Source organism: Calonectris borealis, chromosome 3 (assembly GCF_964195595.1).
Source record: "Calonectris borealis chromosome 3, bCalBor7.hap1.2, whole genome shotgun sequence".
Taxonomy (NCBI): Eukaryota; Metazoa; Chordata; class Aves; order Procellariiformes; family Procellariidae; genus Calonectris; species Calonectris borealis.
The window spans coordinates 10,388,675-10,460,763 of NC_134314.1; the positions used below are offsets into that span (position 1 = coordinate 10,388,675).

At 39.6% G+C, this 72,089-nt stretch overlaps 1 protein-coding gene across 1 annotated transcript; it reads left to right on the plus strand.

Annotated features, from left to right (window-relative positions):
• The first annotated feature begins 6,161 nt into the window (after nt 1-6,161).
• Nucleotides 6,162-43,928, plus strand: APOB (apolipoprotein B). Its single transcript, XM_075144972.1, has 29 exons — nt 6,162-6,267; nt 7,718-7,756; nt 10,414-10,529; nt 11,397-11,542; nt 12,567-12,720; nt 12,904-13,059; nt 14,075-14,199; nt 14,388-14,473; nt 15,240-15,459; nt 16,474-16,701; nt 16,894-17,011; nt 17,132-17,278; nt 18,365-18,576; nt 18,925-19,162; nt 19,710-19,886; nt 20,183-20,374; nt 21,134-21,301; nt 22,506-22,717; nt 23,259-23,441; nt 23,669-23,790; nt 24,422-24,632; nt 25,893-26,068; nt 26,203-26,390; nt 26,657-26,802; nt 29,083-29,459; nt 30,412-37,992; nt 38,793-38,907; nt 39,734-39,917; nt 41,020-43,928. The coding sequence occupies exons 1-29, from the start codon at nt 6,210-6,212 to the stop codon at nt 42,844-42,846; spliced, it is 13,902 nt and encodes a 4,633-aa protein (XP_075001073.1). The 5' UTR covers nt 6,162-6,209; the 3' UTR covers nt 42,847-43,928.
• Nucleotides 43,929-72,089: the final 28,161 nt, after the last annotated feature.

Here is a 72,089-nt window from a genome sequence, read left to right on the forward strand (position 1 = left end):
GCCTGTGGAGACAGCATGAGCTCTGGCAGAATGAAGATGATGGAGGGTTGAAATCATGGGAGACATGAAGCAAAAAGGTGCACAGATTTTCCAAGTTGGAGTTCTCAAAAACCATGGTTCACTGAACCACTTATGTCATGACACTCCACTGGAATACAATGTTTTGGCAGGGGTGGCAATACTGGAACATTACAACCTGGACAAAAAGGATGAAAAAAATGCCACTGTTTCAATGGAAGTTACTAGAACAGCAGCATGTAATTTTTCTACAGGAAATCCCTGGATTGCCATTGTGAAAGTAAATGGGTTATTTCTTAGTCTTACTTTTTCGCAGATGCACTGAACATCTGTACCAGAAACAGTGTTATTAGTACTAAAAGAGACAGTAGAAGATCAATCTTCTAGTGGTGAGTTTAGAAGGGAGCATTTGAATGGAAACTATGGATAAATAAGAAATTGGAAGAAAAGAAAAAAACATGGAAAAAATCTGGTTTAGAAATACATTGAGCACTTCACCATGTCACCTTGTTGGTGAGAGAGAATAAAGTAGAGGTTTGCAACATCTTTGCAGGAATCTCTCAGCAGAATTCAAAACTGAATTTAGAGATCCCAACCTACTACAGTCCAAAAGTACATTTCTTTGCCTAGGGACAAAACAAAATGAAGGAACTGGGGAGGTTTAATACTTTGAAAGGAGACTGTGAATAAAAGGTTCAACAGAATCGGTACATTTTCTTATTAGTGCAAAAAGAAGACAGTCCCTTTGCCCAGGAATATACTCAAAAGAACTAAATAAATATGTAAAAAGGAAACATTTTCCACTACCTACAAGGAGAGAAATTCTGGAGGAGATGGCTTATGCCAAATATTTTTCTACTCTTGATGCCTCAGCAGGCTTCTGGCAGCGGTTCTTAGACAAACAGAGTGTATGTTTATGCACCTCCAACACCTCCTTTGGGAGACACGGTTTCCTCCAATTGCCATTGGGTTATAGTTAGCACCATAGGTGTTTTGCCAGAAAATACAACCATTTTTCTCTGATGAGGGACATGCTAAGACCTAAACAGATGACACCGTGATCTGGGAAACACAGTAGAAGACTGAGACCAATGTTTCCAAGGAGCTCCCAAAGAACCAGAAGTGCTGGGCCTTGAACTGAATGAGTAATAACAAAAAAAATATGAACACCATGTAGTGGGTATATTTCTTAGAAAAGAAAAGAAGAAAGAAGGAAGAAAAAGGGGAGAAAGGAAGACAAAAGGAAGGAAGGAAGAAAGAAAAAGAGAGGGGAGAGAGGGATGGAAGGGAAGATACACAAGGATTCTTTGGAATATAAGCAACTTGGTACCAAGCATAATTGCTTCCAGAAACTGTCTGTATTGTTGCCTTGCAAAACTCATTGAGTGAAAATGAGATGCAAAACTTAATAAAGAATCTAAATGAGTTAATTGAAGAGGGTCTTTTCCTAAGACAATACAATGACAAGCACAAGACAAAATTTCTGGTGGATGTGTCCAGTGAAGGTGTTAACACATCCCTCTCTTAACAGTACTGCCAAAGCATTTGACCAGTCTCCAGTGATAGAAAAAGGAAATCTCAGTATCATCAAGCAGAATAAAACACCATGGTCTGTATATATAATGTAATGTATATAATATAATGTAACATAATATAATATATACATAATATATACATAATAATATATATAACTATAAAATATATAATTAAAGGTTAATGGATTTTCTGTATTTATATTAGTATTAGCAAAGCCATTGTTGGCATTGCCAAAACAGGCATGGCAAAATCAGTTTCTCACTGGAAAAGACAAGTGTAGGAAGGAGGGAGTTCAGTTTCAGGTGAGTGATTTGATGCGGCTTCCTCTGTGCAGCTGTGGAAAAAAGTGTAGTGAAGCGAAGTCTGAAGACAAAATTTGATAAATTGTTCTTTCTAGAATCGAATCTAGACTCTGAATGTCAGGAGAACTCCTACAACTAAGACTTTACAAAAAATAAGGTGTTAGTGCACAGTATGGCTAAGAAACAAATTCGAAGCCCAAATCCTATCAGTTTGAGAGGCTCAGTTAAAGTTTGAGTGTTAGATGGGTTTTCTCTTTAATGGTATTCATATGACAATCCCTAAATACAACAGAAGAAATGTTACAAAGTTGCATACATTTGTACTGAAGAAAAAGGGATCAATGAATGTACCTCTGCAGTACTGTGGAGGCCATCAAGACATGCCATATGTACCATAAATACAGGACATCATAGCACACATTATGGAATAGGAGAGGCGGTGGGTTAGCCCTGTATGTTAGGGAGTGCTTCGACTGTCTAGAGCTCAATGGTAGTGATGACGAGGTCGAGTGCTTGTGGGTAAGGATGAGGGGGAAGGCCAACAAGGCAGATGTCCTGCTGGGAGTCTGTTATAGACCACCTAGCCAGGACGAGGAGGCAGACGAAATATTCTACAAGAGGCTGGCAGATGTCTCACAGTCGCTAGCCCTTGTTCTCGTGGGGGACTTCAACTTTCCGGACGTCTGCTGGAAATACCACACGGCAGAGAGGAACCGGTCGAGGAGGTTCCTGGAGTGTGTGGAGGATAACTTCCTGACGCAGCTGGTAAGTGAGCCCACCAGGGGAGATGCCTCGCTTGACCTGCTGTTCACGAACAGAGAAGGACTGGTGGGGGATGTGGTGGTCGGAGGCCGGCTTGGGCTTAGCGACCATGAAATGGTAGAATTCTCGACACTTGGTGAAGTAAGGAGGGGGGCCAGCAAAACCGCTACCATGGACTTCCGGAGGGCGGACTTTGGCCTGCTCAGGACACTGGTCGAGAGGGTCCCTTGGGAGACAGTCCTGAAGGGCAAAGGGGTCCAGGAAGGCTGGACATCCTTCAAGAAGGAAGTCTTAAAGGCGCAGGAGCAGGCTGTGCCCATGTGCCGCAAGAAGAACGGGCGGGGAAGGCGACCAGCCTGGCTGAATGGGGAGCTCTGGCTGGGACTCAGGAAAAAAAGGAGAGTTTATCACTTGTGGAAGAAGGGGCAGGCAACTCAAGAAGAGTACAGGGATCTCGTTAGGTCGTGCAGAGAGGAAATTAGAAAGGCAAAAGCCCAGCTAGAACTCAACCTGGCAACTGTCGTGAGAGACAACAAAAAATGCTTTTACAAGTATGTTAATGACAAAAGGAGAGCCAAGGAGAATCTCCATCCTCTATTGGATGCGGGGGGGAACGTTGCCACCAAGGACAAGGATAAGGCCGAGGTACTCAACGCCTTCTTTGCCTCAGTCTTTAATAGTCAGAGCAGTTATCCTCAGGGTACTCAGCCCCCTGCGCTGGAAGACAAGGACGACGAGAAGGATAAACCCCCCATAATCCAAGAGGAAGAAGTTAATGACCTGCTACACCACCTGGACGTTCACAAGTCTATGGGGCCGGATGAGATCCACCCGACGGTACTGTGGGAGCTGGCGGAGGAGCTTGCCGAGCCACTCTCCATCATTTACCAGCAGTCCTGGTTAACTGGGGAGGTCCCGGACGACTGGAGGCTTGCCAATGTGATGCCCATCTATAAGAAGGGCCGAAAGGAGGATCCGGGGAACTACAGGCCGGTCAGCCTGACCTCGGTGCCGAGGAAGATCATGGAGCGGTTCGTCTTGAGGGCGCTCACGAGCCACGTCCGGGACAACCAGGGGATCAGGCCCAGCCAGCACAGGTTCATGGAAGGCAGGTCCTGCTTGACCAACCTGATCTCCTTCTATGACCAGGTGACCCACCTCGTGGAGGAGGGAAAGGCTGTGGATGTGGTCCACCTGGACTTCAGTAAAGCCTTTGACATTGTCTCCCACAGCATTCTCCTAGAGAAGCTGGCGGCTCACGGCCCGGACAGGTGCACTCTTCACTGGGTAAAAAACTGGCTGGACGGCCAAGCCCAGAGAGTTGTGGTGAACGGAGTTAAATCCAGTTGGCGGCCGGTCACGAGCGGTGTTCCCCAGGGCTCAGTACTGGGGCCGGTCCTGTTCAATATCTTTATCAATGATCTGGATGAGGGGATCGAGTGCTCCCTCAGTAAGTTTGCAGACGACACCAAGCTGGGCGGGAGTGTTGATCTGCTGGAGGGTAGGAAGGCTCTGCAGAGGGACCTGGACAGGCTGGATCGATGGGCTGAGGCCAACTGTATGAGGTTCAACAAGGCCAAGTGCCGGGTCCTGCACTTCGGCCACAACAACCCCAGGCAACGCTACAGGCTTGGGGAAGAGTGGCTGGAAAGCTGCCCAGAGGAAAAGGACCCGGGGGTGCTGGCTGACAGTTGGCTGAACATGAGCCGGCAGTGTGCCCAGGTGACCAAGAAGGCCAACGGCATCCTGGCCTATATCAGAACTAGTGTGGCCAGCAGGAGTAAGGAGGTGATCGTGCCCCTGTACTCGGCACTGGTGAGGCCGCACCTCGAATACTGTGTTCAGTTTTGGGCCCCTCACTACAAGAAGGACATTGAGGTGCTGGAGCGTGTCCAGAGGAGGGCAACGAAGCTGGTGAAGGGCCTGGAGCACAAGTCTTAAGAGGAGCAGTTGAGGGAACTGGGGTTGTTTAGCCTGGAGAAGAGGAGGTTGAGGGGAGACCTCATCGCGCTCTACAACTACCTGAAAGGAGGTTGTAGCGAGGTGGGTGTTGGTCTCTTCTGCCAAGTAACAAGCGATAGGACAAGAGGAAACAGCCTCAGGTTGCACTAGGGGAGGTTTAGATTGGACATTAGGAGAAATTTCTTCACTGAAAGAGTAGTCAAGCCTTGGAACTGGCTGCCCAGGGAAGTGGTTGAGTCACCATCCCTGGAAGTATTTAAAAGACGTGTAGATGAGGCACTTAGGGACATGGTGTAGTGGGCATGGTGTGTTGGGTTGACGGTTGGACACAATGATCTTAGAGGTCTTTTCCAACCTTAATGATTCTATGATTCTATGATTCTATCGTACATCAGTGCTTACCATTTAGTTGAACTGATGTTAGGAGTTACATGATCATAGTGCATCCTGGGAAATGTAACCCAGCTATGAAGTCCAAGAGAGAAAGGGTATGAAGAAATAAGAGACTTTAAAGATAACTACCGTGATGCATGGTAACATGGTAATATTTCAAGGGAAAAGAAATTACCGCTTAGCTAAGCCAAAATTTGATTTTTGATTCAACAAGCTAAGGGGAAATATTTTGATTTGGGAATGTCAAAACATTTCTGTTTGATCAGATATATGAAAATTAAATTTACTGAACACGATGTTCTTAACTATTTCCATAGTCAATTTTTTTTACTGCAGTTAGCTTTGATATAGATGAGTAGAGAAAGAATTCAAACTACTAGAATTTCTCATGACATAAAACCAGTCTTTTTTACCAATATACATATTCATAAAAAGGTTTTTTGTTGTTTTGTATTTTAGTCAGGTTTATCTTCTTCATTCAGATAAATTTTATCATCTTATTTTCATATTTTTGCTATTGTTAGCAAACAAAAGAAATTGAATGTAAAAATAAGGAAACAAAAGAATTATACAGAGCTTACTTTCAACATGAACCTGACCTGATTTACCAGAAATTTGCAAGTAAACGTAGAATTATTTTTAGAAAGGTATATGACAAATTTTGGTACAACAAAGGAAAAAAATCTTAAACTTTCATTCTCCTGCCTGTAAAGGGAAGATGTCCAAATTGCACAATACTCTCATTTTCTTAAGTACTCATACCCTTAAACCTCCCAACATCTATACTGAAAGCATGTTGCAGTGATCGTTTCTTCCAGCTATAATTTATGCATTGTAATCGTTCCTATGTAGACATGGGAAATTTATTTGAATACATTGTTAGAGTCTGTAGCAGAGGGATTTTGCTTTTAAAACTCTGTTAGAAAAAAACCAAGGAACTGGAAGAGTGACTTATCTCCAGTATATGCTCAGTCTTCTGCCTTCAGGGACTCCCAGCAACCAAAGCAGAGCATTGTCTGGAGCACAGAGAGGATCTGGGACTCTCACCTTTGGACCTTTGGCAATTTGCTCTGAGCTTTCTAAAGCGTTTGCCTCAGCTGCTTGCTGCAGACTATATAAATGGAGGTCCAAGTCAGAAGGCTCATTCTCCCTCTGAGGCGGTAGGGAAGAGGTGAAGAGGGGAGGGAAGGAAAAACAGAGGACAAGAGCGAGCAGCAAGAGGGTTCGGGGCTCACCATGGGCCCTGTGCAGCTCTTGCTGCTCTTGCTGCTGCTCAGCAGTGGTGTTCTCACACGTAAGTACTGCCTTTTCTGTTAGTGCTTTTTGCTGCTTTATTTATGAACCCTGTTAAAACAACAATTATGCAAAAATCAACAGGACAAAGGCTTATAGAATTAGAGAGGGCAAGTGGCAAAGATATCATCTCTTCCCTTTGTAGGACGGGGCAATCATAGGAGATGCCAACATAGAAGAAGTCACAAATGTCGCCTGGTGTCTTTTGATCAGATTTAGTGTATTTTGCAACTTGTAAGGAATTCACATATTTTGGCCTAATTGTTTCTCTGTAATGCTGTCCTTTTAAACCACCATGGAGATACTGTAGCTTGGAGATAACCATACAGACTTATCCCAGCTGTTGCTAACCTATTTTGCGGCAAATGTGAAAATGGAGAGCAATAAAGCAAAACGTATTTGGCAGGCAGTACTGACATTTGAAATACAATTTTGTGTTAAAGGGACATCATCATCAGTAGTAGTAGTAAAAGAAGTAGGCAAGTAGAGGCTTTTTCCCTAAGATCAGAAAAGACAGCCTAGATCAATATGGTGCTGTGGATTGTGAGCTATCCTTGCTTCCCAAGAAGTGGCGTTTTAGAATACGACACTGTAGTGTTACTTAAGACTTCAGGAACCTTAAGGAGGAAAGAGAGCCTGGGGCCAGTTGGGCAGGTTTGGTTTTATATGCAGATCGAATTCATCATAAATACACCTTTGTTGAACTAATATTCTGTTGTTGACTGATGTTATACAATTTTAAAGGATGCACTTGTTTCTAATGGTTATTAATAATGTTTTAATGTAGTAATTAATAGTGTGTAGTATTATTGTTGCTATTGCTGTTACTGTAACTAATGTAACACACTATTTCTGTAGAGTGGACAACCTTAGAATTCCCAGAATGAAAACTTGGAAAGTGTGCAGAGGATATTGTGAAAAGTGCTGGCATTCATGTGTGATATCCCAAAGAATGACAGAGCATCAAATGAATGCAGCAAATTTACTAGATTATATTTTATTTTATTTTATTTTATTTTATTTTATTTTATTTTATTTTATTTTATTTTATATAGAGTCATACAGGACTTACCTAAGACAGATTGGAGCAAATGGTTCTTCCTAACTTGAATAGGCTTCCAATCAGTGTTCTTTTCCTCCAAAGAATGGACTCTCAATATTCAAAAAAGATTTAATAGCAGAGAATTGTAATATTAATCGTCAAAGTTGTCCTTTTTTAAATGTACAAAAAGCGAAATATAGCCATTTATCCATTATGCAGTATTTTTGTGTGCTCAAATAGACTAAAATTTTAAAGTAAACCTTGTTATATAGTACATTTCATCTGTCTACCGCTATATTTTGTGCCCTTACAATGGAAATGTAGTATTTCCATTTATATTTCCATAGGCCTTGTTTTATAGCTATAAACTGCTTTTCCAGCTTTTAATTCTTGTTTTTATTCTTTGCAGAAGAGGAAACACCTGAAAGTGCAAATCCAGGATGTTCAAGTAACTGATTTCTTGCATCTGCTTTTGTTATCTTATGTCACTATATTAAGTGAATATGTCTTTCAAAGCTTGACTTTTCCTATTCCATAAATCTCTTCCTCTGAAATAACTGAAACAAAAGTGATGGCAATATTCTGAAGTCTTTATTGCCATTTATTGTAGGCATTTAATTATCCGTAAGGCTTGGCTCAAAGAATTTCAAAAGTTTCCTAAGATCGGAGAAGCTGAGATTGAGTTTCTAAACTTTTAAAAAGCTCCCATTAAGAAACTACTTTCCATTGTTTTGTTGATTTCTTAATTGTCAGGTGCAAATTCCTTAATCTTGAAATCCCTGTTTATCAGATGTGAAACTTCAGCAGTGAGGTTATGTACGTTACACTTTACCATGGGCTGAATCTCACTTCTCATTTACCCTTCACGGTGGCTGCTAAACCCACAGAATTGCACTTGGATATCTAACTAAATACCTGTAGAATAAATCATCAACTCTGTCAGCAAGGACAGCAATTTCTTTAAACAAGTCAAGACTCAGGAAATGCTGACTTCATGCCCTATCTTTATAATGAACTCTAACTGGCCCTGACTGCTTGGTTAGATACATAATGTTCCACCATAGGGTCAAAGTACCGAACTGAGTTGTTTTGTTCTTTGTCCCTTTAGATCTTCAGGGTTTTTTTTCCCTTGTTGGATGCTTTAGCACCATCTCCAGGCAATTGGGTTTATTTCAGCTGCCTGAACCAACTCAAAGACTTCTAGGCTTCATTGGCAATTTCTTGTGTATTTTCAATACAATAAATTATTTGGTATTTGCATTTCTAATTTTATCATTTCCTTATTCCTTTTCCATTTATTTCTGTTTCAACGCAGGAGATGAAGCAATAATTAGCCTTTTGGTTTTAGCATAGTAGATACTGGTGTTGCGAAAATTTCTTAGAATGTACAGTTAAGCAATGTTATAGTCCAGGATAGCCAAAAGTGACAGGGCTAGTGTTGAATTTTTTTATAGCAGTTAATTTTAGGGCTAATTAGATAATTTAATTCAGTTTTCAAATGTTTGTAAGATGCTGATTACTGTCTGATAGCTATATTAATTATATTAATTCTGTTTAGCAATTACATGAAAGTAATCTCAGTTAAAACACTATTAAAATATGTAAAGCTTATAAAAGTGGTAGTCCAAGGAGGAAATACGAGATTTATAGTACTATTCTGTTCTCCTCTCTAAGTTTGCAATTCTGTGACATAAAGGGCAAGATAACATTGACATTGGCTTTTGACATGACAAGTATTTTATAAAGAAGAAGAGTAAGCTACATCCATGGCAGGTATAGGCAGGAAAAATCATACAGATTTGATGGTGGTCGTGTGGGTTTACACTGAGATGAGTTCACCTTTTTTTTCTATAAAAGTAGATCAGGATTCTAATATATTTAGACAGTCACAAATAACCACAGAGGAGCAATTTAGGAAACTGCTTTTCACTCAACGTCACAACAGCGTCACAGTCCCAGTGAATTGCTCAGTCTAAACAGAGGGAACAGTAACTTCTGGTTCAGATAGACCTAAACTGCTCTAACACAGTCACTTAAAATGCCTGATCATAATATGTTTAGTTTAAAACGACGCCTGCAGTTATAGTGGGAGTGAATTGTAATTGAGGACATTGTTTGGCCTATGTTATGCATTCCAGACACCAAAAGAAGATCTTATATCCCTGTATTTGACACTGAGACAAAATATTTTTTCCTTATGTCTCTATTACCATGTTCATTCCTGCTTGTAGGGTTTAAAATTACACGTGAATTGCCTCTGAAAGCAACAGGGACAGATCAAACACAGGTGAAATTTATCCCTTTGAGGAAGCTCATTAGGTTTTGGGGCTTCCTTTGATAAAAAGAGAAACACCTCTGCAAGTACTTCCTCCTACCTTATTCTTCCTCATAACTTACTGCTTTTGCCTTGTTCTGGATGCTCTTCACATAACTAAGGTTTATCTCCATTAAAAAGCGTCTATTCTAGTGAAATTTGCTGATCTAATAAGTGAATTAGAGCAGATCATGTTTTAGGAGAGTCTGGGGCAGAAAGATACTCTGTAGATTCAGGTGAAATGGTATTGAGGAATGCTAGTTTTGGTGTTCTGTCTCTTGCTGTGTTTATTTGCTTTCAGTCTCAGTCATGTGACTGAGATAAAGCAGCTCCTTGCATTTGAATTATGATGGAAAAATCTGAGCTGAAGTGAATCATTTTGTTACCAATTTGAAAACTACTACTTCATTGGTTTAATTTAGAAGGAATAGGGTCGTTTTTAAAACAGTTCCACATCTTACGTTTTCTCCCGTTATTGTCATTAACTGTAATGGGGCATGATTTGAAGGCCAGATGGGGTCATGTTGTGACATCTCATAAAACAGAGCAGTGGACCCCAAAACTTACGCTTTCGCCACAAGTTTTGTCTTATACTTCAGAAAGTATACAGCTGACATGAAGTCATTACTTTGTCTGAAAGCTATTCTGTAAAAGGAAATAGTGGGAGGGTCTCATGCTTCCTTTATATGTGACATTCATTTTAGTTACACAACAGTAAGCCTGTATTGTAAGGATCTACATATGCATATCCTACCCAAGTCATAAAAGCACTCTTGTTTTCCCAATTGCAGAAGATGCAACCAGATTTAAACACCTCAGAAAATATGTTTACTTATATGAAGCAGAAACATCAAATGGGATCACGGGAACAGCAGATTCTCGAAGCGGTTCAAAGATCACTTGCAAGGTAGGGAAAGAGGAGTAAATACAACTGATCGGGACTCTATACTGAATAACATGGGAGCTGGCAGCTGGGGATCACCCTTCAATGTTTTTCCAAACATGATCATTCTTCTGAAAGGCACATGTTGAGAGTCCTGAAGACTAAGCCCTCCCTGTCCTGGACAGAAGGCACTGAGGATGGCAGAAGTCCTTCATACCACGGTGCCAGTGCATTGCAGTCCTGATCTGGCTGTACTTTTACATGAGAGAGGGGGAAGACCTGGTAGTTCAGGTTTCCTTAGCTCCCCGGCTGAGTCTACTAATGTCCATCAAACAATTTTAGAAGTTGAACTAAAACAGCTCATGGATGCCATGAAGACCACTTGATAGCCTGCTGATGGTAATAGTCAAGCCAGGATCAGGGCTGTAGGAGTAAAAGGTCCGGTAGGCCATTAAACTACCCAATGTCCCTCCATCTTGCCCAAAACTTTCCCATCGTGTTTGGTTTTTTTTTTTAAATGGAGTAACTGGGGAAAATATTTTTTATTTAGCACACACTGTTTTGACAGAGTCTAAACATTGATCAGTGTAATGATTCAAGTTTTCATACAGTTCTTCTAGTACTATATATTTTCAGAACCTAAGTTGCTTGTTTACCCTGTATATAGTACACTCCATGCCATTAGCCAAGCAAATACCTGCTTTTGTATCTTCTCCCTCAAGTTACCTTAAGCTATTTAGAGTACTTTGGAATCTTTCCCAACAGCTGCTAGCAGGGTGATTATGACACTTTACAAAACCCAAGAAATACCATATTTTCAAAACTGTAACTGGATGATCCTGGAAACATGATAAAGAAAAAAGGATAAGCACATCATATTTGTGTTTTCAGGTTGAACTGGAGGTACCACAGCTGTGCTACTTCGTCCTGAGGACAATGCATTGCTCCCTAAGGGAGACATTTGGTGTTGACACTGAGGGAAGGGCCATGCTGAAAAAATCAAAGAACTCTGAGGACTTTGCAAATGCCATGTCCAAGTAAGCAATATCAATCATCATCAATATTTATAGCCTTAACATGGAACAGGCTGCAATGTTACAGTCCATTCTGACTATGTTTTTCCAGGCATAGAACATATTTCATGATAACATGGTAGATTTATAAGCTGGTTCCAGAGCAAAACTCTCCCTGATGTAATTTAGGGCTAACTTGGCATAGTTCTCAATTGCTAGTAGGGAAGTTTTTTTTCCATCCAGAATTTTCACCTGGAATGTTTTTGTCATTTATATCATCTACATCAGAAAACTGTTGGGTAGTCCCCTAAAAGATTATTGCAAGCGGAATGTTCCTTCTTGTAAGCAAATTCTCAAATGGCTGTGTGCAGCCATTTTAAGATAATTTTCCTTTGCTGACACGGTACAAAGACTGTGCAATAGAAGGGGATTTGAGACTGAACTCCAGATATCCTATCACAATCTTTAATGACCTATGCAACTTATCTTTTCCTTACTTATCTGCTTTCGTAAGTTATTGCTACTACTCCCTCCACCCAACTAGTCTCTAGTGGTTGTCAGTGCCTGTGTTACTCGTGCACTTTCATGCTTGTTTCAGTGCCTCAGTATCCACTCCATCTTGTTTCACAAGCCATAGATCTCCAAACAACTTGAGACAGTGTTAAAATATATTTTTCAGAAAACAATCAAGGTTTTATTTAAAGACTGCAACTAGTAGAAAATCCTTCCCATCGTTTTGTAGGTTATTGCAGTAGTTAATAATTACCTCATTCTAAAAATTTACTTATCTCCTCTCTGAATTTGTGCAATTCCAACTTCCAGCCATTGCTCTTGATATTTGCTTGTCCTTAGATGACGTTGTCTGGTGATATTAGAATGTCCTTGGTTAGAATTTTGCTGCTTTAATAGTAATACTCTCTAATAGTAACAATAAGGAATAGTAAATAATAAGAGACCAAGATAAACATGATGCTTTAGCGATAGCCCAGCAGTTTATTGATAATATGTCCTAACATGATTTCATACTGTTGGGGTTTTTTTGGGGCAGGCATGAGCTAAAATTCAGCATTCAGGATGGAACAAAAGTCAAGCTGTATCCAGAGAAGGATGAACCTCTGAATGTACTGAATCTCAAGAGAGGGATCATCTCAGCTCTACTTGTGCCAACAGAAACAGTAGAAAATGTAAAAACAATTTCAATGGTAGGTGTTTTGAAAGCATTCACTTCATTTCCTTAACAAATGGAAGAAACCTCACCTAGTAGAGTTTTCCTGAACATCGTTTTCAAAAGACCAGGAAATTCAGATGAGAAAGGGTGCCTTTCAGCTAGATCAGAAAATGTCTGACACCATGAACAAAGACACTGATTTCTTTCTTCTTTCTAGGATACTGTATATGGAAAGTGTGACAGTGAAGTTGAATTCAAATCTAGAAAAGGAAATGTTGCAGAAGATATTTCAATTAACAGGGACCTGAAAGCCTGTGACAACTTCAGTCCCATCAGAGATTATGTCAGCCCTATTGCCATTGTAAAGGGACTAGTAAGTATACCATTAAAAATTATATGATGTAACATTCTTCTCTAGATCACTTAAAATTATAAACAACTACTACAACAACTAAATTCTGTATTTATCTTCTAAAAGCTTAAACAGGTTTTCTGCACCCTTGCATTAGATCAGACTGTGGTTTTGTTGGCAGTCAATAGAGAAAAACAGATGCAGAGGAAGAGTGTAATTACCTTCTTTCATGTTCTTCTCATTATTTTTTAAAGGAGGGCTTTTCATAGGTGGAGTTAGTACTATTGATTACACAATAACCTCTCAGATCATATCCAAATTTTTAGTTTTATAAGTCAAAATTTTCAACATTCCAATTTCATGTAAAACATGTAGTCCACCAAAACTCTGATGTGTATATGATGTGCAGGAGGAGAGGGCTCTAAATGCCCTGAAATAAATGGTTTGACATGCTGTTCAGACTACCTGTTAATCCACAATGATCAAATGCAGTTGCTTGCACGAATATTGGCAGATTTCTTCCTGGTATCATGGCATCTGTGCTTTTGAGTGTTTTCCCTCAAAAAAAAAAAATTGGGATTTCATATCATGCTAAAAACACATTTTATAATTTCTGCCATTTCTACAGCTTGTTGTAGAAATGTTTAAAATTTGTGTAATAAGAGTGAAATTTGTGTAATAAGAGCATCAGCTGTTACGAGGGGCCTGAACTACTCTAAAAATTACAAACTGGTTTCTATGAAGGAGTCCTTTGTTGTAGGCAGCAGGGGATCAATCATGAAGTAACTGCTAAGCCAAACACCTCAGTAAGGCCTAAGGGAAAATTTCAGTGGGATGTTTTGCCTGTGAAGAGACTTAAGGCTGAAGATTGATATTGGCAAAATTTTGTCTTTGTGTGAGAATGATTCCAGTTATGCACCTTTGTTTCCAATATGCTGTAACTGTTAATATTACAGTAAAACTGTGGCAGCATTTAAAACTATGTTTGTTTCCTATACTATTCAGTAAAATGACTGCCAAACTATTTATTTTACAGAACGTCCCGTTATCTACCCTTCTAAGGAGCACTCAATTTTGTCATTACAATATTGATGCAAAGAAAAGGCATGTAAGAGATGCTGTCTGCAGTGAAAAACACCTGTTTCTGCCTTCCTCATACAAGTAGGTTGCTCACTATTTATCATTACCCTTTATTTATAAATATTCTTTTTAAATGGTGACGTATCACATTCTGCCCTGACTTCATCCCCAAATGTACATTTTGTTCTCAAGAAGGCAGGAGGCATGGCAAGACCCCTCGAAGGTACTTAGACTCAACTAAAGCACTGAATTTTTCTTTTGTTTGCTAGAAATCGCTATGGTGTGATGACGGAGATCAACCAGACGCTGAAGCTTGAAGATACCCCAAGGATCAGTAACAAAAATTTTGATGGAGGTATAGCTGCAATTCTCAATAATGCAAATACAGGGCCAAAATATAAATACAGGTTAAATACAGGAACAATTTTTTTTTAAAAAACAGTGAATTAATTACAGATGCAGTTGAGGGGACCAAAACAATTCATAATTTTTAATGAATTTGATCAATTTAGTCAGTAAAAAGGTTAGGGTATAAAACAGGAAAACCTGAAAAGTTTAAAAACACTGTAATTTTAAATAGTCTTTGTCTTTTCATTTTCATTTTGAAATTATTCTTTATAATTAAAAATTTATAATTTGCTTGGAAATTAATTTTAATCTTATTGGAAATTATTTTAGTGAACCCTTTTTAGCTAACCATAATTTCTTATGCAACTTTTAGCTTCAGCTGTCAAATGTAAACAGTCCATGATTACTATATATTTGGTTGTGAAACACACTTTTTTGACATGCAGTTGTTATTCCTAGTGATAACATATTTCTTCTAAGATATATTTATTAAAAGTTGAAAAAGCAAACTATGCTAATATGAAAGGTGTTAAGGAATCGTCTTCATGAAAATTTAAAAGAATTTATGTAAATAGGTATTATTCAACTTTTGGGAGAATTACATTTAAATTCCACTCCATTATTTTTAGAAACTGTTCAGCTGTTAAACTTCAACAGTTAATCATATAAAATAAACTACAGAGTTTGTATTTATACTGAATGTATGACAGAAGATAAAAGTGAACATAGCTCCTTGATAAAGTCATCAAGAATGTCATTTTTTTAATTGCTAGGTGAACTGGAAGAGAAGGGACTTGCACTGGAAAGTACAGATACCAAATTTCCCAGGCAGGGGGATGCTGTTCTGAAAATCCTTCAGGAACTGCAGAAACTTACAGCCTCCCAGCAGAACCAGCAGAGAGCAAGACTCTTCTACAAATTTGTTTCTGGACTCAGAAGTTTACATAACACCACTCTCGGCTCTCTTGTACCAAAGATGATGGAAACTTCAAGGTATGTTACAACAGTTCATTGTGCATGTCAATGCCATAGGAAATCCATTCTAAAGTTGATGACTTGCTGCAAGTGGTTTTAAATTACAGGTTAATGAGATGTAAAGAGTGTCTTTCAGAAAGGTAAGTATCATCAGAATTATCTAGAGAGAAAGATAAGGAAGAGAGAGTAAAACCTGTGTATTTCACATTTTTCCATCAGAGATGCTCAGTTGTTAATTGGAACTTGAACATTAAATATATGAGAACAGTATAAGAATTCAAATAGATCTGAAAGTTCTAGCCTTCTATGAAGAACGAATATTGTTTTGATCATTCCCCCATCAAATCTTCCAAACTTATTGGAGAAGCTGAACTATAAATTAGAGTATAACACAGCCCAGTACAGGGTTTTTCTCCCCACCACCATCCCAAGTGCGTATGCCAGATGCAATCCTGTGGATATGTTATTATAGCCAAATATCTTTCATGCAGTTTTGCTCAAGGACAATGACTGTAATTCCAAACTCCCAAGTCTGACTTACAGCAAAGAACACAGTTTTGAAAGTGAGATTTTTGGAGACATGGAAGGGCACAATTCTTTGGTCTGACCCTGCCCTCCACTCCCCACCCTTACTCTTCTGTCCTAGCTGGACTTGAGTCAATTTACATATACTTTATGTCCTCAGTCTGCAGAGGGACTAGAGCCTCAGTCTGGTTCAATATATTATATTAGAATACTTAAAGTTGTGGAGAAGTGTGTTGTGTAGAAAAAAAAGATATGTCTGTGTAATGATAGTATTGTTAATACTTTCTTGTTGTTCATAGCTAATCATGTTATTAGTATAAGTTGTAAAACGAAAAAGCTTCTTTTTGATAAGCAATTGTGTGATTTGCTTCCAGTCATGCATAAGCATACACCATTTACATTAAAACACCTTAATAAACCTGTCAAATATTTATTTCAAACATGCAACGTGCAGCAATAACTGCAAACAAGGAATTGATTAATCAAAGTCATCTCTTTTCCTTTCAGTTCCGTCACAGTTCAGGCCCTGACTCAGTGCGGGACTCCAGAGTGCTATGGTGCAGTCCTTCAAATACTGAGAACTGGAAACGTGAATCCACTTGTGGTAGACCTGGTCACATATACCCTGGGACTATTGCCTTCTCCAACTCCCAAAAGAATACGAGAAATTCTTAACATGGCCCAGTATCAGCCAAGTAGAGGTTCTTTTTATGGCTTGAGTCATTCTGTTACTAAGTAAGTAATGATAGCATGTAATTGTACAAAATAACCTCAAGAAAACATTACAATGCTTAGAGTAAACCCTAAGAGTAGTCACTTTTTGAGGATTTTTTGTTATTCTCATGGATTTGCTCTTTGGGAATAAAAAATAAATAGACATTTCCCATTTTATCCTTTTGTTTCTGATGTGTTCCTCTATTTCTTTAGGTTCTACAATGAGAAGATGATTGTGACAGAGGAAATAACAGATGTTGCAGACTTCATGGTATCACTGCTTGGCACTGATTGTTCTGGGGAAGATGAACTCACATACCTCACACTTCGGGTATTTTTACTTCCTTCTTTCCTTATGCAGGCTATTATTTTAAATCGTAGTGCATATATTACTCTACTTCTCTTGGTGGAGAAAAAATGTTTATCATCTTTCTGTTTTCATCACTGACAGGCTATTGGAAACATGGGTGCAGTAATGGAGGAAGCTAAACCCAACCTGAAATCTTATCTTAAGACATGTATCAGAAATGAAGCTGCATCACCTTCAGTTCAGAAAGCAGCTATCCAGGCATTCAGGAAAATGACTGTTACTGAAGAGGTAAATTGGGTCACAAGAGTCAGCATAAACTGTCTTCAGTTCGCCTTGACTGTTAACAGAAGTTATTGAAAGTGCAAAAACATTCTCATTATTTCATAGTTTTGTTATCTCCCTTTTAGCTGTCTCCAGCTTTTTTAGAACTCCTTTAGTTAGTTGAGTTTCCATACACATATCTGAGAAGTTCTGCAGACTTCTGACTTAGTGAGTGTTACTCCTTTGAAATGCAGTTGCTTTGTATAGATAGTCTCAGTTTAAATGGGAAGTTTGGATCTGTTCCTGTTAGAGTATCTTAAATGGACTTCTACTTATTTAAAGGTGGTTTTAGCTAATGAATTAGTCCAGATTTAATGGATTTAACTAAGAAAAAATCATATACTGGCATTTTATTGTCATTGTTATTAATAGTACTGGTTAGATTTATGTTTACATTACAGTGACATTAAAGCGCCTCCTACAGAATGGGTGTCATTATACAGAGCACTTCAGCTTAGAATAGTGAAATAGTTTCACTATCAACAAGTTTCTACTCTAAGAGACATGCTCTTGTTTCCAGACAAGGCTTGACAAGGCTTAACAAGTCTGGGAGTCTGGAAACACTTGAAGCTCATGTCCTCAGATTCAGTTTAATTTAAAGCATTTAATTTTTTTTATTATTATTTATTTTCAAACTATGTTTTTAATTTTCCTTTAAATTTCCTCCAGCAGAAGATTTTGATCACCTTCTTTTCCTAAATTGAATTATCTTTCTTCCAAAATTTGAGAATTTGTCTGCAGACCAGAACACTTCTGATTCCCAACAATCAAACTCAGTATTCTAGACAAAAAAGTAACCTGCCAGGTATAGGATAAGAAAATCAGTTTTAATAAAACCGTAATTTCTATGACTTTTTCTATCAAAAGAAACTTTATCAAAATACCTTCAATGAAACATTTTTTGTCAGTTATAGAAATAAGATATAGAAACAGTTATGCAGTCCTGACAAAATTACATCCTGGAAATTATTTCACCCTATATATTCCCAAAAGAGTTTAGCGATATCGTCTACTAGCCAGCTCATCAGCGCAAACCTTTCTCTATTTACATAGGACCGTTCAGCACTTCTGAAAGCGTTCCAAGAAGGGGACTCACCTACAGACAAACGTCTAGCAGCCTATCTCATACTGATGAAAAATCCTTCCCCAAGTGATCTCGCAAAGATTTTGAGAGTTCTCACAAAGGAGAAGAACGAGCAAGTGAAAAGCTTTATTGCTTCACACATTGCCAACATCCTAGACTCTGAAGAAGTAGGCATTGAAGAGTAAGTAAAATTTAGTTATATACTGGTCTTCTAGGAAGAACAAAGTTCTGACCATAATTGCAGTGGTAGTTATTCAGCAGTGCATTTGTGCTTGGTTTTTTGTTTCTTGTTTGTTTTCTTTGTTTGAACGGGCACATTAGCTGAGTAAATCTATGCCTTTGTCAGAGCAGTGCCAGCTTACAGTCTTTCCCTTAAGTCTTATTTCTACTGTTAATATGTGCAGAGTGCTAGCCATTTACAATCACCTCAGTTGTATGAATGTCTGCAAAGGACACAAGAAATCGCTCAACTAGACTGAGTTTTTTTATTTTATACTAATCATATTTGCATTGCTATCCTCTTTCCTAGTCTAAAAAGCCGAGTTGAAGAATCTCTGAAAGGAAGCCAGGTTCCAACAGCCAAAGATTTCAGAAAGTTCTCACAAAATTATCAGATTTCCAAAAGAGTTTCTGTACCTGGAGTTGATCCTGTCTCTGCCAAAGTAGAGGGAAATGTGGTATTTGATCCAAACAGCTATGTTCCTAAAGAGACGATGCTAAAAACCACCTTGAACGTGTATGGATTTGGCCCAAGCGATATCTTTGAGGTACAACAGTTATCAAAAACTTTTGCTAGTATTGAGCTGTTTTCTTTCTCATTACTGTTTTCTTATAACAACTTTCTCTGAATAATGTATTGTTTTTACAAGCTTTGGGAGAAATCTAAAGACTGCTATGTTTACAAGGGAACTTTCACTTGATCTCAATGGGCTTTAGAGCAAGCCATCCATTATGTGATGTCACTTGCCACTGACTGGATGGACGACCCTGTTGGAGCTATTGAAGGCCTCAGCTAGGGTAAAATGAACCCATCTGTAACAAATTGACTTCATGCTAATGAATCATTACTGGCACACTGAAGTACTCATAGTAGATTTTAAGTGAGATACAGCCTATGCGTAGGTTTTTTGTTGGACCTCACCACAGAGATAAAATTAATTGTAAGACCTAGTATTCTGTATCTTCCCTTAAGAATCATAGACTTGTAGAATACACTTTAAATGCATTGTTTGTTTCCTGGAAAGACTGTTTGTTGTAGAGCTCCAAAGAGGTGGAGAAACTGTCTCAGTTATTGCGTTGTCCTGTTCATTTCAGCTTGGCTTGGATGGAAAGGGGTTTGAACCAACACTGGAAGCTTTGTTTGGAGAGAAGGGATTTTTCCCAGACACTGCAAGCAAGGCCTTGTACTGGGTTGACGGCAGAGTGCCAGAGCAGGTTTCCAAGGCGCTTTTTGACTATTTTGGTTACTCCCAGGATGGCAAGCAGGATCAGGTACAGCTTGAAAACATTCTGTGTGGCACGGCATTCCCATCTTTATACAATAATTACAGCACTTCCCTCTTTATTGTATATAAGCCTTCTCCTCTCTGATAAGCTAAAATAGAAATCCTTAATGCTATTTGACAATGTTTTTTTCTTAATTGTATGTGGGAGGGGCCTTTGTCTGGAGACAAATCTGTGAGAAGTGCATGTGCAGATTAGCTGACGTTCACTAAGAACTGTTCCAGATATATGATCTTACAGATTTCTCATAAATCTGTTTTACTACTTTCTGACTGAATTTTCAGGATATCATGAAAGGAATAATGCTTAACCTTGAAAAATTGATGAAAGAATTGGGCAACAAGGAAGCTCCTGAAGGAAGAGCATATCTGAGAATCCTGGGAGAAGAACTTGGGTACATGAAACTCAATGATTTCAAATTGCTGGGAAGCATGATTTTAAAGAGTGTTAAAACTCTTCAGACTATTCCCGAAATGGTATGTTTCTGGTGCACCAATGTGTGTTATTAATTTGGGTTTTTTCTACAAGATTTTTTTAAGATTTAGGTTGTGTTTATCTATTATGTAAAGAATGGTTATTTGATACCATATGAAAATAACATTATTTAAAATAAAATATCCAGTTTAGTCTGAAGGACTCTGAGAAACCCATGAAGAGTCCTTAATAACCAAGTGGAGTCCTCCTGGAAGATGGGTGAGAGGAAGGAGAAAGGGAAGGTTCAGATCTTATTATATGATTGAGATATCTGCTGGAACAATGCCCAAAACCTTAGTGTTGGCCATTATGTTATACTACTAAATTTCTAATTATGAAAATGTATATTAATATTAAGCAATAATTTGTCATGTTAAAAAGAAAAGAATATGTCGTTTAGGAATATTTGGTAAAACCCTTCTTTCGTTGAAGTAAACAAATGCTTTGCCATTGACTTTGGGGAAGCCAGAATGCTACACGTTATCTAAACCAATTCACCTTTGTATGTGTATGTCAAGGTAGATGATCTGCGTGTATCAAGGCAGGTGATAAAATCTAGTATTCATTTAAAGCTGAGATTTTGATAAACAGTCCTTACTACATTTTTTGAAGCAAGGAAACTGTAGAAATTAGATTCTGTACTCTATATGAAATTAATTTTTATACATTTACAATCATTCCACGATCAATTTTTAAAGTACGAAATGTAAGTATTTCAAAGTGTAGATTTGTTAGTGTTCATTTCCTTGTTTGATTCACAGATTGCACAAGCCATCTCAAAAGGTATTGACAAGGATTTATTTCTCCACTACATGTTCATGGACAATGAATTTGAGCTCCCAACTGGAGCAGGTTTGCAACTGAAGTTTGCCTTGTCTGGAATAGCAACACCTGGGGCCAAAGTAGCTATGAAGCTTCATCAAAAAAGCGTAAGTCTCAACAGCTGTCTATATTTTGTCTCCTCCTAATAATCTACAATCTCATTTAGGGATAAAACAGTAACACCAGAAGAATTTTAAAGAATACAAAATACTCTTGAAATAAAAAAACCAACTTACTTATTAGAGGTCTCCAGTTAATTTGTGGATGGCATTTACATTAAAGTAAGAAGTAATACATATAACAAATTAAGTATGAGACATAATAAAATTTATGAATTAAAAGTATTTAATGACCCTTTCAAAAATAACCCTTTTAATCTCTGTTTATTTCTCTCTCCTTGTTATCAAATGAGAACAGTACAAAAGCTACAGCATGTGAATTTGCTATTCAAACTAAACAGTTAATAAAAAATTTTGATGTGGCCAATTCAAAATGAAAATTTTGATTTTCAGTTAAAAGAAATATTGAAAATTGAGTTAAATGAAACATTTTTTGATCTGAAAAGAAACATTTTAAAATTGTAACAATTAAAGAGCATGTGACACAAAATCAATTATCTGGTTAAAATAAAAAAAAGTAAATTAAATATTTCCATTCTTTTTTACAGTTTTAATAACTATTTTGTTCTAATTTAGTCAATATTTTATATAAATTTCTCAATAGTTTCAGTTCACCTAAACTTTTAATTTTCCACCGTATGCATGATTTAAGTAAAAATAAAAAAATAACTCCTCAAATTTAGTACTGTTTGCCTTTTAGTTACCTTGGGAATCTTTTCCAGATTTTTGCATTCTGTCCCTTCTTTCTGTAATGGCCAAACCAAAAGCTTGAAAACAAGCTGTTTTCTGTTTAGAGAAATTCAAATCTTGGATCCATTTCTTTTTTTGTCAAATAGTTTACTCTTTTTTTTTTTTAAATTGCTATTTGTTTTTACAATGGAATACTGGCTCATGTCTTCAGATTTAAAAATACAGGCAAGTAGTTCCATGTATAAAATCTTTCTGAAGGATGAGTATTTTTACATTAAAGTAGGTAAGGTTCCTTGGTGTTATCATCTTGCTGTATTTGTTACATTACAGTTACCACTACGTGGTCTTTCTGCTTATGTGACTGGGGAATCAAATTTTTTGAATAGCAAAATCAATTATATAAAACCTACCTGTAGATTATCAAGAATATTACATTTGTTTTATAAAACCAGTAAGAAGTGTATTGGGCAAATAAATAGACCATTTTGTTTTTATTAAATAGATGCAAGCAGAACTCATTGCTAAACCTTCAGTAGCAATTGAGTTTGTAACACATCTGGGAATAAACATGCCTGAATTCGCTAGAAGTGGCGTGGAGATGAATTCTAATATATTCCATGAGTCTGGAATTGAAGCACATGTTAGTATGAAAGCTGGACAGCTGAAATTCAGCATTCCTGCTCCGAAGACTCCAACAAAGCTCCTCAGTATCAGGTAGAATGAGAACTTTCAAGGCTATGTTCTTCCCTTCTCTTCTTGGTTTTTATTGTGATGGAATTGAGAGGCTAGGGCAGGCATGGAGAAATTTTCAGTTCAGAAAATTCCCAGACGTTGTAAAACTGGGATAACTTCTTTTGTAAGATAAGCAAATAGCCCATATAAGTGGTGACTGGGAGTCATGCCTTACAGATTCTTTAATTTTTCACTATTTTCTGAAATTTTCAACAACATTCTTACTATTTCTGTTATTTTGTTTTCTTTCACATAAAATTATTATAATAGCAATGCCTTTTTTAGATTGAATTTAAATGAACTACTTGCGTTAATTTTAGAGAGGGTAAATGGCTCAATACACAGAATTATAATTATCAGTAATAATACTTATAATAATAAACCACTTAACCGTTTAACCACCAAATGTTATTTCATTAAGCCCCTACCTTAATAAGTGATTTTTATTCAGAAAATAAGCTTGTTAATAGGACAATGTCTGAACACCTGTCCTGGGAATAAATGGCTCACTTTTCTGTTCCAGCAATACACTACATTTGGTATCTCCATCCAAAACTGAAGAGATTCCACCTCTGATTGAGAACCGAGAAACCTGGACTTCTTGCAAGCCTTTCATTGCTGGTCTAAATTTCTGCACCAAATTATTGTACTCTAATGCCAGTGCCACAGAGGCAGCTCCATATTATCCCTTGACTGGAGAAGCCAGGTAAGCCATATTAGCATTAACTATATTTATTTTGTGTTCACTAAACTTCCGTCTTAGGGCTTAGTATCTACAGTACCCTCTCACATAAAGCTTACCTTTAAAAATCTTTAAAAACAGACTAACAGGAACAGCACAAAAAGAGAGCTATTGAGAACGGTATGATTTCTTCTGTTTGTGGTAGTGGACAAAATAGTTATTTACAAGACATTTGTTTACTCCTTCTTTAGATTTGAAGTTGAAATAGTGTCCACAGGCGAAGTGAAGGAATACTCTGCAAGTGCAAACTATGACCTGCAGAGAGAGGGAAATAACCTGGTAGACACCTTAAAGTTTGCTCTCCAGGCAGAAGGTAAGATTCTGAAAAAGCAATATGGTTTAGCTCAGTTTTGAACTGTGTCATTTAATGGGAAAAAGATTTGTATGAATAAATCATAATAGAATTCTTTACAGTATAAAATAGAATAGCATTTTCACACCCAAACAGGCCAACACTTTAACTTGCATTTCATTTCATGTATGCAACCCCAGTGCAAGATTTTCATGATCAGAGGCTGATTTTGTATACCAAAAATGCTTCCGCATGATTTAAATAAAAGTGTGATGTTGGTGAATGGAAGCAAGGAAGAGGAGAAGTTAATGGGTTCTATATAAGCCAGAGAAAAATACCATTTCTGATGAAATATGGAAATAAAGCATACAATTGAGAAGAACTGCATAAACAGCAAATTTTTCAAAGGGAGAATCTGTGGGATGGCAAGTTTACATAACAAAAGTAGTGACAGGATTAGTGGATCAGCCCATGGTGTGTTTAGAAGATGAGGAGAAACAAGATGACCCAGTTTCTGATTCAGACTCATCAAAGGTTGTGTTAGATCTTCAGGGTGATATACTTTCCAGTTGACCCTTTTTTATTCTGCTTTTAAGAAAAGTCAAAACAGATTCCATAGTTGTGAATAACCAAAGTACATTATATTTTCCAGGTGTAAAGCAGCATGAGGCCACATTGACCTTCAGGTACAACAGAGACAGAAAGATTTTGACCAGTGATGTCCACATTCCAGACGTTGATGTTGACTTTGGTACAAACTTCAGAATTACTGATGAATCCCTTCCTGGGAAAAAAGCATATACCTTTGTCTTAGACTTTAACAACAAGAAGATTTCTGAAGTTACCCTTACTGGCCAGATAAGGTAACTTAGAAAACCACTTAGACTTTTACAGATAACTTTGAATAAGATAGCTGAAGGTTTTATTGAAGGTAGAAAATTTTGGGAAATTTTATCCCATTTGGGAGAAATTGCATATATATAGAAACATAAAACGTTGTCATTCAAATGGTCTTTAAAAACCCTTGAAGTATTTTATTTGTAATCCATCATGTATACATCAAATAAATACATCTAGTACACCAACTGATCTTTCCTACTATATGTATATCTATAATTTGTATTACAAGTTCCTTGAGCTAGTTCTTCCATGTTTGCCTACACACGACTACAAGAATGACATTGTACTAGTGTTATTGCAGGTGTGATAATCCAAGGATATAAACAAGGCAAGGCTTGTTCAGAGAGGTATTATCTTTTACAGGATATGTTCAGCTCTAAAAAAAGTTATTACATCTCCCCATGAAGAAATCTAATGGCACTCAATAAGCAACAAAACCAAAAATGACTGAGAGTTTCCTGTAAAAATTCCCACGCTTCACGATGAGAATATTTCCGGGAACATCTACAGGGGAGCTAACAAAAATGTTCAGCCTGCCAGGGTTTCTAAAATTGTCTGCCTCACAAGCCCATAGTGAAATGAGCTGATCACATTCTTTAATAAACCTCAATCTTCCATGGAATTCTGTGATCTTGATGGTGCCCCGGGGAGTCTTTGTCTTTGCTGTTCATGCAGAATTGCCTCTGATATCAGTGGGAGCTTTGGACAGATGTCAGGGACCTCAATTCCCTTTCATTTGCACTAACATAATATTAGAAGTTTGCTCAAGTCAACAAAGTAATAGAGAGATAAAATAAATGTGAATAAAGGAAAATGAAGCCCAGTGGCATAATATATTTTGTCAAGTGTTTTGTTTCTATGTAATTCATGGCCACAGTCTTTATCCTTAGTAAAGAATTCAGCTTGATTAAGGAGTTCAGAATTTGATTCAGGTACAACTTTACAGGTACATATTTCCATCCATTATGAAATTAATATGGAATTATTATTGTGTGTATCTGCACAGTAGCATTATAATAATTTACCATAGATTTCCCAAAGTAACTAGAGAAGCTGAAAACATTCGTTGAATTGGAACAGAGTTTACAAATTTGATTCAATCTATTTTTTATGACACCTATTATGCCTTTACTATAGATTTAAATGCTGGAATTGCTCCTGAAACATCAGTGAAAAAGTAGAGTGAAATGGTTTATATTCACATTTACTTTTTGCTTTCACAGATATGCTGGAATGGAAGAGGCAATGTTACGAGGCACCGTTTCTGTTCCTCGCCTGCAAACCGAACTTAGAACTGAAGCATTGGTTAATTATTCACCAACCAAAGGATATCTTCAGATGAGCTCAGCTGCAACAACTCATGGAAACTCTATTTCAGAAACAGTTCTTCTCAGATATGGTAGGGGCAAAAACATGATCCATGTGTACAACCTATAAATTTAAACATCTTGTTACATTAGTTTTTAGTATATCCCTAAATAGAATAAGAATATTACTAATTTTACCCTTTTCTTTTAAATTCATGATTTTCAGATTCTGAGAAAGTTGAGCTAGAGTGGAATTCAGGTGCCAGTGCTGCTGTGAAAAAAATGTCTTCTGGCTTCCCAGTTGACTTTTCAGACTACCCAAAAACTTTAGAGAAGCATGCCAATGAACTGCTGGATCAGAAAGTGGCTCATACAGATATGACACTGCGACATATTGTGTCACAATTTATCGTGGTATGTTTCAACCTACAGTAGATATTACAGCTTGACCATATAGCCCTGGTGAATTCTTGCCTCCCCCATGGAAGTCAAAATGGGAACTACTTGTAAAAGCACTCATCAGATTAAATAAAATGTGTATTTCCAACTTTGATCGAACTAGTCACTGTATCAGATAACTTGGGCTCAGTACATGGATAGTTCACTGGCTTTCAGATAACTTACTGGGAAGATAACTAAAACTTGTTATTTACTTTGAAAAACTTGTCTCCTCATTGCAGGCAACTAACACCTGGCTGCAAAAGGCATCGAAAGATGTCCCCTATGCCCAGACTCTGCAAGACAAACTCAGTAGACTGCAGGAACTGAACATTCAGAAAATTAACCTGCCTGTTATCACCATTCCTGAAGAACTTTTCCTGAAAAGGTAGGGAGAGAAATTAGGATAGTCACACAGAAAACTGAAAATAGATATTTGGTCATATTTTTGAGTTATTTTATTTTACTTTGTTTTATAAAACAGCATGGAATTGCTGTAAACATTAGAATAAAGTTGGAATCATAACAAGGAATTTTAAGACCAGAGAGATGAAATTATATGGAGGAAATGATGCATGTCGTTAATACAGATTTGACTTTACAGCAGTCACTTCTGCAGTATATGAATAAATCCTGAAGCATTGTATTAAATAGTAATGAGAACGGAACAAAAATACAGTGTTCAATAATCTTTACTCTAAGTCACAGAATTAATGAAGCCAGGGTTCCCATAGATTGTGTCCTGCATCCCTACGGACCCTTTGTCTTTGCCCATAACCCTAATATCTCTACTTTTTCCTGTGCAGTCCTATTGGACAGTTCTTCCCATTCCCCTACACATACTGGTTGACCTCCACCAATATAGTACCCTGGCCTCTTCCCATGTCGGACTCCATCTGTCACTTGCTCAGAGCCAACGCATGCCGTGGTTGTACACATATGGACTGGATGCCTGCACTAGTTTGGGCCCATGTCCTCCACTTAAGAGAGAGTTTCACAGAACTTGCATGAATGTAATTACCCTTGAGGCTTTTATCCTTCTGTCAAATTTGATAGAAATCATCCAATATGTTAAAAATTTCTAAAAAGTAAGATTTGACAAACAAAAGGAGAGACTGGATTTGCCAGGATTTGCTCTCATTCCAGTTCCTAGCACATACTGTTCTTGCCATGTAGTGTTCATATCACATTGCTGCTTTGCCTATGCATACGAATTCATGGAACAGTGTTGCTTGGTAGTACCTTCAGAATACACCCACAGCTACCACTGTGATAAATAGAAACATGTCTGTATAGTTTTACCATGAGGTAGGGAAATATTGATGGCTGGAATGAATGTAAAGGACAACAGAAGCTAGTGTAAGATTGGATTACAAAAACAGATGGGAAACAGTCTTGCATTTTATCTCTCTTAGCGCTGTTTTTCCATGTACTATCTTTCACTGTGGTAATAGGAAACTGTATGTTAATGACACACATCTCTATTGCTTCCATTGTGTTCCTAAGCTAAGTATAAGCAAGGGAGAAACTGGTTTTTTTCTCCTATGTTCTTATCAGCAGTGCATATTATAATAATAATAATAGGAATTTCTACTGCTCTGTGATGTTGCTTTTGCTTTTTTAACCATTTGATATACAGGAACAAATTTCAAAAATGTTTCCTTAATTTTCATCTTAGGATGTAGCTCTAAGTGTAAAAAAGAAGATTTTGTAACGTAAAAGACCAGTTAGGCAAACAAGAAAAGCATCTTTGCCAGCTTATTGTTCATGCACGAATTAAGGCTGAGTTTCCTCCTGTTTTGCCTTTTCATAATGACACTTTTTCCCCACAAGCTTTTCAGCTGACAATCCATTTTTTCCAGTCCTAGCTCCTGGTCAAATGGTTAGATTCTTATTTATTTTTATTCAGAATAAAATAAATGCTGAATATTTGGATGAAACTTTTGAAACACTTATCATCAGAAAGATAAATTCTTTATAATTTAGGTTCTTACAACTTCTAATGTTAATAAGACTTTTCATGCATTTCTATAAGAATACATAACTTTTTTTAAGAAGAATATGATTGCCTTTTTCTGGTACTCAGCATGCCACATTGCATAAGTGCGGCAGTGGTTTTGGAGGATTTTTTTTTTCCTATATGTCAGCTATTTTCATTCAGATTCCTTCATTTTGAGGATCATTTTCATGCCAATACATCTTTTCATTAATGTTCACAAAGCAGATTTGGATTCTCAGAGTAGAAAATCAAATGCAAGATTCATAACAGTTGTGTATTTAGCCCTTTGAATGACACTCTTCACTTGTGAGCTAAAGTTAGTTAAGCTCTGAACAAAGAATCAGGAACCTTTGAATTCTAATCCAAAGTCTTACAGAAAGAATGTGTTTCTGGACTACTTGACCTATGAGTCTCCCTGATTCTGAAATAAGGGGAAAAAACACTGATAGAATCCGCTGATATCAAAAGTGCTTTCAGTAAATTCTGATACATGAGTGCTTAAAAAATGCTGATAATAACAGATGATTATTACATTTCTCTCTAAACCTAAAGTCAGGACATTGATATAAGCATGTAAGCTCAGTATCATGGGAATAGTAGGAATCATGGAAATTTCTGTATATGCTTCACGGATTTACAGTTTCTAATAGAGTCACTTTTATTTTCTAGTGAAGGCCGGATCAGATACAGCTTAAATAAAAACAGTTTTCTAATTAATATCCCGTTGCCATTTGGTGGAAGATCATCCCATGACATAAGGGTGCCACAGACTGTTAAAACACCTCCTCTGGTAATGGAGTCAATGGGAATAAGTGTGCCATCCCAGGAATACAGAATCCCAACATTTACTGTTCCAGAATCCTATCCTCTTCGTGTGCCTTTACTTGGCGCTTTAGAGGTCTCTGCTAATGTGTACAGCAACTATTACAACTGGACAGCAGCGTACACTTTGGCTAATAGCACCACAGAGAAAGCATCCAGCATAAGAAGTACTTATACCACGAATGCTGATTCAGTTTTTGAGCTACTTTCCTACAGTGTGAAAGGTAAGAATGTGTGCTAATACTGCAACGTTGGCAAAACTATTTTAATGACTTTATTTTCCATGTATCAGGTACAGCACATTCATTTTCCTGTTGCTTATTTGAAGAAAGGTGTTGTATAATCTCAAATCACTTTCTCTTTGTTTTTAAAGATATTATGTGAGTCTGTTTATTCAGGCCCTAAAGGTGAAGTCAATTTAATTCAATAAAGACTTTTAAGGTCCATATTTTCCTGGATACTCCCTACTGAAGAACAAGTCCTTCAAAACTGAAGGCATGATTCTACAAACACTGGTGTATCTGGCAAGTCAAGTGTTTTAAAAATCAGGTGTGCAGGCATATGTGTAGGTATGCCCACAGTTTATTTCTTGCTCTATTTTTATATAGAGAGAGATATATAATTTTTTTGTTGTTTATATATGTCCATACACTGCCATAACTACATAGCAGTTATCTGGGACTCAGACTGGATAGGTCTTAAGACTGGTATTTTTAAGTTAGGTCCTCTAAAATTGCAGTTTGAGTTCTCAGATTGCAAAAGGACAAGCTAACTTCAGTCTTTTCTAAACTCCCAACCATAAATGAAGCATGAAAAAGAAAACATGAAAAAACAGGAATGTTAGATATAGGTTATTCTTGAGAGTCCAGCTTCTTAATCTAAGTTTAAATAATGACATAACTTCGTGTTGTTTCCACATAATTATGTTAGTAGAGTAGTATAGAGATTTAATTTATTCATAGCTCAAAACTTTAGCCGCAAATATCAAAATAATAACAATTTTTATAGAAATATTCAGGATTTACCAAAACATTTTGGCCTTTAAAGCAAAATGGTGTAATAACAGTAATTGCAGTTCAAGCAGTAACATAAAAGCTTAGTGGCATCAGACAAAGTCTTAAAGACAAAAAGGTATAAATTACACTGTTATCTTTTGTCTCTTTTTCCCTATTTCAGGTTCCGGAGAAGCATCATATAATAGAAATGGATTCACCTGTGCATATGAAAATCACCTGAAGCACAGACTCTTAACATCAGTTTTTAAGTTGTCCAGGACAAAGAGTTACGAACCTAGTCCAGTTGCAAACTACACCATATCACTTATGGCATCCAGTACTCTGGGTCCTCAGCTTTCATTTTCCGGTGATATTGTTTCTGAAAAGACAAATAACGTGAATATCAATAACGTCAAGATGGAAGGGCAGCTGGAAGTGGCTTCTGTCTTTGCAAGAAGCATTTACACTCTGTCAAGCTCATACAATGAAAAGAGACGGGTTGTAGAAGGAAAATCAAATCTCAAGTTGGATTCTTCTTACCTTCAGGCTACTAATCAGATATCTGGTAGATACAGTGATGATTTATTTTCCATTACTTCAGTTTCTGATGTACAAAGCGGACTATTAAAGAACACAGCTTCACTGAAGTATGAAAACAGCCAGCTGAAAATGACATCTGAAACAAATGGGAGGTATCGACATATTGCAGGTGTCAATAAGCTTGAATTAATTTTGTCAAAGAAGATGGCAGCACTTCGATCTGAGTACCAAGCCACTTACAAGCAGACCCAGTATTATGCCTTGTTTGCAGGTTCTCTCAATTCCCAGGATCTTGTTTTCAACACTGATGTCTCTATGACTGATCAAAGGAATCGAGCGGCACATAAGTCATCACTCAATGTAAATCAGTATGGTCTAGCCAGCAGTGCAACCACGAATGTGCAGTTTAGTCCATTGACAATGCAGAGTGAAATGAATGCCAAACTTGATACTGCTGGAGGCTCCATGTCACTATCCTCTTCTGGGCGCTATGGTAAAAACAATGCAAAATTCAATCTAGGTGGAAGAGTGAGCCTAACAGAAATAACGCTGGGAAGTGAATATCAGAGTACAGTTCTGGGTATGGACAACAAACATGTTTTAAACTTCAGAGTTAATAGAGAAGGACTCAAGTTTTCCAATAATTTGCAAGGATCGTTCAAAGAGATTAAGTTGGAGTACACAAATGACTTGAATATTCCTGGCTTATCCTTAACATTTGCTTCGAAGTTAGACAACAGCTTCAGCTTTGACAAGTTCCACAAGCATGTTTTTGACCTACAGCTGCAGCCTAGCTCACTTACAGCTAAACTGAGCAATAATATTAAATACACTAAAACAGAAGTTTCCAACAAAGCAGAACTGCTCCTCGAGCCTCTGAAGCTGAACTTGGGTGGCAATGTCAGAGGAGCCTATGGAGCAGATGAAATAAGGCATACCTACACCATTACATATGCTGATCTAGCTGCAAACTTTAAAACAGATACAGTCGCAAATGTTCAAGGTGCAGCAGTGAGTCACAGAGTTAATCTGAATGTGGCAGGACTTGCTTCCTCAGTTACTATGAACACAAACTGTGACTCCAAATCTCTCCGTTTCAGCAATGCTGTGCGTTCCACTATGGCCCCATTTGCTATCACTGCTGACATACATACCAATGGTAATGGAAAGCTGATTGCTATGGGTGAACACTCAGGAGACCTTTACAGCAAATTCTTGTTTAAAGCAGAGCCTCTTGCTTTCACTTTCTCCCATGATTACAGAGGATCTACCAGTCATAACTTGATGTCTAGAGGAAGATACACTACCTTGCTTGATAACAAAGTTCATATGCTTTTTACTCCATCAGAGCAGTCAAGTGCTTGGAAATTGAAAAGTCAGCTAAACAATAATGTATATTCACAAGATCTCAGTGCTTACAATGATGCAGAAAAGACTGGTGTGGAACTTAGTGGAAGAGCTTTAGCAGATCTCTCTGTAATGGATACATCAGTCGTACTACCATTCACATCTGAAGAAGTTAATTTAATTGATGTATTGGGCCTCAGGGGCACTATGTCAGAGCCTCAAGAATTCAGCATCTCTGGCTCTGTGAAGTATGACAAAAATAAAGATATGCATGTTATTAACCTACCATTCTTGGAACATTTGCCAGTTTACTTCGAACAAATCAGAGGCACCATTCTATCCACACTGCAGGCCATACAAAGTTACCTGAAGAACATTAACATAGAACAACATATGAGAAAATACAAAGCAACTTTGGATAAACTCCCACAGCACATTAATGATTACATGGACAAATTAGATATGAAAGGCAGAGTTAGCAGCATGAAAAATAACTTGGTTGCTTTCACAAAGGACTACAGAATAACATCCGATGATCTGCAAATTATGCTGGAAAAAGCCATGGACAATCTTCGAGAAATACTGTCTCAGCTGCAGGTGTATCTGATACAAATTGAGCAATACATCAAAGATCATTATGAGCAGTATGACATTAAAGTACTTATTGCACAGCTTCTTGACCAAATAGTTGAAACAATGACAGCTTTAGATAACAAATACAAGATAAGAATGACCGTAGTTGACACTATTCAAAAATTGCAATTTTTTTTTCGCCAGTATTATCCTAGCAAAATTGGAAGCAGCACTTTGGCTTGGATTAAAAATGTAGATGATGAGTACAGGATTACAGCTAGGATACAGGAAAACCTAGAACAACTCAAGATTCACATTCAGAATATTGATGTCAGACGCATTGCAGAAAATTTGAAACAGCAAATTAAAATGTTTGATGCTAAAGAAGTTTTAGAAAAATTGAAGCATTCATTACCAATTGAAAAAATTAATGAAGTTCTTGAACAAATCAAAGACTTTATTCTAAATTGGATGGAGGAGTATGAAGTATCTGAGAAGATTAGTGCTTTCCGAGGTCATATGCACAAACTGATTGTAAAATATGAAATTGATAAGCAGGTGTATTTTTTAATGGACAGCATGATAGAACTGCTTAACCAGTACAGAATAAAAGAAACTGTCCAGAAACTGATCATCTACCTGAAAAATATTGATGTGAAGTCATGCTTTGATAAAGTTGTTGCTTTTATTGATGGTGCTGTCAAGAAAGTGCAAACCTTTGATTATGAAATGATGATAAAGGAAGTCAACAAGTTCCTTGACATGGTTATTAAAAAGCTCAAGTCTTTTGACTATAACCGGTTTGTCGATGACACAAATAACAAAATCCGAGAAGTAACACAGAAAATAAATACGGAACTCAGAAATCTAGAACTTCCACAGAAAGCAGAAGCACTGAAACAGTATATGAGAGATTTTAGAGCTGTGATTTCAAAATACATGGAACAACTAAGGGACACCAAGCTTGCTGCTATAATTAACTGGTTCAAGGAGCTCATAAACTCAACAACATTTGCTAATCTGAAAGCCAAGGTAAATGAACAGCTGGAAGACCTGCGAGAGAGGATTTCTGAAATGGATATTTCCCAGGAATTCCAGTGGTATCTTCAGAAGATAAGCCAATTCTACAGTTCTGTTGTCATATACATTTCTGACCAGTGGAACATAGCTTTTAAGAAAATCATTGCTTTGGCTGAAGAGTATGATCTAAAAAATTGGGCTGAAAATTTAAACCAGTTTGTTGAAACAGGATTTAAAGTCCCTGAAATCAGAACTGTTATAGTCACTATACCTGCCTTTGAGGTTAGTCTCCGAAGTCTTCGGGAAGCAACATTTCGAACACCAGACTTCATTGTTCCACTGACTGATCTGCATATCCCCTCCTATGAGATAAATATCAAGAGACTAAAGGATATGAAAATCCCAATGAAATTTACTACCCCAGAATTTATAGTTCTAAATACCTTTAAAGTTCCTTCCTATACAATTGACTTGAATGAGATTAAACTTCAGATTGTGAGAACAATAGACAAACTCATGTCTGGTGAATTTCAGTTGCCAGCAATTGAGTTGTATTTTAAAGACCTGAAAATGAGAGATATGCCTTTTTCCGACATTTCTTTCCCAGAAATACAAATGCCTCAGTTTCAAATACCAGAATTATTGATTCCAAAGCTAAATCTAAATGAGCTCCAGATTTCTAACATGAAGATACCAGAGTTCCAGCTTCCACGTATCCCACATACTGTGACTGTCCCTACATTTGGCAAATTGGCTGGTGCTTTCAGAGTCACCTCTCCATTCTTTACACTGTCTACACAAGCTGAGGTTCATAATACTACAATATCTGCAAACAGTCCAGAATTTGTGACCTCCCTTTCAGCTCAAACAACGTCCAAATTAGACTTCCTAGTTTTTAGTGTTACTGCAGATTCACGTCTCTTGGCCCCTGAGATGAAGCAGCTGAACCTTAAAAATTCCATGAAGGTCAACCACAGGTTCCTTAAAGTTGATCACACCAATGAAGTGGTATTTTTAGGGACTTCAGTAGAAGGTGAAGCTGAAACAAGAGCAAACTTATATACAACAAAAAATTCAATAGAACTACAGAATAATTTAATGGTCAAGTTGCAAAGAAAAATTTGGGTGCAGAGTGGAACGGCATATTCCCACAGACTGAATATTCCACAAGCTGATTTCTCCAGCCAGGCTGATCTGGTCAATAATATGACAACAGAGGTGGAAGCAGGACATATATCATTTACGTCCACTGGCAAAGGAAACTGGAAATGGGCTTCTCCTAATTTCTCCGATGAAGGCACTCATGATTCACATGCCACTTTCAGGGTTGAGGGCCCCATTATTACATTTTCTGCCAACAACAGAATAAATGATAAGTACCTGAAAGTCAACCAAGCTATGAGGTATGAATGTGGTTTCCTAAATTATGCAACACTTCAGATTCAGTCTGAAATTGAGTCACAGCGCGTGGGACGTAGCGTTCTGAATGTAAAAGGCACAGGACAGCTTGGAGGAATGAAAGTAGAATTAACAGGCTCTCACAACGCTCGGCTCAATGGACGGATCACTGGAACTGTAAATAATGAGGTTTCCTTCTTGGCACAGCCTTTTGAAATTCATCTATTAACAAACAATGATGGAAATGTGAAAATCAGCTTCCCAATGAAACTGACTGGCAAAATTGACTTCCTGAATAACTACGGTTTTGCACTCAGTTCCTCTGTTCAGCGGGTCAGCTGGCAAGCTATTGGCAGGTTCAATCAGTACAGATATTCCCATAATATGTCTGCTGGCAACAATGACGACAAAATTGAAGCTCATGTCGAAATGAATGGAGATGCCAACCTGGACTTCCTAAATATTCCTCTAACCATTCCTCAGCTTCAGGTTCCCTATGCTGGAATCAAAACTCCTCAGCTAAAAGACTATTCACTGTGGGAACAGGTAGGCCTGAAGGATTTATTGAAGACAACGAGACAATCCTTTGATTTAAATTTGAATGCTCGGTATGAGAAAAACAAAGACATGCATGTAATCCCACTTCCTTTAGCAACAGTGCATGAAGCACTTAATAAATACATCATTTTCTTCAACAAGCATTTTGAGAGAGGAAAAAACACTGCTTTAGATGTTCTCACAAAGTCATATAATGAAGCCAAAACAAAATTTGACAAATACAAAATACAGACATCACTGAACAAACTACCACGGACCTTCAGGATTCCAGGATACACCATTCCAATTGTGAATATTGAGGTTTCTCCTTTTACTGCTGAGATGCCAGCCTTTGGTTACATGCTCCCAAAAGAAATAAGCACAACAGGATTCACAGTCCCATTTATTGGCTTTTCAGTACCATCTTACACACTAGTCTTGCCTTCTCTGGAGCTTCCAGTCCTTCATGTCCCACAGGATCTACGCACTCTAAAGCTTCCTAGATTCAGAATCAATAGTCCGTCAAACCACATCTTAATTCCTGCCATGGGAAACATTACTTATGACTTCTCATTTAAATCCAGCGTGATCACTTTAACTACAAATGCTGGGCTGTTCAATCAGTCAGATATTGCTGGGCAACTCAGTGTCTCATCCTCTTCTGTCATTGATGCACTGCAATTTAAGCTGGATGGTTCAACAAGTTTGACAAGAAAAAGGGGGTTGAAGCTGGCCACAGCATTGTCCCTGAGCAATAACAAATTTCTAGGGGGAAATCATGACAGCACTATTAGTCTCACAAAGAGGAACATGGAAGCTTCAGTGGCAACAAATGCAGAAATCAACACACCAGTTTTAAAAATGAATTTTAGCCAAGAACTTTCTGGAAATACTAAATCTAAACCGACTCTTTCCTCAGGACTAAAATTAATGTATGATTTTAATACTCCTAAATATGGCACCAGCGCTAAGGGAGGAATTGCTCACAAACTTGCTTTAGAGAGCCTTACATCTTATATATCAGTAGAAACTTCTACAAATGGGGATATTGATGGAGTATTTTACACTGGAACTGCATTTTCTGGAAGTCTAGACCATGAGGCAAACACCTATCTGAATGCTAATGGAGCTCGGTCATCTCTCAAGCTTGAGGCTCACTCCAAAGCAGATGGACTCTGGAACAGTGAAATGAAAGAAATACTTGCAGTTGAAGCATCTACCCGACGTGTTTATGCAGTCTGGGAGCACAATGGGAAGAACTATGCACGATATAGACCTCTTTTCACAACAACGGGGGCTCAGAGATGCAAAGCAACCTTAGAGCTGGCTCCTTGGGGTATATCAGCAGATCTTCAAATTCAAGCCAGTCAGCCAAATTCCTTCCTGGACACAGCCTCAGTTAATCAAGTTGTTGTAATGAAAATCAGTACTGCAAACCAGAAAGTTGGCTGGAAGGGTGAAGGCCAAATTCAGTCATTCTCTCTCAGTCATGATATGCAGTTATCAAATGAAAAATCAAAGGCAAAGTTTGATATTTCTGGATCTTTGGAAGGACACATGGACTTCCTTAAAAACATAAAGTGTCCCATTGCTGAGAAGAGCTTATGGGATATCTTGAAGTTGGACGTCACTACCAGCGCTGACAGAAAACAGTACTTAAATGGTTCAGCATCCCTCGTGTACACAAAGAGTGATGATGGTTACTTTTTCCCCATACCAGTGAATAAGCTGACCAATGGCTTCACTTTCAGTATTCCTGAGTTACATCTAAAAGCTCCAAACCCTGTTCTCAGCACTCCAGAGTTCAGAGTTCCTTTCACCACTCTCCAGGTGCCAGCATACACCATTGACTTGCGCAACATAAAAATTCCACAGACGCTAAACACAATGCCATTTGATGTCAATTTACCCACACTGCCAAAACTAAGATTCCCCAAAGTGGATGTGGGAGCCAATTATATTACATTAGAAGAATATAAGATACCATATTTTGAGGTGACAATACCTGAGTACCAAATAACTGTGTCCCAATTCACTCTTCCTAAGAGTATTTCTCTTGGCAGTTTCCATGTAGATCTGGATGAAGTAGCTAACAAGATTGCAGATTTTGATCTGCCTACAATTACAATTCCTGAACAGCAAATTGAGATCCCCCCTCTCAAAATATCCTTGCCTGCTGGAATTTACATCCCATCATTTGGTGCCTTGACTGGATCTTTCAAAGTTGCTTCCCCTTTGTACAATGTCACCTGGAGAACAGACTTAACAAACAAAAAGGACTCTTTCGAACAATCCATTGACTCTACCTGCAGCTCAACATTGCAGTTCCTAGAGTATGACTTGAATGGTAAGACATTAAAATTCCATATGCCACAATTTGGGGGGAAATACTGTATACTGGGTTTTTCCCATTTTTTTTTCCCTAGGACTTTGCATGTGAAGGTGTTGCTGTCTATTTAGCATTGACATTAGATTATACTTCTTTTATCATCAGCAGCATTTTTTCATAAATCATTATCAGAGTCTCAGTCAGTCACCCTGAAGGCTAATGACTAGATACATGTATAACTAATGGCATACTGTGAAAAAAATGGAAAAGATCTCTTTTCTGTGTAGCAGTTTCTTACTTTAAATTGCGAACAACATAACATTCCCCCATTACTTATGATAATACATGTAAAGGAGAGAAGGCAGGCTGACTTTTTATCTGATTCAGTTCAGATAAAGAAATACCTATCTTTTTCCTTAGGAACTAAGCATATTTGATTTCAAAAAGTATTTCAACTCAGAAACTCTGGAGTCCCATAGAGCATTGAGTTCTAGACTTTATAATAATACTAAAAATATACATCAGAATGAAATTCTAAACTCTCAAGAAATTAGAATCCCCATTTGTGATCTGCATGAATGCGAAATGTTATATCCATACTGTTCTAAATATAGAGAAAAATTGAATCTTAAAATGCTCCAGTTGAACAAATATTTTCGTATCTTTCTATTTGGGGCATTATGGGATTCAGTTTCTTGATGCATAATTTTACATGCTACTGAAACACCCCACAACTGGCCATCTAACATACAACTGGATATTTGGTATTGCTTGTTGGTAAGTTCTGGAAATACACACATTTGTAATCTTTTTCACAGTTGTTTCAAACTATAAATATGAAGAAGGGATGTTTGTTATGAAGACAACGGGCAGCTTTTCACATCGTGACATGAGCGCAAACTACAAGGAAGATCTTACTGTTTCAGGAGTTAGGTAAAGATTTGCTCTAATAATATAATTTATAATAGACAAAATTGCCACGGATGTATTGTTGCTTTGATCTCTAATGCCCCGGAATGCTTTGCTGTAATTAATAAGAACCTATGTAACTACCCTGTCATTATCAGCTGTGCCTTTTTCCCTTCTTGAGATAGCTGGAAAGCTGTTCCCTCTCAGCATTTCTAGAATAGCTTTTCTCAGCAGCCCCATTTCAGAAAACTGCTGAGATACAAACACAGTATTTTATAATCAGCGCAGTTCTAGATCTGACCATCAACATAGGGTCATGGGTTTTTTTTCCACTGGATCCCTCTGTCACCACAAGCCGTTAAAGAGTAATTTTTATTCACAAGTACCGGCACTAGGGATTACAGATTTGGCCTTCTAACTGCCTGTTTTGATCTGCAAATGTTGTGTTGATATATTCAAGGGAGAGAGTCTGTGAGGGCAAGTACAAATGGAGATAAAAAATACTGCCTGTACTTGTGTTGGTGGAAAAAATTGCAGTCAGCTTGTAGAAGTCTGTAGAAAGCTGACAGTGGTACAGCTGCAGATTTTGTTTTGCTGCCCTAATTTAATGAAAATTCTGAACAGAGCTCAATGTAGTTTTATCTAAAACAGGAAAATCGGAGTGGTGTGAGGTTTTGAATGTGTTAGGCTAAATCCTAAGAAATGTGGATAGTAAAACCCTACATTTTCTTTTGATGACAAAGGCATTGTTTACATACATATGTATAAAATAGGTGGTATTGTATTTAGACATACTGCATTGGGCTGGTGCTTTGTGCATTCCTTCATAGCTGTGTATTCACTGTTGTAGAGTCATGGACAACACTGCATCACTAGACATCATCAGCCCAACTTTTACAGACATTCATATGCGTTATCAAGAGACTGACAGGAGCTTATCCAGCTCAGTATCTTCACCGTCTGCTGGGACTTTGGGCTATGTCATTGAAATGGATGCTGACATTCTCACGGCGAAAGTTTACTACCGAACTCGGGTAAGCTTGATATGAGCAATAAAAAGCACACCTCTGGGTGTGGTCAGAGGAAAAGTTCCCGTTTAAAGTTTGTGCGTGTTTATGTTAAGACATAAATTAATCACCCTTTGTCCAAAGAAAAAATATATTATTGGTAATTAAAGTTTTTGTTTCCTACACTGGCCTTTCCAATACTAAAAGTAGCACCTGTGTGATGAGGCTGTTTCCACACAGTTGATTTTGCCCTCTCCTATGATCCAGAAGACACACCCACTGAAAGTGAAGAAAGTACAAAGCCAGTTTTAGATCAGCCACCCATCAGGTTTAATGTATACCCATCAGGCTACTTATAATTGCTACAGAAGTGGCCATTATAGGAATTAGGCCACTGGAAGAGGTCAGACCATCCGTAGAGTGTCTTTTTAAATCCGTTAATATATCACAATGTATTATGAGAATTAAAAACCTTACTAGATTTGCTAACAAAACATGCTATTATTATTGGCATACTACAACAATTTCAAACTTAAAATCTTACCTTCCAAAATTATATACTAATTTAGGAATCAAAAGCAACTCATAATTCACTATTTACTACTGAAAACTGGAAAATTTGTTCGTAAATAGATTCTCATTCGATGATCTTTAACTACTCTGAGTAACCCTCTAATTTCTCTAATTGATTTAAATGACTAGAAAATGAAATCCTCTAATATTTTCATATTAAGAAAATGCTCTTTGAATTCACTTTAAAAGATTTCAAGAATGAGTAGAAGGCTGATTTTCCAAAGTTATTCACATGCCTTATGAGACATGATAGGCATTTAATAGAAAGGAAGGAAAAATCTTATTTGCAGTCAAATTTTTAAAAAGACCAGACTAAGTTATGTTCTGGTCCTGCTGTTTGAAGAGGCACAAAGTAGCTTGATACAATATAATTTCTTCCAAAATAACCGTTCAAGATGAGAGCAAACGCACAGTAAACAAAAAATTGTAGTGTATTTCTCCTAATATATAATAAAATTAAAGATGCAAAATGAGACTATTGAAATACACTTATAAATAATATCGGATTTGTTTTATATACAAGCTACCTTTTTCTTATCCTGTTCTATATTTTCAGTCTGCTCCTCAGAAGGACATTGACATATTGAAAAGTGAGATATCCTTCAAGAAACCTGACCTGATTCAAATGAAATTCAACTGGAAAGAAGATGCTGCCAAAGACTTGCTGTTGGGTCTGAAAGAAAAAGTGCCTAAAATGACAAATGCAGTCTATAGGTATGTTAATCGGTATCATAAAGAGCATATGGGACTGGAAATTAGTGCTGCCACCTTAAAGATGAAGAATATCATGCAGAATAATGCTGACAAAGCATACACATTGGCTGTAAAACAAATAGATCAAATAGATGCTCAGCTTCGCACAGCTGCCAATGAGGCCTCTGACAAATATCAGGAGATGAAGTTCAAAGCTAAACAGCTGTATCAAAAAGCAGCAGATCAAGCTGAACAGTTTGACTATGGAAGAATAAAAGCAAAGCTTTTGGATGCTACAATTGACATAATAGAAGAGTATCACAGGAGAATAAAACACCTAATTGACTCAGCCATTGAATTCCTGAAGACAACAAAATTCCAGGTCCCTGGGCTGTCTGAAAAGTACACTGGTGAAGAAATATACCTTATGACTACAGAGAAGGTAGCAAAAAATGCTGATTTATGCCTTTCAAAACTTCAGGAGTACTTTGATGCCTTGATTGCAGCTATCAATGAGCTGGAAGTCAGAGTTCCTGCTTCTGAAACAATTCTTAGAGGTCGTAATGTACTTGATCAAATTAAAGAAATGCTGAAACATTTGCAGGAAAAAATCAGGCAGACATTTACTACTCTCCAGGAAGCTGACTTTGCAGGAAGGCTTAAGCAACTGAAACAAGTAGTGCAACAAGTTTTTCAGAAGGTAGAAGGAATGGTTAGAAACTTGCAATCCAAAAATTTTGGAGACATCAAAGTCCAAACGCAACAGCTGTACAAAGATGCAATGGCTTCAGACTATGCACAGAAACTGAGATCCTTGGCAGAAGATGTTAAAAAATACATTTCTCAGTTTAAAGATTTTAGCCAGAAGACATTCCAGGACCTTTCAGAAAAGCTGCACCAGCTGCTCCTCTATGTAAAGGCGTTGAGGGAGGAATATTTTGATCCAACTACACTTGGATGGTCAGTGAAATACTATGAGGTGGAAGACAAGGTACTAGGATGGCTGAAGAATCTAATAGATACACTAGTGGACTGGCACAACAAGTATGTTGGAGATCTTGCTGACTCGGTTACACATCTGACAGACCAAATAAGAGAATTGGTGGAAAACTACAGCCAGGAATATTATGACCTTATAACTGATGTTGAAGGAAAAGCAAAACAGAAGCTCATGGAGCTCTCATCTGCTGCTCAGGAAAAAATCCGATATTGGTCTGCAGCTGCTAAGAGGAAAATCGATGAACATAACAAGCAAATCAAAGAAAAACTCCAGGAGATCTATGGGCGGCTTAGTCACTCCCAAGAAAAGCTAATCAGTGAGGCCAAAAGGTTAATTGATCTAACTATAGAAAATTACTCTGCATTCCTGCAATATATCTCAGAGCTTCTTCGTTGGTTTGAGCAAATAACAGCTGAGAGCATAAAGCCATATATAGCTGTTCGTCAGGGAGAGCTTAGAATAGATGTGCCCAAGCCATTTGACTGGCAGTCCATTTACCAAATGCCCCAAAAAAGCAGAGAGGCACTCAGAAAAAAAGTGGAACTAACACGCACACTGATTCAGCAAGGCATTGAGCAAGGCTCCAGGAAATGGGAAGAAATGCAAAGATTCATTGATGAACAACTTGCCACTGAGCAACTGAGTCTTCAGCAGATTATGGAAAATATACATCAGCGCATGGAGACCTGAATGGACATGCAGAAGAGGAGAAGTAATAAGTTTGTACCACAATGTATTTAAAAATAACAGCAATCAGCATACTGGAGCTTCGGGTAGATACTGTTTGAATCTATATTTGTAAATGAAAACTGAATAATCTACACTAGGTTATTTTAATGAGCTTAATAAGCCAATAAATGAGTTCTTTATTACATTTTTGTGTCATTCATTACAGCTACTTTTACTTGGACCATAGGGCTTAATCCAACAATTGTCAAGGTCAATGGGAAGTCTTTGCTTTGATTTCACTGTATGTTGGATCAAGCCAATAATGTGCAATACATATTGTAAATAGTCACAAAAGCTATGGAAAACACAGAGTAAACAGGTTTTAAGATAAAGGTCACATTCATAAGCCAGTTGAAGAACGACTTGGAAACACATTTATTTCCCAGCATAGAAATACCTTCATTGATAAGCTTGGGAGAAAAAGAAGAGGAAAAGAGCATGTACAAAAATACGAAGAAAAAAATTAATGAATTCTGGAAATAACATCAAAAAGTGAAAAAGAACATAGAAATATAAACATATATAGAAATCTGACTCCTGGAAAACTGCAGATAATAATACCAATGTTCTGTTAAGAAAAATAAATTTATGCATGTATCAGTTTTCAGAAAACTACGCCAAGAATTTTAGATGGGTTTTCTTTCTACTGGCTAATTTATGGTTCAGAAATACAGGGTTTTCTTACCTGTTTCCCCATGATATTTCTGGTTTCACATCAAATTGTCTAACTTTTATGTATCACGAGTTTAGTTAACTGTCAAAGTTTCACTGACATCACTGTATATGATGGGAGTCAAAAAGTTTTCCCCTCAGTCTCCTAGGCTGAAGCCTAGACCTCATTTAAATGAATTCTCGATTTAAAGATGAATTTAAATAATGTTGAAGAATTCACTCACAAAATAGGACTACTTTTGAGTGGAAAAATGCGTGGACCTGTATGGTTTATTTTCAGCTGTTGGAATACTATATAGATAGTCCTTGAGAAAGGCATGCTCGGGCTGAAATAATGTTACCTCTTTGCGAATAAACTCTTTAACAAACGACACGAGAAATGTTGTGTACATGTCTGTTTTGATACAATCAGTTCACTCTGTAATATGGTTGTTGCTTGTTCATTTATGGGAAAACAGAGAGTCTGGTTTCATCCCATGGTATGATTCGTTACATATATGAAGCAACGGAGCACCAGTTTACAAATACCCGAATAAGTTTTGTGGCAGCAGATACAATTTACAGCACAGAGCAGCACCGCGCCAAGACGCTAGCGCAGGTCCTGGAAACGAGAGAGCCCAGTGCCCGTGTTGAGTTTTTGCAGCAAAAACGCTCCCACCTCCACAACTGGTCCACACCGATCTAGCAAGGTCTCAGAGCAAGTTGGGCTATACGACTTTGATATCCCTATTGCCAGATAATATTATTACCCGAGTAGGTCTGCTAGTAATGATTTTTCTCAAATGAGCTACATTAACCCCAAAATCGGAATCTGAGAAGCACAGGAGTATACACTCACCTATCTAGCCCTCAGCAGAGTGCAGGCATCTCTTAGAAAGTAAGATAAATCCGTTTTCTCTTTAGAGCTTTCAGCCATCACAAATGCAGCAATACTACTCAAAGATGTGGATTAGTCCCCTGTGAACTGTAAAATAGGGAGTTTTCATTCTGAATAGAACTAATCTGCGTATGTCACCCTGCCTGGGGGAACCAGAGGTATAAAAATCCCTGTTTACATGCCCTACTGAGTATCCCAGTAAATAAAGATGTTGGCTGCAGAGCCCTTTCACCTTCATTCACAAGGAAACTGAAGCCTATGGGTCATCTGATCTTTATTTGATGTCAGATTGCACAACTCTTTTCCCTGAATTTCACAAATGTTTAAGCACAACCAGATTTCTCAGACACTGTCTGATTCTTGCTTCCCTTCATCATGACAAACAGCCCCATGAAACAAAGGACAATAGAAGAAATTATAAAAGTTACGGGAGAAGAGAGATTTAAAGTTTTGTTTTCTTTTGTTTTCCCCCTCATGGCTATTTATTTCTGTCCATCACCCATAGTTCTTGGGAGGGTTATAAATTCCAAAAAAGGATTTACTTACAAGGAATGGGTTAACTGAATAATAAATATGCCAAATAGCATAAATACTGGCTCTCTTTGGCAAGAGCGAAGCTTCCCAAGAGCGAACACAATAGTTTGCACACTAAACTGTGGTTAGAAGTTAGAGGAGATTTCCAAGTCTCATAGCAGCGTTGCCGCCAATTGGATTAAAGCTCTCAATCCTGTAATCGATGTGACAGCCATCTTGCAGTCATCCCACAGTTGGTTTTGGGAGGGCCTGGAAGCAGAACATTGCTCTCAAAAACGAGATCTTGCTGGAACTTAGCTGCTGTTAAATCCCCACAGCAGAGAGGTCATCTCAAGCACCCCTTTGAAACGCCGGCAATGTTTTGACACAGGAAGGGGGGTGTGTGTGCATAGGTGCGTCCCACAAGCATGTACAACCAGGTGTAACTTTATTTTCCACGGCTTTTCCTGTGGTATGTTTGTTGGTTTGTTTTTCTTTCAGGTTCAAGCAAATTTTAGCCTTATTTTCCAACTAATATGTTACGGAAATGTAGACAAAACCACAATTATTCCAATTATGCTGCAATTCACTCCACTTATGAAACGTTTGCAATATAATCATTTGAAATATTACTAGTTCTATTTTGGCCTCTTTTTCAGTCTAGTTTATATATTAAGAAATATTGTATTTCATTAAATTGAATTGTGTGGGAGATAACTGGGAATCAGCAACTATCTGGGGCTCAGTGACACTGTTTCTTTTTTTTTTTTTTCCTATAGTCTTCATCATCTGAATTCTCATAAATGCCAGAGGGGCTTTTCTTTATAATTTATAGCAAGTATCAGACATAGAGCAGAACTGGTTGTAAAAGTTTAATTAAGTGAAACATTTTAACAAGAAATTCAGAGAACAATATGCCCTGCTCTAACTAAGTGATTGTAGAAATAACATTGACAAGAAACGTGTGTGTTCCTAAATGAAAAACTTTTGCAGACGTAGGACAGCAAAAATGTTCCAGAATTTTAGATTATGCAACTAACTAGAGCTGATCTTTTATTAAGTGATTTAAAAGTACATCTATAATTTGCTGCGTATACAGAGATTCTACACACGCATCCACAAGCACACACACCATACAGTGCATCATCCACCTCTGGCTCTAGATTATGCCATTGATACTTTTAGAGCAACTGTCATTATGGCCTACTGATACCTTACAAAGTTTATATTGAAACATTTAGTTGTTCAGTAAGTGACACCAAATTTTGTACTACTCTTCTGCTGGCAGATTTATTGCTCAGGTGGGAAAGCAGAATTTATTAAAGGCCATACGGACATACAGGATTGCTTGTATTCCATTTCTACGCAGCCAAATCCTGGCCCAAATGAAATCGATGGCAAAATGTCTATTGGCCTCAGCAGGAGTAGGCTTTGGCCAGTTAGGTGTATAACTTGAGAAGTACTTTGGGATCCTGTAGGACAAAGGCTATATTATTATCTATAAAAATCTACACAAAAATATCTTTGAAAAACCATGCAGACAGGAAAATTAATCACTAACAAATTCAAGACAGGCCAGAATGAAGGTTGCCTGTGCAACACTAACCAGAGCCTCTTTATGTATTTTTACCCAGTTTTACCTAGTATCACAGAGAAAGTCTGCCAGGGCCAAGAATTCTGGGTTCTGATCCCATGCCTTAAACATGGAAATATCCATATACCTCTCATCACCCTTTCCCTCATTTCGTTATCCATCCAAGGCCTTAGATGGGACCTTGTAGAACAAAAGCGTATGTTGGAGGTTTGCAAGACCCGACTGGGCAAAGTCTTGAGCAACCCAGCCTGAGTTGAAGGTTGCCTCTGCTTTGAGCAGGAGGTTGCACAAGAGACCTCCCAAGTCCCTTCCAACCTGAGTTACTCTGTGATTCTCTGTGACTAAGCTGATATGGCTTTAGGTTGCCATACTTAACACCATACTTACCCTTTGGTAAGTGGTTTATGAGCAATTGGTTTCATCATCATTCTAACATATCATTATACAAACACGGAGAAGTTTTATGGTATCCTTGTGTGCAAATGCATTAACATTCTGACTGCAACCATGGGGCATAGGCCCAGTACCAAACTGAGATGTAACCACCAATCTGAATACTTTCTGTCACTAGTCTACCACTGTTCTGGCAGCATCGAACATCACACACGTACATACCAGTGTATTTCTGATAAAACCTTTATATCCACCATTCAACAATCCAGTTAGAGGACTGCCAGAAGTTTTGAATGCTATTGAACTGGTATGATGAAAGCACGTTTCAATAGAGGGAAATTGAAATAGTGTGGTCAAGGCAAACTAGATCACGTCCATCCATCTTTTATCTCCAGTTCAAGCAACCTGATAACCGGTCATGGTTGAACTAAGGGGAAGTAGTGTCGGGGCAAGTTTACTAGGAAGCTTAACTTCTGTCTTTAGATTGACAGATATTACAACAGCTCTTCCACCATGTTTCTATTCCAGCTGTCTTCTCTCCAGGAAATCGCTTCATCCTTAACCATACATAAAACAAACAAAACCCCTAGCAAACTGCATGGTTCCCAGGGCATTACCTGCCAGCTATCTGATATTATTCTTCGGTATAATACATAATTTCCTTTGACCCTCAGTGCCTGTGATACTCACTTGTATCAACCTGAACCATCTTCTGCAGAAATCTGCCTTAATTTCTCTTTAATGTTTCTGGGTTCCAGCCCCACCAGAATTTGTGAGTCCAGGGGATTTCAAACCTGCTTTAACCTATAGTGTTGGAAACCTTTTCTTTCACCTACGCTTGCACAAGAAGCAACACCTCACCGTTTCTCTTACTGATGAGAATGTCTCTGCAGTGGGGATGGGCCAAGGCCCGTCCTTGCCTTTACCTTCCTTAAAGTATTTTTTCTCTGTGAGCTTGCCATGCATTTGGATATGTAATTGTGTTCACAGCCAGCCAGTCAGTTCTGTAACACTGGGTATGTACCTACATGAGTATAAGTTTGCAAAAACAAGTGGGTAGTATAGGTAACAATGTGGGACAAATCCTTCATGGCTAATACTATTATTCCCCACAACCCTATCTTGTACTCTTTATATCTGGTTCATACTCACTTTGCAAGCATCCTAAATTCCTCTGAAGCATTCCAGCAATTGAAATCTTCTCAGCCAGTCCTGCATCTTTCCTCTTCTGTGTTATTCATGTCAGTTTAGACAGAAGTACCCCTCTGCCTTACCAAACCATGGACACTTTCCCAGCATGCAGGAACTGACCACAAAAGCATGCTATGATTCTTACCATTTATATTCTGACAGTGTGATTTTAGTAGCTGTTAGGAGAATAAACAGCAACATTAGATCTTCTCAGAATGGCTGGAGAAGGGTCATCTGCTAGTCTGGACATTGGCAGAGTGAGAGGATCAAGCACACTGAGCAGCAGTACCACCACCAACTTATGGAAGTAGCAAAGGTCATGGGAGATGCTTACACCACGCTTCTGTTGTGAAGAATTTGCCAGGTGTTTGCTGTAAGCAGAGACCCACCACAAGTTATAACCTATTTTGATTTCCCAGCAAATGATATCAAGAGGACATGCTAGAAACATTCTTGAATTTATGGATAAATCTATACTGCCTTTGGGACTCAAGGAGCAAGTTCTGGTCTCTGAACAAGTGATATGAACTAGCTCAAACGTTATATAGCCTGTAGGAAACAGGACTTGGAACAACTCTCTACTCAGTGTCCAAGTTTCCTTAAAGAGGGAACTTTTGGTTGTTTCTGACTGGAGCCAAAAGCCGTATGCAGTATAGATGTCTGGGGGACCTGAGACTTAGTCTGAAGCAAGGAGTGAACCAAATGGACAGCAGAGACAGCATACAGAATGAAAATGCATACAGAATGAAAATGCTCACTGCATCTACCCTACAAATGGCATGGTTAGATACTTAGAGGAAGCCACTGGGGTGAGTAAAGATGGTCTCAATCAAAGAGATGCATGGGGAAAAGTAACAGACCTGCAACTCTTTGAGTGCTGCCTGCCACTTCTATAATTAACTCTATGGAAGTTATACTGAAAGAGGCTGGGGACTCCTGGGTTTCTGGGCAACCTGGTTATTCTTACAGAGGTAATATTCTGCTCTGGTTTGTGTAGAGCTTTGGCTAAGGATAGAAAGCAAATAGTTAGCCTCCATAACATACTTTTCCTCTCCTAGCACTACCTCTGCCACAGTTAAGATAAATTCCAATATTGTTGCCAAGTAGAGGAAAACAGTGAACATACACCTACTCGTTATTTTGCAGTAGTATCTTTTCTGGTATTTACTATGATTACAGGACTTTATTTCTAAAAAGCTTGATAGTGTTTTTATTCAGAACTGTTTTCTGTAGAAAGTTTTATGGATACCCTTGTATGCAACTCTACCACAGCTCTGAAAGCACCAGTAATTATAGCTCTATTGGTAGGTTTCATGTATGAAAAATTTTTGTGCTGGAACCCGCAGAAATCACTCTATCTACTAATATACTGTTTTGTCACCGGTGTCTTAAACATCCCCACATGGCACCCACCAGTGACTCTGAAATGCCATTTGTTTCTTTTCCTTCTAAAGCCTTTAATATTCTTAAGTTTTAAATCAGTGGCTAGCCTGAGAGGCAGTTAAGATCCAAAGCCAGTAACAAGAAGCTATTAGACCCTGTCATGGTTTAGACCCTGTCGGTTGCCAGCCGGCAACTAAGACCCACGCAGCCACTCCCTCATTCCCCCCCACTGGGATGGGAGACAAAATCGAAAGGGTAAAAGTGAAAAAACTCGTGGGTTGAGATAAAGACAGTTTAATACGATAAGCAAAAGCCGCGCGCGCAAGCAAAGCAAAGCAAGGAATTCATTAACTGCTTCCCATCGGCAGGCAGGTGTTCAGCCATCTCCAGGAAAGCAGGGCTCCGTCACACGTAACGGTTACTTGGGAAGACAAACGCCATCACTCTGAATGTCCCCCTCTTCCTTTTTCTTCTCCCAGCCTTATATGCTGAGCATGACGTCATATAGTATGGAATACCCCATTGGCCAGCTGGGCCAGCCATCCTGGCCATGCTCCCTCCCAGCCCCCCATGCACCTGGCAGAGCACGGGAAGCTGAAAAGTCCTTGACTATCTAAACATTACTTAGCAACAACTAAAACATCAGTGTGTCATCAACATTGTTCTCATACTACATCCAAAACCCAGCACTATACCAGTTAATAGGAAGAAAATCAACTCCATCCCAGCCGAAACCAGGACAGACCCCTATGCTAAGGCAATTGAATCAACCTTCTGCATTTAGCCAGAAAATCCCCGTTTCCCACGTACATGCTCATTCCCTCACACTTCACACTCCCATTGAGTCTGCATCACATCGTGCTGCAAAAAAGGAAGAAAAGTGGAGAGGTGGTATCACTGTCTCTGAAGATCAGCATAGGTGTTAATTTATTTCAAGATCACTACCTTTGAATGTTCTCAATGAGACATTAATTAAAAAAAGGTCTAACAAACACTTTCGTGTTGTGTGACACTTCAGTCAGACCTTTCACATCGTTAGCAGGCAGTTTGTCTCCCCATAATGCTCTTTCTCGGTTGTTACTGTATTTGTTTCTTCAATAAGCCTTTGTTTTTCTCTATGGTAATGACTGGCTTACAACTACTTACAAACAATACGGAACGTTATGCAAAAGCATTTCATCTTAAAGTTGCAGAACAGAAAACCAGCCAAATTTGAAGGAACACACATCCCTCACACATAGCCCATATACCCAAAGCTATGGAGTCAAATGCATTACAGCAGTACAAACCCCACCTCGTCTCTCTCTCAGACACATCTGTCTATATGTGCACACATCCATGCAAACACACGCACATGTACAATGTACATTACTGTCAAGTTAAAAGCCTAAAGCTAATCCTTAATCCTTAGGTCATCCCCTTTATTTCAGCACATCGAGCCAGCCAAGTCTTCCGAAGATGCCTGTCAGCAGTTAGCTGACGTAACTCTTCCCACTCAGGTCCCATTAATTCAGCAGCTTCACCAACAGTGTTCCACCAAGTTCATCATCTAAAGCTTCAAATTTTGTTTAAACACAAAATCAAAAACTTACATTTTTTAAATGTTGCAGTGAGGCAGTTTGACTTATTTTTTTTCTCCTTTTAGCTGAAATGCGCTGATGAATTTGATGTACAATTTTGTGAAGTGATACAGTTGATCTTATTCAACATTGGCCAGTTCCTTCTCCAAAAGATTTGAACTGAAATTTTCTAGTCGTTTTAGAAACACACTTTTGTTTTTAAAAAGTTTGTTGATATTTTGGTAGCCCAGTAACAACCGGGTGACTTCTTTGTGGCCATGTGTACGTGGGTGTCATCTGGACTTCTGTGTCTTCCCTCTTAAGGTTTCCACTGAATGTCACTATCTTTCTGCTTTTTGCTAATCTTAATATATACCCCATGTCTGATTACCCTTACAATGTATTACCCATTACAGAGACAGGATCTAGTTTTAATAGCTCACGTTCTGGATTGGGGTTCAGTTCCTAGGCCAGTTTTGGATCCACTGCATGATTCGGTCACCTCATTTTCTCATATATTAGTTTTCCAGCAGTAAAATGGGAATTATACTTCTCTACTTTTCAATGGATTTTTCAGAATAAAACTAACTCATGACCTGGAGATAATCTAATAACTCTAATGGTGCTGAAGACCATGAAGTAGATAGACACACTGTAATGGCACCAAGAAATCAAGATACATGTATTGACTTCTCTCTCCCATCATCATGTTTATTGTTTTAGAAACTTGGAGTTGATTTCATGTGCTAAATCACTCAGAAACACTCTAGTCCACCCCAAAACCATCATACATACCAGGCATCAAACATATAACACTCTCATACAGATAAATGATCCGAGGAATGGACTCAACGGCTGCTAGCAGTTAATTTATATCGTGGTTTTGCCATAAACTTTTAACTTTGGAAATAATCTGCCACCCGTTTCAATTTTTGGCTGCCACATAATGCACCTTTGTGAAGTCACTCTTCTGTCTAATAGAGATGTTTCTTTTTACGGGTGAACGTTTGTTTAAAAATAACAAATAGTTATCTCATTTACCGTTCACAAAAAGCATGCCACTTAACCGTATGTAACCAAGCCCCATTTCATCTGGTTTAATGTTTAGCAAGGCATGCAAACTAGTCGATATTACAGGGAGAAGATGATTTATTTAATAAAATTACATTACTTTTTTTTTCCATTAAAAAACCAAATAATTGCAACAAAAAAGTGTTTAAAGTAGAAAAGCATAGCCTGCAAAGATTGATACCGAAAAGTCAGCACATACTGGAAAGTCTGATGCTAAGCTCAGCTGCCTCTTCACCCCGTCTCCGCTTCTGCTCTGTATCTGGTGTGCAGCCAGTCTCTGTTTCTGAAGTCGAGTACTCCCATAGTGATTACTGATATCCACCATAATGTAGTTAGCAGATAGCCCATTTGTTTCGCTGTGGGTAAGGTTGCAACAGGGCTTTTTTAAGCACACTTTTTTCTGTTGGGGAGGGTAAAGTTTAAGATATATATAGATATAATATGTAATATGCAATGTATAATATATACATTTACATGTTATATCTACCTATCTGTATTCTCCTTGTGGACAAGAAGTTGAACAGGAGTCAGCAGTGTGGTCTTTTGCCCAAGAAGGCTAACCGCGTACTGGGCAGTTGCAGCTAGCAGGTCAGGGAAGAGATCCTTCTCCTCTATTTGGCATTTGTGAGACCGCATCGGGATTACTGTGTCTGGCTTGGGGATCCCCAGTGCAAGAGAGCCATGGACATATTGGGGGGGGCAGGGCTGGAGCACACTGCGTGCAGACAAGAGGGAGATAGATGGGTTTGTTGAGTCTTGAGAGGAAAAGGCTAAGGGGAGGCATTATTGCTGCCTTCTATAACCTGTTGCATGGTTATAGAGAAGACAGGGTCAAGCTCCTCTCAGAGTGAAAAGACAAAAAGCAATAGATAAAAGCCATATGAAGGAAAAAAAAGTCACCCTGTGAGTGATCAAACACCAGCACAGATCCCAGAGAGGTTGTGGAATCTCCTTCTTTGGAGATGTTCAGAACTCAGAGGGCACAGTCCCAGGCAACTTCATCTGACTTGAAAGTTCAATGTAACTTCAAAGTTAGCCCTACTTTGTGTAGGGTGTTGGATCAGAAGATCTCCAGACGTACCTTCCACCACAAATTACTCGATTTCATGATAAGACCTAAGCCCTGTAAGCACCCCAAAAAAGTGAAAGGCTGTGAGTTCACTCCTATTTAATGGCAGAGATTCCTCAAAGGAAAGCTTAGTTATGAATGCCCCAGCCCCAGGAAAATCTTCCAGTGGAACTCACAATCAACCATGCAACACAAATGTGTATTAAATCTGGCTTCAGCACTTCTTGTGCTCCCAAAACTATTTAGTGTAATGTAAGTGGAGGAAGTTCATGTTTCCCACTCACATTGGAAGTCACAGAAAATTGCCCTAGATGACATTTTGTGGTCATCAACTCCCTGCTTTGCTGCTGTTGTTTACCTTCAACACATGTAGCAACTGTTTTTGGGAAAAGATAAGCCAATAAATGTGATCTTTTGTTTTGATGCATTCCTCTTACTCATTAGATGCCTTTTTGAGATTAATCTAAGAATGTTGCTCTTGCAGTCAACCAGATAAGGCTTCTTTTTTCTTTTGGGGAAGGGAAGGGTGGGATGTCTACAATTTTTTTGGCTAGAGCAACACTGATACTTTATGCAATTGGGCCTTTGTTCTTAAAATAAACACACAAACTTGGCTTAAAATAAGAAGTAGTAGAATTTGTTTGTTATTAGAATGCACTTGTGATTAGCAGAACCATTAATCAGCAGCTGTCCTTTTGCACTGTGTGAGATGACCACACTTTCCCCACATATTTAGGAGGACAAGAATGGCATGTGTTATGATGCTAAGGATGTCAGAAATGTTGAGGATGCCTTTTAAATTACATTTACTGCTCTGTGTTTCTCCAACCAAAGAGGCACTGTAAGAAAGCAAGGAGACTCTGAGCAAGACAAGCAGCCTATGCCCAATTAATTTCGTCTCAGAGCTTGTCTTCTAATACCAGGTTGTGAAGCATAGGTTTTTTGGGACAGTGCCCTCTGGGAAAAAATCACACAAAAAAGACCATTCATGCACACATGCATGTCTTTCTAGGAGTGTCTGTAGCACTGCAATATGTACACCAATTGCAATATGCACACCAGAGTTCGGGAACCTTTTTCAGAGGGCTGTAATTGCTTCAATCCTTTGTATTCAAAGTTGTTTATGTCCTTTTCATGTCCCTTCAGATACTGCCCTAGAAGTGTGTGGTAGAAAGCCATGGGGGATTTCTCCATAAACCTTTCTTTCTTAAACCCTTTGTGTAAGCCACTGATCTGGCTGCCAAAAGGCACAGTGAGTGACTGTCAGACCATGCCCCTGTTTGTTAAATATTTTCACAGAATCAGAATCACAGAATGGTTGAGGTTGGAAGGGACCTCTGGAGGTCGTCTTGTCCAACCCCCCTGCTCAAGCAGGGCCACCGAGAGCCAGTTGCCCAGCACCATGTCCAATTGGCTTTTGAATATCTCCAAGGAGGGAGACTCCACAACCTTCCTGGGCAACCTGTGCCAGTATTCAGTCACCCCTGCAATAAAAAGTGTTTCCTGATATTCAGAGGGAACCACCTGTGTTTCAGTTGTGCCCATTGCCTCTGGTCCTGTCAGTTAAAGAGGATGCAACAATTCTGCAGTGAACCAAGGAGATGGAAGCTAACTCATGTATTTGTTCCAGTGTCCAACTGAAGTGCACAGCACAAGACAGACCCTGGCAGATCTCTGGGTCATGTCAGGGAGAGAAAGATGTGAGTCTTGCGGTTCACACTGAAACATCCTCAGTGCCATCAGTAACTCGCGGATGCAGGGTTTGGAAGTGGACGTGTCTTTAATTCCAAAGGTGTGAAATATTACCTTCAGTCAACTTGACAAGCATTTTTCTTCCAGAATTTAGCCTTTAAACCCACAAATCTCAACAGCAAGCAGCAGCACTAGTCCTTAAAATGGGACAGTGGATAGGACCTGTTGCTTTTAATTCTCTTTTAGCCTATGCTGAGCTGCTGTTCTTTAAATTGCTGCTACAGCTACTTAATTTCCCTCCCCAGCATTATCAGTTGTTGTTTATTGTTATTATTTGATTATTTCTTCTTGCTTGAGTGATAGAAGATAATAGCCATGTCACAGTGATGCACCAGCCCTGGTGACGTCATGGCCATGTCACAGCTGGCAGCCACCAGCTCCTGGCAGCACCCTGGTGATGCAGCAGCCACGTCACAGCAGGCAGAACATTGGTGGTGGCCATGTCACAGGCAGGTTGGTAACACAGCTGGCTCCAGTGGGTATAAAAAGGGCTGTGCCAGCTCAGGCTGGCAGACAAGTTGGCAGGCTGGCGGGGTGAGCAAGGGTGGGAAGGGGAGGGCAGGGCAGAGCCAGGTGGCTGCTCCCCCTTTGTGGCTTTTCCTGTGCATTACAGCTGGACACACAGACAGGGATGCAACCAGACCATAGTATGCTCCTTCTGGAGAGCTGTCAAAGCTCTACATGACAAATAGGTACCCCACCTGTACCCCATCATGGTCTTACAGGGAGCTGGAAGCTCTCCAGAGCCATGGGCAGAGGGAGCTTGCCACCCTTTTACCCTGGGTAGCCAAGGGCTGTCTGGGCCCCACATGATCTCCTGGCACTATCCCTGGTGATGAAATGGCTTTGCCACAGCAGACAGAATACTGGGGGTGACCCATGTCACAGTGGACATGGGTGGTCCGGGAGGGGTGTCTCCTGTTTGTCAGGGACAGCCTTGGCATGAGGCTGAGAGACCACCAGGCAAGGAGGCAAAGGCTCTCCATGGAGATGGAGGGTGGCTGCTCCGGTTGCTGATTCTCCTGTCTTTGAAAGCCGCATCCCTGGATGTGGAAATGATGAGACCACAGCCTTTGCCACTTAGCCAAAGAGCGTTGCAACATTCTAAAAGGAAAATGACCTAAGATATAAGGAAACACAACAGAGCCCCAGTCAGTACCGCATCATAGTCCTACTCCTACCAGCAGCTGGAGGTTCCTCACAGCCATGGACAAGGGAGCACTGCACCACCTACCATCTCTGTACCCTACCATAGTCCTACAGGTATCTGGAAACTGTTCACAATAAATCTGCCTGGCACAACTGAACAGACATTAAACTGTTTAAAGCTAATTTGTCTCTAAAAGCAATGTGATTGCAATTGGAGAAAATACCATTGCTCTATAGATTTTAGGGTGCAAAACTCTTGTGCAATACCAGTCAGAAAAGCACAGATTCAGGAAAAGCATTGCAGCCCATGGAAGTCAAGTAGTAGCTTTAAGAAAGGGGTATTATCCAAAAGGTCACTCATGATTAAGGGCATCCTGTGCTGAAGAGTGAGACAGCGACTGCTCCAGTGAGAGCTCTGGCCTTAGAAAAGGCCTTATAAATACATGGATGTAATTGGAGGAGGAAGAATTTTCTTAAACCGGTCTTTTCCCCATATTCAGTACATGCACTTACCTCACATCGTGGCTTAATCTTCACTGGTCTAAAACACCTGAAGTACATTACTTTTGGCAGCTCTACAGTGGGGTCAGCAACTTCCAGCAAGAGCCAGTAACAAAGAGCTCAGGTGCAATAACATCTTAAATCACCACAGCTGCTTGTTTGGCATATGTCAGTCACAGGTCCAAGTGGATGAGTATAAAAACCTGAAGGTTACATCTATATTAGTAAACTAAACAGTGTCAGGGCCATCAAGCCATCTGGACAATCTGACTGCATCCATAATATTACACTCTCTTAACCTCTAGAACAGGACAGCCGCCTGCATGTTGCCTACTGGCAATGGTCCTTGGCCTGTACTAACTCACAAACCATACATAGGAATTGGTTGGGAGATTGTTAGTTGATCTGGGCCAAAACCACACCAAGGACCGTTCTAACAATTGAATAGCGTGGATGAGTAAGTGATTGTGCCCATGCCTTGACACTGTTTAATTTACCAGAATACATGTACCCATAGTTTTCCGAATGTGTCACTGATCCATCTGCTGTCCCTACATATTTTGGTCTCTGAATTTAGATATTTAAAACATGTGCAGCCTGACAGTACCTCTTTACTCTACACAGTCATAATTGGTGTGTTGGCATGCTGTGCCCAAACTTTCCTCCATAAATATACATTTTTTGATGACTGCGAATGAATACATCTCTGCTTGGAATAAAACCCCCCATGTCTGGTCAAGCCAAGCATACTTTCAGAACTGGAGTAGTCTGGAATGCACATCTGGAATGTGCGACAGCGTTAAGGGATCCTGAATACCAGAAGAGCAACAAGTTGGGCTTCTGAAGCACAGCACTTACTATATTTGTTGCACAGGCTTTGATTTTCTCTGGTTGTCAGGCCTCTACGGTCACTCTGTGCTGTGAAGTGTCTTGGTGCTTTTTAACCTATCAAGTTTTGGTAGAATTCAGCAAGGTCTCACACAAACATATGCCAAAGGTAGACTTCTTGTACAACACCTCTCCTGGAAATGTGAGGTCTTTTCTACAACCATCCTAAATGCAAAACCACTCTTAGAAACCTCTGAAAATGTACGCCCAAGCGGGTTGCGTATGTGCAGACCTACTCAGACATTTCAGCCTCCCACCATAGTTCTTTAAGGTCATATACACCACAGTCCCTCCTGTAGCTGCAGATGTTGCCCAAGCGAAAAAAGGCAACGGGTCTCCACATCCTCTCCACCCCCAGCATGTTTCTCATGCTCCCTGCCTCAGCCTGGAGAGTGGGGAAGTTTGGCTTGCAGGCCAGGGAGGGTCCTGAGCACAGATAATGTTGTGATTATCAAAATTCCCCACCTCAACACCAGAAGTACCGAGGGGGGGTATACCGTGCCTTTTCAGGACTCAGGGGGGCTCTTGGTGGCCCTGAAAATCATATATGATCACAGAAAAAGAAAATTCATCCTCAGACCCTCAAAGTTTTCCAGATAATCAAAATAACACAGAAGTGTTTTGCCCAAAGGTTTTTGTGTTTACTACCAAAACCACCACTGGTTTGAGCACTGCCTGTTCTACCTCTCACTGCTTCTACCTTTCCCGTGGAGAAGAGCACGGGGCGTTATAACTTAGGGGCAGTAAATGCAGAAACCTGAGAATCGGCAAAACAAGCCCAAAACATAACTTTCCCCCTTTAAGTTGTTGGCTGCTTCTTTGCTTTAACCTGCTTTCCTTCCAAATACAACATGTTTTTTTGGAACATTAACATGCAACATGCTTTGTTATCATTTAGTTAGTTCTTTCTTATTACAGATCCCTAAGCAGATCTCAGTTCTTTATAGATGAAAAAAAAATCACCTTTTGCAGAAAAGCCATGAGCCACAGATTGCTCCCCACCTCCCTGCAAGAAAGTTTCAGGAGCAGGAAGATTCTACCATTTTAAAAAGTTTTTTTCCCAGTTGTTTTGACAATGATTATTTTTAATGTGGTGTCAATAAATCCATTCAGATTTGGAGCAATGTTGGCTTGAATAAACAAAAATTTCAAAAATAACCTTTCTCCTGTATATGTTCCAATAAACAGGGTCATGTTATACTCAATAGTAATTATGAGGTGACCCTATAATTTATTGTCCAGTGATTCATGTTATTCTATAGACTTTAGGTCATACACTTCATTTCAAGCTGAAAGTGCTGCAAAGGATATATTAGGCTCTGGAGGAAACAGGGAAAGAATATAGTGTACACTCCATATTGGTATCATGGGAGACCTGGCTGTGAGAAAGCACTTTCCAGCAAAACATGCTGAAATTACTGCAATGAACCTGAGCTGAAGAAGCAAATGGAGTGCACGTTTCCCTACTGACTTGAGAGAGGGAGGTCCTCAGCTTGTCGGCAGAAGCAATGACTAGAATTAAAACTCCCTAAGTTCTTTGTCTGTTCAGCGCTAGACAGAAGATTAAGCGTAATAACATTAACATGATTTTGCTTCGCAACACGATTTATGATGATGTGACACTGTATAATAAGAACTGAAATACCTCATTCTCTCATAAAATTTTCTTCAGCCTACCTGAAAACACTTTCTGTAAGAGGCAAATAGACGTTAATTTGAGAGGTGGGAAACAGGCATGAGCAACTCAAAGTGGACTAAGTGTCCCACAACCACTTAGAAGCCCAGAAATCCAACTGGGAGTATATGGGTGAAGGCACATACTATACCCTTCTGATTTCTTGAGCAACTTTTTTCTGTATCCAACCTGTATCCCTTAGAGGAATCAGTGCTCCTGAAGGAACCTAGACAACCTCTCTCTGCTCAGTTGACTCTGACAAAAACCCGAACTTACCTCTTTGAGAATCAAAGCTGGCAGTAGGAGGAAGGAAACCCTTCACTAAACTGGGAAATCTAGTTTGCCCATCTTGATTTGCTCGATTTTGGCATTTACTGATTCTATGTTTTGCGTTTGCTTTTAATTAACAGCAGAGAGAAGTGTCTTGCTCCAGGAAAACATGCCTCTTTACTGAGGATGAACAGGTCCCTCCACAGCTGATTCTCTCTCCACAAACACTAAGCACAACCAACCCTCCCTTTGCCTCCTAAACTCTCGACAATGAAAACGAGCCTTTTTTCCGTGTCAGTCCCAGCTGGCCCGTCCCGTCTGCGGGCTGCCAGACACTGCTGGAAGGAATTGCCTGCGGAATCAGGTCAATGGCTCTGGCAGGATCAGTTCATCCCAGTTGGTATCTTCCTGGCCATCTCACACCTCGTATCACATCACCAATGTGCTGGTGTCCAATACATGGCAGGGAGAAGGCTGAGAAGTCCCCCTGAGGATGGCAGCTGCAGTGGGCCCCAGACGGAGCAGTTCATCCAGCCTAACCCTGCTCCCACCCCACAGCTTGCAGAGCTCAAGAGAGGTGAGCTGTACGCTCTTCCCTGCTCTCAGGGGTTTCCCAGACACTGCCAGAGATTTATACAGTGGGAAGTGCATGTGCTTTACAGTTCATATGCATGAAGGATGATACATCCCCTTCAGGTTGGGTTAAGGCCACAAACTCAGATCAGCTTTACTGTACACATGCCCACGTTGCTCACTGCATGATGACGAAGGAATAGAAAGAGATCATCTCCAAGTACTTCCAGAGGAGTCACTGAGCCACCAAAACAAGATACTTGGGCACCAGTGCCATGCAGCATGGAAACACTTCTGCAGTGTCTGGAGGATTGTCTTCTTCCCTCTGTTCTTTCAACAGCATTTTCTACCAATCCACTTACCCGACTATCTGCGATTTCTTTCATGTGCTCATCTCCACCTGTGCAGCAGGCAATGACCAGAGGACTTCTGCCTGTGTATTGGCAGAGCCCTCAGTTGGCCGCAGGATGCACCACGGTTAGTGGTTGCTCTCCAGAAACAAGTTGCTATGCTACTGTAATATTATTGCTTATATCCCAGTGTTACAGTGTGGAATACAAGGTGAGGAGAAACATGAAGTAATAACTTAATAATAAGGACTGTCCTTTGCTGTGTAAAATTCACTTCCATCTCTTCCAGATTTATCACTTCCAGACAGATTTACTTTTCCCTCTTCAAAAGGTCAAGGAGTTTAGGGCAGGTGTGAGAGCTGCTGCACAAAACAGCCAAAGGGTTATATAGTGCACCTTTTAGTGGGTGGTCCCACCAAATATTTTTGCATGGGACCTTCAAGTTGGCCCTAACATGGTTTCCAAAACAAGGTCAAGCGAATGCATTGGAAACTACTGCTGCCATCATTCAAGGAGCGAACAGGATCAAAACATTGAAACTGTGGAGTAAAATGTACCATATGTTACTGCTGTAACCACATCCAGCTTTACCTCTGCGGCTTTATTAGCCCAAAAGATCCAGGCAGCACGCGGAACGCCTTGGCCGAAATGCGCCGGTCAGTCAGACGATGGCACTACAGACCCAGCTCCACCGGCTGCCTCCTGCGCTCATTAAAACGTCTGCTCGGCCGTTCATTATTCTGGTTTCATTCTCCATCCCGGTTTTCCCCTGGTTACCTGGTTGGAAACTGTACCCCCTGATAATTCATACGCTCGCGCAGACAGCCCATGGCAAACGTTGCTAAGAGAGGGACTGCCACCTGTTAAGAATCCGTGGTTTGGGGATGCAGTGAAGTGTGCTCCTTTCCCACACTAGTATTTTAAAAGGTTATAGATCATGTGTGCATAATAGGCAGAACATTAGGTCACTTGTCTCACTTACAACAATAATCCATTTTGATATGGGTCAGGTTGACACAAAGGGTCCACCCATACTAGATCTATTGACGAAACTGATCCCTTTCCCCCAAACTAATGAAATTTTCAACTAATGGGTACTTAAGTTAATAAAGTGTGCCACACATCTGCTAGAAGCCATTTGTAAAATAAAGCACTGGAGTTCAATTTTGAGATCATTGACATAATGTTTGAGTGGCATCCCACAGGGACCCAGCATGGCACCAAATTAAGGAGAGTAACACAATAAACGTGTGAGAAATAGCGTTAGTATATAAACAGTAAGTAGGAGCTTCTCTTTCTTTAAAGGAAGCGTAATACTACTTGGGGTTCATACCATCACTAATGAATTGAACGGGACAAATCCTGATCTCCCCTTGCAGCCAATGAGCATTTGGACAATGACTTCAATAGGACCAGGATTTAACCTGGGGAATTATTTTGACGGAAATTGGCAACAAGCTGGTTCGTATAGCTAAAACGTATCTTTTCACTGAACTTGTGCATGGCTAAAATTCTCCACTCCACTCTATTTTGTCCTTTCTTTTGTGGAGGAAATTGGAGGGAAAAAACATTTCATCAGAGCCCGAGAGATTTATTTTTTAATTCCTGAAGTTACCTAGCTTGATACAGTTCAAGCTAAACATCTCTTAGCAGTAACAAAGCTCTCCTTTTCTACAGCCCTTGGGGATTAGACACAGGAATCGTTCTAGAATACCAGCTGAATTTTAATAGGCCGCTCTCCTATGCCACTCACTGCAAACCAAGGAGCAGCCTGGAATATCAGTGACTTTTTTATCATCTCCCGTGGCATTGCTTTTTTTTAAAAAGGTGCTTTTAAAAAATGGCATTATTATAGTTGACCAACATTTTTGCCTGAAAAACATTTTCCATTTAAAAATGACATTGAAAAATGGAAAACCAGAAAGTTTTGACAGTATTATTCATAATCAATTTTCTTTTTAAAAGGTAAACCAAACTTCTGAAAAAAACTCAACAGATTTTTTTTGAACAAAGAAAAATCATCTTTTTGTAGCATTTTGAACAAGGAAACTAGAAAAATTGCTACATTAGTAAAACTAAAATTTTAATTCGAAAACAGTGAAAAGGATTTACAGCTCTATTTACTAGTTACTCTCTTTCTCAGATTTTATATAGAGAAAAGATATGCCAACTTTATAAGCAAGACCTTTCAAACTCCTCGTTAACATATTCCTAAAGCAGTTTTTCAGTTAAATAAGCAGATGCCAGGTGATGGACTGGTTATGCTGAAGAAGCAGCAGAGTTTATGCCTTGACTTTGCCACAGGTTAATATTTACTGCCCCATTGCAGATGGGACAAAACTTGGTCATAGACAAGAGCTGCAGGCCTGCCTTTGCTCTGCAGATCCCAGAGTACAACCCTTCAAAATGCTGTTAAACTGTGGTTGCATTTACAACAAATATTGGAAATGATTCAATGTATATTTTTTCCTAATAAAGTCCCACCCTTTTTAATCTGCTTCATTCAGACCCCACATAGATTAACATTGTAAACATGCTTCTTTCCCTCTTTTCCATCAGTTGTCCTCCGTTTCAGCTTTTAGCTTTGGAAAACAGGAAACAAATACCCGTCCAAGTTCCTGGGCTGAGCCTAAATCTGGCCTTAATCTAAATGTGGTTGAAGCCCCCTTAACCACCCCACACTGGCACACGTTCCCTCTCATCCCTCAGCACATACATATGCTGTTCCAAGAATAATGTTTCTCACAATATTTCTAAGCTTTCAACACAGAGTCTAATTGTCTTTTACAGCACATAAACGGGGGGGTGCGGGGGGGAATAGCTGGGGATGTGCAGAGGAAGATCCCACTCGAACATCACTGCTGTGAGGCTGTTTTTTCCAAGCTGGTTCACTCCAGGATACGTTCATGCAATAATGCCATTTCCCAAAGCAGATCGTTTCTCTGTTCATGATCTTATATCATGCAAATATATGGAGCCTTCTGCGTGGGTTTTGAACCACATCCTGCTTTTCTCAATAAAAATAACTCAACTCGAGTGGACTCAGGTGTCTGTTGTGTCTGCCGTGGCTGCCCACGGCTGACCGTGTGGGTGGGTGGACACGGCGTGAGGTTTAACTTTGGTCAGGGCAACGTCCACACTCGCTTGGGTCACTCAGCTGCCAACCTGACCTGTTTTACCCTGCTCTCAAATATCACCCTATGGCTTCGCCTCTCCAGGCTTGAGTGGCTGTCAGTGCAAAGTGCTAAATACTTGTTTTACTGAACCCCTCACCAGCTGAATTTGGCAACCTTGTGTCGTCCGGCTCTGTCATCGTGAACACCATGGGCTGTTTGGGAGGGCGAATCTGGAAGCCCAACAGAAGCGAGGTTGCAGCAGCTCCCTGCCCCAGGTCTGACCAGTGTTGAGGCTCAGCATGCATTCCCGGTAGGCACACATACACAAACACACACAGACACACGCAAAACACGCACAAACACAAACAGTTCCCCTTCCCTGGCTGATCAGGATGAAGGTCTGTTGGTGGAAAATATAAGTGTATATACATACGGCCCTTAGGGACATGGTGTAGTGGGCATGGTGGTGTTGGGTTGACGGTTGGACACGATGATCTTAGAGGTCTTTTCCAACCTGTATGATTCTATGATTCTATGATTCTATATTTGCAATGCATATCCCTCCATCAGCTGAGCTCAGACACTCAGTCAGCCCAGTAGCTGCCTGTGATCCCAGTGTCCCCAGTTGCTGGCACCTGGACATACAAGCCCCCAAGGCAGCAGCCCCACTCTAGCTGCTGGTACAGACCATCTCATGAACACACACGTAAGCATGAACAGGCACACACATGCACTCGTGCATGCCCAGCTCTCCAGCAGCTGGCCAGGACTCCCCTGGCCCCTCCAGTAGCCAACTCACCCATGGTTTGGCTCTCAGAGACCCACACCACCCTGGCTCCCAGGCCGTTTCACCTACTCATCAGCTAGTCCAGCCTGACCTGCACCAGCACTGGCACTGGCACTCGCACACCCGCACTTACTCCAGTTGCTGGCACTACGGACACACAGACCCTCTGACCAACAGTCTGACGCCGGGTGCTGGCACTCAGAGCCCTGTATACACACATGGACACCACCTCACCCAGGAAAAGATTTATAAATGGAGTTTAATGAGAAGACAGGCCAGGCCGCAGTGATCAGCTGCCAGATGAGCATACTGACTAGCAAATTATTTACATGTAACCGACCCCTTTTAACGCCTTATCCCTCTATTTTCCCACACTTGTTCCTCCTCAAATCACCTTAATCCCTCCCTTTCCCCACCTTTGGTTTGTCTCCTAAACACCTCGTCATGTCTGGTGCAATCCCAAAACTCTCTTCCCCTGCTTCCCACAACCCTAGGGTCACCCCCCCCTCCACCCAAAAGGTGCTCCAACTCATCGTGTTGGGTGTCACACATGGACATTGGGGCTGAGGCTTTCCTGGGACATCCCTGGGAGGGGCCTGGACAGGGTGTCCCTTCTTCTGAGTCCTTGATTTGGGTTTCCACCCAACTTTGTGCCTCCAGGCTCCTCTGGGCTTGTGAAGATGGCCTTTGATGGACTGGTGGGTCCTGGGATGGACCTGTGAGGAGCCAGAGCTGGGTGTGGTTTGGGCTTCCCTCTCACCGTGGCCTCTCTGTGCTCCTTTGCAGGTGTGCAGATAGGCTTTTATCACATCAGCTAACGTGAACAGCATGTAGTCTTAATGAGTTCAAACATGCTGTTCTAAATGACGACCAATAATGAAGTCCAGGGGGTTTGGGGATCTCAGAAGCTTGACGTTTTTTCAGCTGTATCTCTGGCATTAATAAAAAATATTCTGGCTCTTTATAAAGCCGGCCACAATTACCCTGTTACAGAATGTTTCAATTGCAGGGGTCAAATTTCAGAGTAGTCTGAGTATCACAAATTTTTGTAGTGGAAGAAACAAAACCACAGAGATGTGCTAACCTCACCTACCGAGCAGATCAATGGTAGGGACAGGAATATAGTCCCGGCTTCCCAGGTCCCAGGAAGGGAGGAAGACTAACCCAACATATATTTTAAATCTCCTATTTGACCTCTCCTGAAATTCTGCGTGTTCATTTCTAGCCAGCAAGGCTCTCCTGCTTTTCAGTCTGATTAGACTAAGCCATTTTGATGCCACATGAAAGCTGATGTACTTCTCCTGGATTGGAGAATTAGTTATTGGTTTGGTTTTTTTCTCTGCAGATGGATCGTCTGTCAATTTTTCCTAAGCGCATTGGCAATACTGCCCTTCTTGGACTCACCATTAAAAAGAAAAGAGAAAAAAAGAGAATGAAAGAAAAGAAAAAAGGAAAAAAAAGAATCCAACTTGACTTGTGACTTGCTCACAGGACTTACACTTTGAGTTAATTTCAACACATCACTTATTTGTTGAGATACTGAGCAATTTCATTTTTGTGAGAAGAGAAGAAGGAAGGAATTAAAAAATCATGAAAATTAAAGACATTTCCCTCCCTTTCCAAGACTGCCACTTACTCAGCTCCCATTCGGTGAGAGCTAAGGAGAGACTGGGCTGGAGGCAGCTGTGCCAAAAGGCAGAAAGGCGGCTGTGCGGGCACGCTGGGGAGAGGAAGGGAGGAGGGTGGGAGAGGGAACTGGGCAGGTTTCTGAGGGTTTATCATGGTGCATTTGGGGCAATACTTGTGAGGTGAGAAAAAACAGCCACGATGCTGGTTATAATTTTGGGGTGTGGGGTGGGAGCCTGGGCAGACCGTGCTGCAGTGTGTCTGGCTGGGTGGTGAGCAGGTTGGAGCAGTGGGCGAGGGGGTTCGGACAACCCACCCTCCTCCCCATCTTACTGCAGATGCCAGAGGGGCTCACCTGCCCGGCCACAGGGCCAGCGGCTGGAGCAGCCTGGGGGGCTGAGCTGAGTGTAGAGGCCAGCACCCAGGACCTGGCTGGTGGGACAGGACAGGCAGCTCGGCATGGCTGCCTGCACCCCCAGCTCCAGCTGCGGCCCCCGAAAGCCCTGACTTGGGGACTTATGTACTTTGGGTGAAGGGTGTGGGGGGGGTCCTCTTCCTATATGTTATTCTGTTTCCCTTCTCTCACTTTTTTCTCGCTCCCTCCCTCCCTCCACTGAAGTTACTCCTGCCCCTTTAATCCCTGCTTCGTGGCTGAATTGCCAGACGTTTTGGTTCAGTCTTCCCTGGGGCTTGTGCATGTGATGGAGTGAGGATCCTCAGATGTTAACCCATGTCTTGATTGCTGGTGGGTAAATCCATTGGCCAAAAATACGTAACGTAAACACACATATATATGTGTATATTATACCCACCTCGTTGGGTTTTATGCAGAAACAGCACCTGCCACTATTTAGTTCCATTTTTTTATCTAAAATATTCTGTCCTTTACCCACATATGCTTCTTCCTGTGTATTCCTGGACACTTCTGAAATGTTAAGGACAATCCAAAATCTTCTTTGGCCAAAGAGAGGAAAAGATTGCGATTATCACAGCAGATATTTGACCATTCCCTCAAAGCCTGAGTCAGCCAGATTGGCCAGGCACTTGACAGTCGCGTTCCTGTAGAGGTAAATCTGTGCCTCCATACAACATCGCAATCCAGTCCACATCCGACACATGCTGGTGGCCACTGCAGACGAAATGCCAAGGGATGAACAGAACCTAGCTGCTTTCTGATCCAAAGATCTCACTTAGCGCTTCCAGTAGTATAAAACCATTAATGGCAGTGGAAGTAGCCCTGGCTGAAGTAAGTGCACGTAATAGTTGGCAGCTTTCATGGACAAAAGGCCCTTCTTTTACTCCCATTTCACATTCAGACCTCCATTGACTTTGATTTATACCATTACAAATGAGAGGAGAAGCCACCCTACAGGTTATAGTTCTGCACTCTCTACCGATGTGTGACTCCAGCTGGTGTCTTTGGGGATGAAACTGCTGCAACTAAGGACATGGTGGGACTGCCCTTTACCTATTTGGACTGATCCTGGCACCCGAGGCAAGGGAAAGTAATCTCCTCTCCCAGGCTGCAGAGTCAGCAGGTTAAGTTTTAGCAAAATCATCTTGAAATTGCCAAGTAGAGCTGATTAAAAAAAAATGAAACCTTCTCTATTTCAAATGTTTTAATTTTGAACTATTTCTCTTTTCCATTTTCTTGATTCCTCCCCATGTTTCTAATTCAAAAAGCATTATGGGAACAGCCACCAACATTTTTCATTTATCAAATACAGGGGTTTTGACACATGATATATTTTAACATAAATTTCCTTATGCTTTCTATAAAAATGTATTTAAATAATATTGGGGAGATCACAAATTATTTCATGGTCAACTCATGCCAAAAGTCTACTTGCCCATGCTATCTTTTGGAGGTAAGAAATTGCCATCATATCTATTATCAACTCTTCCTTTTTAGGGAAACACCTGCAGAATCTGCACAGGGAAATCTGGCAGAACTCCACTTCAACCTCCTTGTGTCTCAGTGTTACTATTACAGCCTGAGGTTAAATTCTGCTGGCAACACACATTTATGTTCTGGAAGCAATTTTTTGTTAACACCTATGGTAGCTCTTAGCGTCAAGTTACTTAACATGACAATTAGCAGGAATCACAGCAGTGGTGCTCTCTTTTATGCCAAATTCCTACCAAGAAACCTAAACGGGAATTAGCTACATCAAATGAAGAGAAGAAACACCATCTAAGCATCCTTTGGAATGAGGAAAAAAGTGCCAGACCCCATGAATCCTGCTATAAATTTATTTGTGCTGTTGATTTTATGTGAGTAATGCTTAGACATTACATATGCTGTATATATGTCAGTGCATGTTTTAAAATAGAACTAAAAATTCTCTTTAGTCCCTCTTTTCTCCAAGATGGGGTAAGTTTTTGCGTATCTGCAACTTTGACTTGGTACCTACACCCTTACACCATTTTTCTTCTGAAAGGTCTCATTTTTCCAATCAAGGAGTATTTGCTGTTAGCTTAGCAAAAGAACCTTAAGTGCCTCCTGACAGATAATGTTTTCAAGTTCAGCTCTCACCTCTCTGGACAAATGAAGTATGGACATCAGACACCCAAAAAGTGATTGAGATGTTTTTCTTGTGCACTTCAAAATTTGTCCCCTGCACATCAAATCAAACGGAGTTTCAGTGAGCTAACTGTACAACACCAATAGCACATACTGCAGACCTCTGGAGTAGTGTTAATTACCGCACTGCGAACCGAACACAAGCTGAAATCCCTCTGCAAACCCATTCCGTGTACCTAGCACGACACTTTTGAGTAAAAAGCTGCCTGGAATGACCACACTTCAAATTATGCGGCCACGATGTACTGCTGCACAGAGGCAAGAGAGGAATCCAGATGAGAGCCTTTTAAGGATAAAGTTTCAGCCTTAAATTATCAGTCTGTTTATGTGGTAGCAGGCACAAGCAAATTGGAAGTGGGAAAGAAGATGAGTTCAAGGGATCGGTAGCTGGACCCCATGAGGCAATCATGGCCCTGACCCTCAAACATATCTTGGTACCTACATATCTTTGTAAATTTTGATCTCAGCGTCAACATAAGAAGACAGAATCTGTGCTGCGAAGAGGATTAATTCATAAATTTCCTAATTAGACATGCATATTTCTAAAGAGAATTCGACATGCATATTTCTAAAGAGAAATCACAAATTTCTTAGAGAAGAAGAGCAGAGGGACAGACACGTTCTGCTGCAGGGGAACTGGAATCAGATTATGCAAGCAGCATCAGCAAACTCGATCTGTAATTGTCATCTCCCTGGTGGGCCACACCATCAAGCATCTCCGAGGTCTGTCATGGTCTCTTTGCTCTGTGGCGAATAAGGATATTCATCAAAAAGCTCCAGGTTCCCAGCTCTCGCACATGGGTGGCTTCACTTGGGAGTGAAAGGATACAACTGTATTGGAAAAAAGCCACATTATAAATCCAGCAAAGGAAGGGATTTTGTAATAAACAGGGAATATCAGAGACAAATGAGAAATAAAAAAGTAAAGAGCCCCCTCCAGTGTCACCACATACGTGATTAATGAGACTTGAGGAATTTGCCAATAGACTCTCCAAGCAACTGAGTTTTGTTTCAATGGTATGCAGTCAGGTTGTATTTGTATTCAGAAATCCCAGCTGTACTCGATACCCAGGACTATTCCATATATGTGAAAAGAATTACACGCAACTCAGCTAAGAAAAAAAAGGAATCGCCATGCAAACATAGGATATTTTTAAGGCCAGGGTATTGCTATGGGCATTTTTGCTATCTAAGTTTCTCCCCTTCTTCCTTTAAGTGGAATGCAGGGAAATTAGGAAGAGCTGAAGTTATTAAAAAGTTATAAGTTTACAGTGGTCTTCAGAAAAGCTCCGTTTGGATGGTACAAAATGAAATGAATGTACTTTTTAAAAGAATACAATAAAATGTGGGAAAAATGAAGATAATGAGGTTCTGTCTGACTGAATTTTGTCTTGTTATCTAACTCGCATGCTTAACTTCTGCTTGAACCTGATCTCACTGTCAGTGGAAAGAAGACACACTTTCCCCAGGTACTTTATTTTTCAGACTGCTGGCTTCAGATCTGAAAAGTCCCCTGTGCATCTTGCACATTGGTCATCTTTCCATGTGTTGGAGGCCACACACTGGGTCTTTGAGATTGTGGCAGTAAGACTGAAGACTAATCGACTTCACATCTGTAGAAAACTTAAGGAAAGAAACCTGAATAAATATTTCAAGGGGTGGATAAAGTAGCATTTATACAATTCTGGTCCATTTCTAATACCCACTGAGATCCCTGGCTGTTTCAGTGTGAAGCCAGAAGTAAACTAAAGCTGAGCTCCTTTCCCATTCATAGTTGTTCTGTCTCTATTTAAAAACAATCTTTTAAAACATTTAAACCATATGGTCTCTTTATAGATAGTTTACATTTTTCTGCAGTCAAAAATGTATCGATAGCTCCTTATTAACTGATAATATGATATCATGATAATATCTTAATAGTGGGATAAGAATTAATATATAAACTAGGAACAGTACCTAGCCTAAAAATCAAGAATCCACATCTTAGGACAATCCAGAAAGGGCTACGGTGGTTGTATGGGGTTTGGATGGAATGTCCTACGAGGAAAGATTATGTTTAGTCTGGCAAGGATTCACTTGAGAAGTGGTTTGACGATAGTATACAAAACACAGACAACTGAGATCTGGACAAAAGACAGAGGTATTAGAGAACCTAATTTCTTCAAATGCTGTAAGATGATTAAAGTAAAAAAAACAACCAGATCTTATTCTAACAGACAACTGCTGGTCTTGTGTAGCCCTTTAGCCTTTTAAAAATAACCAGGAGAATTGCAGAACAATTAGTAGAACAAATATTTGTTCTTACGAAAAGCATATTGAATAGATTTGGAACACAGGATGCAAGTAATTATTAGAATCAAAATAGGCTAATGTTCTCCCGATGCTATTTGTAAAGCAATTTGAGTTTCATTATTAGAATGTGTATTTAACATATCATTTTGAATCTCATTACATGCTATTTGGACTAAACTTAATAGGATTATTATTTTTGGCATTCATGGTCATGCAATATCCATAAACAATGTTTCCGAACCCTTTAATACAAGAAACAGACATACGGTGTCAAGAAATGAGCAGACCTTTCTGCATTTTTAACAGCACACTTATAACATGCTTTTCATTCCTATATTTCTAGGAATATTTGTGAATGTGTCACTGTTAAAGTATTACTTGTCCATCTCTCTGCTTATCTACTCTGTCTTCTACACATCAGAATAACCATGGCTTGATTAAAAACCTTATTATATTATTTATTGCCCCCAGTTACGGTTCATTTTGAATTTTTTTCTAGCACATTTCTGGAGGATTACTTAATGCTTATGAGGTGATAGAGAAAAAACATTAGCACTCATCTTGTTTTAAAAGTACAAGAAAAGGAAACAACACAAATCTTATTTCTCACGTACGAGAAGTCAAATTGTCTCCTCCCCATATCTAGCATATCTTCTAATATACACTGCAAAGCCCCCATGACTGTCCGTGGGCTGCACTACAGTGTCTGCACAATGAGACAATGTTAACAGAGATATTTGAGGTCAACCTTGAATAGCCCAAAGCCAGAACAAGGTGAAAGCTGCCCTTTCAGATATGAAACCACCATGCACGTAGCAACAAAGCTTAGTGTTCTTCCTATTTATCCACTGGGGAACATATCCATCACTTCTTCCAAGCAACGGGGCAGAAAATAAGGAAGCAGAGAGCTAGAGAGCAGGAGCAAGAAACAAGGGACTCTTTCCTGTGCTTGAGGTCTGCAGCCACCTGTGAGATCAAACACAGGAGGAAAGCTGTGACAAAATGAACTCATACATGAAAATTGGGCCTGGCTTCCATTTTAGGCTGGATGTCCATCATGTGCTGATGTTACAAATGGTCAGAGAGCTTCAAGATGAACATTTATGAATGGATATGTAGACACAGAATCACAGAATCACAGAATGGTCTTGGTTGGAAGGGACCTTTAAAGACCATCTAGTCTAACCCTTCTGCCATGGGCAGGGGCATCTTTCACTAGATCAGGTTGCTCAAAGCCCCATCCAACCTGAACCTTCCAATGATGGGACATCCACTACTTCTCTGGGCAACCTGTTCTGGTGTCTCACCACTCTCATCAT

What these genes read in the sequence shown, in the direction of transcription:
- APOB (XM_075144972.1), top strand. Translation starts at nt 6,210, where the DNA reads ATGGGCCCTGTGCAGCTCTTGCTGCTCTTGCTGCTGCTCAGCAGTGGT. An exon ending in TTTGCAAATGCCATGTCCAA is followed by an intron (nt 11,543 to 12,566) that starts GTAAGCAATATC and finishes TTTTTGGGGCAG; the next exon opens with GCATGAGCTAAAATTCAGCA. An exon ending in AACAGTTCTTCTCAGATATG is followed by an intron (nt 26,069 to 26,202) that starts GTAGGGGCAAAA and finishes CATGATTTTCAG; the next exon opens with ATTCTGAGAAAGTTGAGCTA.